This window comes from the organism of the source record quoted next, unplaced genomic scaffold (assembly GCF_019419815.1).
Source record: "Pyrus x bretschneideri cultivar Hongxiangsu unplaced genomic scaffold, Pyrus_bretschneideri_v1 Contig30, whole genome shotgun sequence".
In the NCBI taxonomy this organism is placed as follows: Eukaryota; Viridiplantae; Streptophyta; class Magnoliopsida; order Rosales; family Rosaceae; genus Pyrus; species Pyrus x bretschneideri.
Genome location: NW_025999613.1, coordinates 2,254,689 through 2,326,610, shown reverse-complemented (window position 1 = coordinate 2,326,610; position 71,922 = coordinate 2,254,689). Strand labels below are relative to the sequence as shown.

The window sequence follows — 71,922 nt, the reverse complement described above, 5'->3', positions numbered from 1 at the left end:
AATGAGTGATGAAGTGGGCGTTGAAACTCGACCAATATGGCTTGGTTTACTGACCCAACATGACAATAAAAGCTCAGGCCTTGGCAGACTTCATAGCAGAGTTTACTCGCAGCCTGAAAAATGCAACAACACAACCCAAAGGCACCTGCACGTCGACAGCTCATCCATCTACAAGGGTTCTAAAGCATGCTTGGTTCTTATCAACCCATACGGCTCAATGCTCAAGCAAGCAATCAATTTAGGCTTCAAGGCATCAAACAACAAAGCAAAGTATGAGGCTTTATTGGCAAGCCTTCAAATGGCATAAGATTTGGCAGTCAAAAAGCTCGCAATCATTCCGATTCTCAACTCATCACTAACCAGACTACTGGGGAATATGCAGCAAAACATCCAAGGATGACATTATACCTCCAAGTTGGCAACCTCATAATCGAGTACTTAGTCAATAGGACACTCCATTTAGAAAGATTGGAAGCTAGGAAGTTCCAAATAAAAGCGGCACGCTACTGCATGTGGAATGGCATTCTCGTCCGAAGATCCTTTTCAGGCCCACATCTCCGCTACCTAGCACTTCCTAACGACTTGCAAATTTTGAGCTCGATCCACAAAGGAGTTTGTGGAAACCACTTAAGCGGCTGATCCTTAGCACAAAAGATTTTTAAAGTCGGCTACTACTGGCCCACCGTGCATCAAAACACTAAGGAATTTGTTCAAAAGTGTGACAGCTGCCAACAATTCAAGCATGTACCCACACTGCTTGCCAGTGAGCTCTACCTGCATACAAGCTCTTGGTCATTCATGCAATTAGCAATCAACCTGATAGGGCCCATGCTGCCCATTATTGGGGGTAAGGGCATGATGATCGTGGCTACCAACTACTTTACCAAGTGTGTAAAAGCCGAGCCCTTGACCAACTCTACTCAATCAAACATAAAGCACTTCATATGAAGAAACATCCTTTGCCGACTTAGCATTTGACAATCTATTGTACCCGATAGCGGTGCATAATTCGTGGGCAAATACTTGGTGAAGTTCTTCCAAAAATAAGGCATTAAGCAGCACATGTCCACGCCTAGATATCCCCAAGGCAACGGGCAGGCGAAGGCGTCCAACAAGACAATCCCAGACTGCCTCAAGAAATCTTTCACAAACAAGCAGGGAAAGTAGCCAAATGAATTTCCCGGTTTCCCATGGGCATATTGCATAACAAAACGACGTGCAACTGATAAAACTCCTTTCTCCTTGGCTTTGGTTCATAAGAAATCATCCCTTCCAATGTCAACGCGCCGAGCATCAGCACCATATTGCCAACTTTGTAGCAAAACAAAAAGGAAATGGCCATAAATCTAGGTATGGCAGAGGAATAACGCAAAAAGGTTATCACCCGCATTGTAGCCTACCAGCAGCAGCTCCTCTTTAGCTACAAAAAATGGGTAAAGATCCAGTAATTTCAGCCTGGAGATCTAATCCTAAGAAAAACATTCATCACTGCCCGAAGAGAAGGCTCCAAAAAGATGCATCATATATAGGAAGGTCCTTACAAGGTCAGTAGAGCAGGCAGTAAGGGTAGTTACACCCTCACCACCATGAACGACAAAGAGATCGACAAGTAGTGGAATGTCACAACTTGCGGAAGTATTATGCATGATTTTCCACTTATCCTTAAGCTCTGCTCAGACGAAATAAAGCTCGATGACATAAACAGCTTGATAAGCACTACCTTGCAAGTCGAGGACTATCCAGTTGTTACGCAGTTTATAGCTTTCAACTAAGTTTGATATCCTTCCTCTCATTTTTCAATGAAGATTTCTGAAGTTATTCATCATTTGGCTTGATTGTGTATCTATAACAACTGTCTACTCTTGCTCTCATTGAAGATCACACTGATCAGGGAGCAATTGCAGGAATTGTGGGCCCCTAAGGACCAACCATGCTTTCCCCCAGGGATAGGTTAAACTACGCACTCTAAATATTAGATGTGGATGGGCCAGGCTGCCTTGGTATAACTAAAGCGTGATGGTCTGCGCCGGCATCCCTAGAAGTAACCACTGCGCCGGCATCCCTAGAAGTAACCACAATGGTCTTTTTCAAAGCTTAGCTGGATTGAAGGATTTTAGGCATTTGGCTTAATTTGCAGGGATCTGGGCCTTAAAGACAGATGAGGCACACTACACAGCTCACCATTTGGACGGTTGCCCACGAAGACGAACTGCAATTAAGCATCCTTAATGTCACCAGCTGCTGACAACCTCTAGCTGAGCATCCTGTATGTGACTAACTAATGATTTTTATGTTACAGAATAGTATTCCCTCTACCAGTTAGAGGGATATCTCTTTTGATTATCCACGATATGACTAGCTAGCATTTGTAACTGAGCATCCCTAGTGCAATACATAAGTGATCACTGCAAGGATAAGGAATTCTAGCTCCGATTACATGCACGAAGTTCACGTGGTTGAGCATCCTTGATGTGACTAGCCAGCGTAAGTAGCTGAGCATCTTGTATTTGACCAACTAGCGATCTCTGTGTAGTAGCTGAGCATCTTGTATTTAACCAACTAGCGATCTCTGTGTATCCCTAGAAACCTAAAACTACTGCCGATTTAACGAACAACCTACGATTTCTGGAAGATCCCTAGGAGCCTAAAGCTGCTACTTATTTAACGGGCAACCTATGGTTTCTAAAATATACTTGGGAACTTAAAGCCTCTACTAATTTAATGAGCAGCCTATGGTTTTTGAAAGATCCTTAGGAACTTAAAGTCGCTACCACAGTTTCTGGAAAACTACCTACGATACACCCTTTGAGCAGTTAATTGCATAAACCTATACAACAACACTATCTTGTGAAAAGTTAACAGGTTAGCATGCACATGCACTACCTAGAGCAAAACAACCCTTTGGGTCATACTAATTCATAAAGTGTTGTGCTACTTGCTACGCAGCTTACAAAACTGGTTACATAAAGTGCAACATGTTCTTTTGAACCACTGCACATGAAATTCCATAGAACCACACACTTTTGATGCTAAAAGGTAGCAAATTTCATGTCCCAGCAATCTTTAGTGGACCACCAATGCGAAACATGCAACTATGAAGGTCATTCCGCCCTGCAAGTAGAAGTTTCAAAAGATGCCTTAAGCAAACGAAGATTTGCACCTGACAACCCGAAGTTGGCCCCTAAAGCAATAGAGATAGGCTTGACTACTTTATTCAAGGCAGCCTACTCGATTGTTCATTCTACGGCAAAAGCTTTATGTAAGGCAAAGAGACAAGGATGAAATAAAGCGAAGAAAAAATTTATAGCAAATTGGTAAGCTGGCACAGAGGCCAATTGAGTTCAAGCAAAGGAAAAAACAAAGCAAGAAAGGAGAAAGTAAATCCTAAAGTTAATCCTAAAAGACCACTCCTCAATAGCTTGGACATCTTTAGCAGCCGCATCGCTTCCAGCAACATTAACCTCCCGTGCTTCATTTACAACTGCCTCATCCTGAGCAGTACTGCACCAGCCATCCCTGCCTAGCAGTAGAACCTTCGACCATATCTACCTAGGCAACCTGATCCTCAGTTGCTCAACCAATGGTGTTATTGAAGGAAAACTTAAGTAGATCCTCAGAAGAAATAGCAAAAACCTCGAGGTCCTTACTAGAAAATGCGTAGTCAGACGGCATGCCAATGAAATGATCGATGTAGCCAAGCTTGTAAAAGTCAGCTTGACCTTGGGTAAGGACAAACTCGAGATTGGACTTCTTACTCTTCAGTTGTTTATTCTCCTCAATCATATCAATAAGTGCATTATGCAACTCTTCTAGTTCATTCTTCAGGTTCTTGCTGACAAACAATGCTCCTTACAGCTCCATTTTCTTTGACTCAAGTCTAGTGACGGCCTTCTTGAGCTAAACAATGTCATCATGCATTGCAAGTAGCTCTACATCCTTGAGTTGAACAACGTCATCATGCATTGCGAGCAGCTCTAGTGACGGCTTTCTAAAATGGCACGTTCAAGGTCCTGCACTAGCAATGCTTGGACTTCAATCTTTTTCTCTGCAACGTCATACTTCCACAGGATCACGGCAACCCGAGCCTTCAAGTCAATGATCTCTTAGCAAGCAATCTCAAGCTATAGAGCAATAGGGGCAGAGACATCAGATCCTTTCAAAAAGGCAAGTTCAAGCTCCAACTATTTAATTTTCTTAACAGTCGAGTAAACTTCTACTACCATGGCTGCCTCTATCTCGATAACTGCCTTGGCCTTATCTTGCTCTATATGCATGTACTCGGTTACCAAGATTACAAATTTTTACATCATAACAAGCAAGGAAACTCTTCTCGACTGAGCTTCACACTTCATGAAGAAACCGGGGTCGACAACTTTACTTATGCCATCAACAAGATTGGCACATGCTTCGATGTCCTTAAGCAGATCGGGCTTCAACAACAGCTTTTGGATCTCGAAAAACTCCCCTAAGGCTGGTTTAGCAGGCTACTCACGGTTACTCATGCAAGCAGGCACTTCCTTTTCAACATGAGGGGCAGGCCTGGCACTACCTTGGCAATGGAATCACCATCCTCGCTCTTCGCCACTACATGCACCTCCAAAATCAGATCGGACTTGGACATGGAAAGATATCTTAGAATAAAACCAGGCATCGTGAGCACTACAGAACTCATCTGTTGCACAATCTTGTCTGCAACTGTTCTAGCAACTTTCAGAGTAGCAGGCTTCACAAGCTCAAATCCGGTAGCCTTTTTCTCCTTGGAAGAAGTTAAGTGATTCACAAGCCTCCCAACAATAGACAGACCTTTGTGAGCAGCAGAGGAAGTTTTTAGCTTCTTCTTAACTTATGGCTCTAGAGTAGATGACGAACATCTCTTTCTCCCACATGCACTTGCAATGGGCTCCACGATAGCGATTGGACAAGCAAACGACTCACCCTTGATCCTTCTAATCTCCTCATTTTGGGGTAACCTACCTTTCTTCTTATGAAGAGGACTGAGCAGCCAATGCCACTCGCAATATTCAGCAAAGATCCCCAAGGAGATGTGCACCTTTTTCATATCTGGAGAAGTTTTGAGAATTAAGCTGAATTCTGAATCTATATAAACAGAGGAGGATAAATCAAAAGGCAGCTCAACAAGAAGTACAAAGCAGCTTAAAAACTAAGTAGCCCACTTACCATCTTCATCACTACACGAGCCCAAGCCTAGTAGAAAGCTCATAGAAGGCCCAGCTGGAGCTGGCTTTCCCCCGCAACCCCCCAGCGCACCTGTCCCATTCTAGCCACATATCGAACCGTAGCTCACGTTGCTAGCCCTCAGCCCAAGCCGAGCCTTTTCCGAGCCACGATAACCCCAGTAGCCTAGCTGCTATGGTAAGAGCACAGCAGCCCATGGCTACCTACTTTTTGCCACATCCTCGACCCCCGTCAACACAAAATTCAAGCCCCGAGGCTCCAAAAAATCAAAAAGAAATAGAAAATTGAAATTTTCTTACCTTGGAGAAGAAGAAAAGCAACATAACACAATTCTTCGCACGGGCAAGCAAAAAAGATTGCTAGGGGAGGGGGAACAAATATCTTCTGACTTTCTCTCTTTCTTGCAAGGTTTTAAATGCACTCCAAATTTATTTAACCCCCTGCTTAACACATACTTAAATGGGTTTTGGGGGCAATTACATTCTCTTTCCTAGAAGAATTTAAATTCCAAGTCAAAGAGGGAATCTACATCAAATTGGGATAAAAACTCCATTGCAGCTTTGGATTCCTACACCTCCTGCCTTTTCATGCAAGCAACCTAGCAGGTGTGGGGGGCATTTGTGGAGCCAAAAGTAATCCCAAAAATCATATAGCTGACACGTGGATTATTCCCAAAGAAAGACAATACTACCCTTATTAAATGAGAAGGGAGCAATCTCATTCACCACGCGCAGCTGAGGTAGAGCACACAGAGATCAACGACTGCTCAAAGCACCCTTGCCTATAGGAAAATTCAAAGGTATTTATGATAGAATAATTCCTTATTCTTATCATAAATACATTCCTAATCAGAAAAGACATTTTTCGAGTAAGTAATCCTAATCTCATTAATTTAAGATATTTATCTAATCACTCCAAGATATTTATTTACACAAATATCTTGGAATATTCTCACTCTAAATACCACCTAGGGCCGGCCACCCCTAAACCCTAGAGGGGCGGCCCATACTCCCCTCATCTCCTATAAATACCCACTTTGTCTCCAAAATTCAGGAAGCTTTTGCTACCCGCAAACTTCTAAACACATTCTTTTTAGAATTCTAACTTTGGCATCAGAGATTTTTGGACCAAAGCCCCTATTCATCATGGGCGCGTGAGGTTTTTGGTCTTAATTTTAGGTGTTATTATTTTGCAAATGCAGAATCATCAATAAAAAAAAAAAAGGCGAAAATTTGCATCCACAACAATATTGTACTCGTTTGGTTAATTTAGTGTTCTCCATATTGTTGTGCTAGTGTCAAGGTTCAAACACTGTTCATTTCATATAAGAACAGTCAAACCCATGCATTTACTCGCAAATACCACCTGGGCTGGCCCTAAGGGTAGCCAGGGTAGGCGGTTGCCTAGGGCCCCCAAGTTCGCGGGACCCCAATTTTTTTTATACATCCTGTATATGAGATATAAATACATAAAACATAAAAAAAACATCACAATTACTTTGTTGATGTAGTGGAAACGATTCCACTTCGTTTTCTTTGGGGTGGGCATTTTGAAACACCTTATGGGCATTAGGTTTTGCTTTTTTTTTTTTTTTTTTTTTTTTTTTTCAAATCTATGAAATTAATGGTCCCAATGGGCCAAATCCATTTTTTTTTTCTTTAGCTTTTTGAAAGTAACCTCCAAAAGCAAACAAACAAAAATCATAGAAAGGGTGAGATTTACTTCATATCTATATATATAAAGGGAGCACCCCAAAATAGTGAAACATTTAAAATATCATAAATTGTCCCTTAAAAATTTTAAAATTACAAGAATTAAAAGGAGTTAAAATAATTCAACAAATATTAATTTTGAATGAATTTAAGATTTCCAACTTTAGAAAAGAAAAAAAAAAAAAAAAAAAAAAAACCTTCACATTAGTGGGTGGTTTATGTTTAACTTCTTATTTATGTTCAAAAATATTTTAAATAAAAATTGTTTAAATAGAAAAAACTTGAGTTTCTTAAATAAAAAACATACAAAGGCCAATTGTCACACACCTACACGTGTGACAAACATGTGACAAGAGGCTAGTGAAATTAATGGCCTCATGTCCAAATGCATTTTTTCTTTTCTTTTGCTTTTGAAAATAACCTAAAAAATAACAAAAACCAGAATAATCATAACTTTGTAATCATTTTTCTTTTAACTTCCTAGTCTTTCCATTTCTATTGAATGTGTAAGCCTATCACTTGGTCTTGAAGATTCTAATTCGAGGTAACCAAAACTTTGAATTTAAATTTTCTTTTCCTATAATTTATTGTTAAACTAGGTTAGCTAGTGTGATGTTGATTTTAGAAAGAACACAAGAGAACCACTTGGCATTGTTGAATTATTATATTTGTCAATCAAATTTTATTGTTTTTTACTCTCTTGATCATCAAGTTTTATTGCTCTTCACTCTCAATCTTAGACTCTTGACTACAAACACTTAGTGCATTTGCGTCTAAAGACATGTGACATGTAATCTGTAAGTAATGTTCGTATATTTGTTTCATTTTGATATTAATTTTTAATAATATTCGATGAAGAAATAGACTTTTTATGTAATTAGCGAATTCTTTTACTACATACCAATATACAAAGAGTCAAAGGTCCAAGAACTTTAGGACCCTACTTTGAAGGCTTGCCTAGGGCCCCTAAATTCTCAGAGCCTACCCTGAATACCACGTTAACAATTACTTATTTATAGAATTTACATAGAGAAGTTGGTAAAAGTAGGAGATAACTTTGTAAAAATTATCAATTATTAAAAATTTCAAGATAAATTTCGAAAAAAAAAAGAATTTATAGATAAAAAATGCTAATCTTACAACATATTTGTACCATCTCCCTAATAAAGATGAGACTCACATGTATTGGTGGACTCTACTTATATTAGAGAGAGGATAATATTAGCTAGACTAAATTGTTAAACCAAATGATGTGTCACCAACAAGAAATAAGCACATTGATCAACACTTAATAATCCAATCATCAATCACAACATCATTTGGTTTACAAATTTGGTTTAAATGTTTTGGTCTCTCTAGCATTACCCAGAAAGGCAACTGGCCCTTTACCACAATGGTAAAAAAACGTTAAGCCCTTATATGATGGTGTAGGTTAAAACTCGTTGGGTGAGAAAAAAAAAAAAGCATTACCTTGAGAGAGATGGTACCAATATATAATATGTGTAATATTACTCTAGATAGATACAAAGTATTCTCCTACTCTATGACCAATGGCCCTCTCCATAAACATTTAGCAAATTTAACCACACATACAATTGGACACACATGAGAGAAAATGTTAAATCTGAATATCTAAACCAAATCCAAAGAAAATCTCAAGTGTTGTGCTTTGTTGCAACTTGACCAAAATACACTAAAATACCTCATGAAAACATTATACGGTGTGTTTGTTTGGCCTCACATACTTTCACTAGACTAGACTGGATTAGCTATCAATGAAATCCTATGTTCGTTGCCTACATTCCTACCATCTCCCTCGCTAGGAGGTCTTAGCAAGAGTCCCCCAAGACCATGGGACTACTAAGTCCTTCATTTGGTCTGTCCTCATCTCCTCTCAACCACTTTCTGCTCTCTATTTTCTTGAGCACCGACAGCCACCATCACACCACCACTCCCAGATTCAGCGAGATGCACTGCTAGCCCAATACCACTCTCTCCCTCTCGCCTCGAACCAATAATTTCAAACAAGGAAAATCCCGCTTTCTCCGTCGTTCATCCCGCTCTAGCACTCCTTGATTCAATTCATCTGAGTTTCTGGAGGTTATTTCTTTGATTTCCTGTTTTTTTTTTTTTTTTTTTTTTTTTTTTTTTTTTTTTTTTGGGGATGTTAATTTTGTTTAGTTGGTAGGAAAGCTGAGAAATTGGTTTCTATTGAGATCCAAGGAAAGCAAGCATCCTTGGCAAATTTTGGTAGAATTGCAGAGGAAGAAGAAAGAAAACTAAAAGGCTTGAATTTGTTGCAGGCCATTTATGGACAAAAAAAAAATCTTGGGAAATCGGTGGTCTGGGATTTTTTTTTTTGGAGCAATCTGTAGATCATGTAGTTTATGGAACTCTCAAGATTGAGTTAGTGAAAATATCTGAATCAAAAGTAATAAAATATTAATAAAATAATTAAAAAGTAGTAAAAAAATATTTAAATTCTAAAAATAATTTAGTCAGTGACTTTTAGTCCGACACTACACCAAACGTTTCACTATTATTATCCTGTTTAGTCTATGCCAAGCTAGCCCAGCCCGAAATAGTCTAGTGTAACAAATGCACTCTAAAAGAACAAGGGCAGGTATGTAAAAAACCAAAGTTTCATATTAATTGTTCCCCTAACCCAACACAAAAACAATTATTAAAATTAAGGGAAATTAGAATCTCATACAATTTTTCTATATCAATTAGATTAAACATATGTGCCATTTCAAAATTTGATTAAAGTGTTTTGATCAATAATCATCTCTATTTTTTTTTAAATTATAATAAAATTTGAATTTATCATTTTATAGTCATCTCTATTTTTTTAAAATTAAAATAAATTTTGAATTTACTATTTTATCTACATTATGCACTTTTTCTTATTTAGTGAAAATATTAGTAATTAAATTATATTTTCCCTTTTTCCAAATATGTTTTTTGGATCACAGTTTATTTTTATTTTATTTATGCGAATATTTAATATTATTTCTTTTTTCAAATGGTTTTTTCTTTTTCAAATAGTTGGTGATCAACATAAAAGCTTCGTGTAATTTTTTCAAATTTTTTGTGAAATTATATTTTTTTTTTTGCTATTTTTTTAAGTATGGTTGTTGACAAATTATTATTAGGTACAATACATTACGTATATATTATGTGCGGATACGTTTGAATTTACAAAAAACAATAATTGGTACGTTTATTTGCAATTTTGGTACTTTTGATTTGATACATATTGTGACATCCCACATCGCCAAGGGGAGTGATCCTTAAATGTTTATTCCCATCCCTACCTAGCACGAGGCCTTTTGAGAGCTCACTGGCTTCGGGTTCCGTAGGAACTCCGAAGTTAAGCGAAAAGGGGGCTAGAGTAATCCCATGATGGGTGACCCACTGGGAAGTTGCTCGTGAGTTCCCAAAAAGCCTCGTGCTAGGTAGGGATAGGAATAAACATTTAAGGATCACTCCCTTGGGCGATGTGGGATGTCACACATATTGTTAATATTGGTACATTATTTTTATTTTGTAACGTTTTATTTTGTACACATTGTGTATTAGTACATTTATATTATTCTCATTATTTTGTACACATTGTGCATTCCTTTGGCGGGCGGACTTATGGTCGGCGTTTAGCATTTCTTCCTTTTTCAGTTGTATTTTTTCTTTGTTGAGTTCCTTAGACAGAAAAACAGACATCAGAATTATGACTATGACAAGTAATGCTCTGTAACATCATTGATTAAGTACCTGATTTTATTTTCGAAATTAAGTACTAAGTACTGGAAATTTGGGATGACTAGTGGTGGCTGGCATTATTGTTCTTTGCTAGGCACCTAAGAGGAGGGTTAATTTATAAAAAGCTGATTACATGGTAGAATCTCTTTTCTGTTGAGAAGTAAATTGCTTACTAATTTCTTGTTGGTAAATGATTTACTTAATTCTCTTTTGTCATTTTATCTAACAGAATTTGGTTGTAACAAACTTGTGCTCATATGCCAACTGTAAGGTCTTAGACCAGTCTTTCATTTTCAATTGCTCATATGCTTTGTAATTGCCTTGTATCATAATCACAATGACTAATGTAATTGAATGGTCATGATCACTAATGTAAGAGAATGAATGGTGCTATGAATGAAGTGTGCACATTATGCAACAGTTAGAATGTTGCAGCTGTGATTATTTCTTTGTCAGCTCTCTCTCTTTTAGCTTTCTATTCTTTGTTTTGACCCTAAAATCCAAAACCATTGCTAAAATGGTTTGAGCTATTCAAATTTTAACATGGTATCGAGAGCTTAGGTTCTATCTAGAATCGGGGGGTCAAATCTGTGATCGTTGTGCTTGAAATCCAACTTGAAACTTTCAACTCAATTCTTCAAATTCAGTTCTCAAATGGCTAGATCAAGTGTGGTGATCTCAGGGCTCCAATATTCAATGGTGACAACTATGAATTTTGGGAGATTCATATGAGAACCATCTTTAAATCTCATGGGATCTGGGATTTAGTGGAGAAAGCACTTGAAATTTCAAAATTGAAGGGCAAGAAGGTGGAAGCCAAAGGCTCTACTGCTGCGGAGAAATCTTCTCTCAATGATAAGCAAATGAATGATGCAAATTCTTTGGGTATTATCTAGGGAGCTATTACAAAAGATATTTTCCCCATAATCTCGAATGAGGAGGCCTCAAAGGGTGCTTGGGATATTTTACATCAAGAATTTCATGGCGATAAACAAGTAAGATCCATTAAGCTGAAGGGTTTATGTCATGATTATGAGTTCACAAGGATGAAGGATGATGAAATTTTGAGTTCAAAAGCCTCGTGCTAGGTAGGGGAGTTCCCAAAAACAAAACCGTGAAGGAATGGTAAGCCCAAAGCGGACAATATCGTGCTACGGTGGTGGAGCAGGCCGGGGAAGTGATCCGCCCCGGGCCGAGATGAACCCGAAGTTAAGTGAGAAGGGGGCTAGAGCAATCCCATGATGGGTGACCCACTGGGAAGTTGCTCGTGAGTTCCCAAAAAGCCTCGTGCTAGGTAGGGATGGGAATAAACATTTAAGGATCACTCCCTGGGCGATGTGGGATGTCACACATATTGTTAATATTGGTACATTATTTTTATTTTGGTACGTTTTATTTTGTACACATTGTGTATTGGTACATTTATATTATTCTCAATCCTAGTTTCTCTTAATGTACTAAGAAAAGAACACTTATTTCGGTACGTTTGATTTTGTGGGATTTAAAAATATTTTAAACTATTTTGGAAAGAAAATATCTTAAATGGTAGATAATGATTGCTAAATTGTAGCATTATTATGAAAATAATTTTGAATCTAACCAACTTTTTTTTTTAACAATTATCTCTAAAGGAGAAGAGTGTAATCAAAAAGTTAGATTATAGGAAATTTATTACAATATAATGTACATATAGCACCAAAATTATGACAAAAAAAAAAAAGATTAATCAAATCACTAAAAAGCACGGATGTTTAATCTAGAAAATTCAAAATTGAGGTGCCTATATGGAAAGATCCCTAAAATTAATTAAGAAAAAAAAAACATTTACCAAAGTAATTTTATATTGCATTAAATTATTAAATTATCTCACATAAGTTTCTCCTTCGATTTTATTACAACATAAATTATAAATATATATTTTCTTCCCAAATTTTCTTTTGAAAAAGTTAGAATACATGTGTCTTTCTCTTTCCAAAAGACTGTTACAAAGAGAGAAGAGAAAGCTCCTCCAGATCTGCTTAATTTTGTTCTCTTCTGTTACATGTTTCTCCAATCCATTTCCCAACATCTACAGTCCAAGCTTCTCTGAAATCCATACCACTCAGTCGAACTCACACTGATCCAACCGAGTCAACTCAACTGTCCACACTGTTTCCATACTCTGTTTCTTCAGCCAATGAGCTATAACTTCAAAAGCAGAGAGCTTGGTTATCATCTGGGATTGGTCACTTCAGAAATGGTGATTTTCTGGCGGATTGCGCTGGAACTCCGGTGAGGTTTGTGTTGGGTTTTTGGTTTAGTGTAAAATGTTCAAGTCGGCGCGATGGAGAACCAACAAGAACACGATCAAGGAAGTCTTCAAATTGCAGTTCCATGCAACTCAGGTTGGTCTAAACTCATTGTCGATTGAAATTCAAGCTTTGTGACTATTTATGTCAATTGGGTTTTGTTTTGTGGCTGAGAAAATGCAGGAAAATGGAACACGGAAAATATTTTATATTACCTGATCATCATTTTTGGCTCATTGAGTGTCTGAAAACAGAAACAGTTAGAAAATTTATGTGCATTTGAGAATTGTACTGAAAGAGCCAACAAGTTATGTGCAATTTGAAGAGTGTGAATGTGTGAGTGTGATTGAGGTTTTCGGAGAATTATGTGTAAGATAGTGTTTGGTTTTGTGATTTCAGGTGACACAGTTGGGTGGGGACGCATTGCTGGTTTCTGTGATTCCCGTGGATGTGGGGAAGCCAACTGTGAAATCAGAGAAAGCTACAGTTCGAGACGGGAGCTGTCGATGGGAAAATCCGATCTATGAAACAATTAAATTCGTCCGTGAGCCAAGAACTGGGAAGATCAAAGAGAGTGTCTACAACTTTGTTGTCTCAAGTGTATGAATTGTTTTGTTAGATTTTGTGTAGTGAACATGTTGTTCTGTTTATGAGTATCTTATTTTGGTCTTCTTGTGTTGCATAGGGATCACCGAAGGGTAGTGTTCTTGGGGAAGTTTCTGTCGATTTTGCTGACTATGCCGAGGCTACTAAATCTTCCTGCGTCGCTCTTCCCCTTAAGAATTCAAATTTTAATGCAATTATGCATGTTAGTCTCTCCCACTTTGTCAAATTATGATATGTTAGAGATCTTCTTCCGAAAGGGGTTTACAAAAATAAAGACAACAATTTGATTGTTGTGTCTTATCGAACTCTTGTTTTTGTTGTTGAATAGGTTACCATTCAAAGGTTGCAAACAAATGTTGATCTGAGGTATATACAAATGTTGTCGTTACCTTCTGTATTTGTTGGAGTTCTCTTTTTTATGTTTCTGATTTTTTATTCTGTTTTGTTGGAGAAATTTTGAAGAGAGGTAGAATGCGGTGAAGAGGCAAATGTTAACTCCGAAGATAGAAGCTTCAAGAACCTCTTAAGCAATAAGGACGCTGATGAAAGCGTTTCAATTGTGAGTTTCTCACTTAAAGCTTCAAATTTCATACGTTTTTGTATTGAAAAGCTTTCATTTTGTTGCTGTTGTGTTTTTCAAAATGTTTACTTCTTTCTGTTGAGATGGTTGCAGGTTGGGCTGATAGGTGGTAGTAAAATTCATTTTTCTTCAATGCAAAGATCTTCTTCCAATTGTTTTGACAATTTTCGTGTTAATTCACAGGATGAGGGAATTAATAGAACCACCCAAATTGCTGAGCTCAACCGCAGAGCATCTATCGGATCGGACATTACATTGTCAAGTTCTGACAGTGGCTCTGGACTTGGTACTCCACGAGAACTTGGATCAAGAGATCCTTCCAACTTTCTGTCGTCTCTGAGTCACACCTCAGTACAACATGAACCTGATGTTTATGCCCGAACAAATATCTATGACGAGCATCAGCGGTTACAATGGGCATGGTCTGCAGACTCAGAACATGGAGCAAGTACTGATGGTTCAACAAAGAGTTCTCATGAAACCCTTCCAAGGGAACGGTCTCAACAGTCTTCAGATGACGACATTGAAAAGCTAAAGGCGGAGCTTCTTGTTCTAGCTAGACAGGCCGATATGTCAGAGCTAGAATTACAAACATTAAGGAAGCAGATAGTAAAAGAGACCAAAAGGGGGCAGGATCTTTCGAGAGAAGTCATTAGCTTGAAAGAGGAACGAGATTCTTTCAAGGCAGAATGTGAGAAACTAAAATCCTTTTGGAAACGTGTGGATGATGCAAAAGTTAAAAACAGGTTCCAGTTAGAAGGTGGGGATCTACGGACTCTTGTTGATGAAATCAGACAAGAACTGAGTTGTGAGAAGGACATGACTTTCAATCTCCGCTTACAGCTCCAGAAAACGCAAGAATCAAATTCTGATTTAATCCTTGCTGTACGGGATCTGGAGGAAATTTTGGAGCAAAAGAATAGTGAAATAGCAAATCCTTCCAACAGACCAGAATCCTGCGGTTATGCTGCAGGGTTGAAGGAAACCATCTCGAAAGGCGGGACAAGTGAGGATGAGGAGCAGATGGAGCTAGAGGATCTTGTTAAGGACCACAGCAATGCCACGGAAACACACCTGCTCGAGAGACAGATTGCCGAACTTTATGGTGAAATAGAAATCTATAGGCGAGACAAAGATGAGCTCGAGATGCAAATGGAGCAGCTTGCACTTGACTATGAGATATTGAAACAGGAAAACCATGACATGTCATATAAACTAGAGCAAAGCCAACTGCAAGAACAACTTAAGATGCAGTACGAATGCTCGTCTCCCTCTGCTTTCATAAATGAACTTGAATACCAAGTTGAGGATTTGGAAACGGAATTGAAGAAGCAGTCTGAAGATTTTTCAAATTCATTGGCTACCATAAAGGAACTTGAATCCCATATCAAAAGCTTGGAGGAAGAACTAAAGAAGCAGGCACAAGTATATGAGGCTGATTTAGAGGCTGTAACATGTGCCAAAGTTGCGGGTTTGGAAACAGAACTAAAGAAGCAGTCTGAAGATTTTTCAAATTCGTTGGCTACCATAAAGGAACTTGAATTCCATCTCAAAAGCTTGGAGGAAGAACTGGAGAAACAGGCGCAAGTATTTGAAGCTGATTTAGAGGCCGTAACATGTGCCAAAGTTGAACAGGAGCAAAGAGCCATCCGAGCAGAGGACGCACTGCGAAAAACTAGATCAAAAAATGCTAATACAGCTGAGAGGCTTCAGGAAGAATTCCGAAGACTCTCTGTTCAAATGGCCTCGACATTTGATGCAAATGAAAAGGTAGCTCTGAGAGCAATGACAGAAGCCAGTGAACTGTGTGAGCAGAAGAGTCACCTAGAAGAACTGGTCCAAAAAATGAAGGACGAGCTCCAGGGAGTTAGAAATGATTGTGAGGCAAGATTGCAGAAGCTCTCGAACCACTTAGACGAGAAAACCAAAGAGATGGAAAAGATTTTACTGGAAATGGACAACAATTACAAGCAGCTCGACCATCAGCAGAAACAAGAGGAAGAAGTTAAGGGAAATCTCTCCCAGGTGATCTTACAACTCAAATCTCAGATTCAAAGGCTTACAGCAGAGAATAACAGCCTTTCTGAGCAAGTGGAGGAAAGCAAAAATTTGAGAGCTGATTTGGAACAAGTGAAGAAATCAATCGAGGAAGCTGAGATGTGGGCACAAAGAGGAAATGCAGAAAGAAATGAGCTGGTAAGTAAAATTTCTACTCTTAAGAAGGAAGCAGAGAAGTCATTGGAGGATTTGAATACAATGCGGCATCTCAAAGATGAAAAGGAGGTGACAGTTGGACTCCTAAAATCCGAGATAGAGGAGCTTAAAGCTCGGTGTAAAGACTTTAAGCATGCTATATATGAGGATGAAGTTGAGAAAGAGAAACTTAAAAAGCAGGTATTCCAGCTTAAGGCTGACCTGAAAAAGAAGGAAGATGCGCTCACTACCGCTGAAAAGAAACTCAAGGAAAGCAACGGGTGCGCAATAGTTTCTGATGGAATTAAAACTACTCAGAGAAGCATCAAGTCTTTGCAAATTGCTCGTGGTTCGAAAGAAGTTGCATGTATGAAAGAGAGAATAAAATTGCTCGAGGTAAAATTTCAAATTCCTAGCACTATATTGAAACAATTTTGGCAGAGAATAACGTCTCAACTCCTTTATTTTTAACTTTTACAGGGACAAATAAAATCGAAAGAAGCTGCTTTGGGAACCTCAACTGCTTCATTTTTGGAGAAGGAAAAGGATTTCCAGAACATAATCGAAGAGTTAGAGAGTATGGTGGAAGAAATAAATCAGAATAGTGCATCTCAAAAGGTAAGAAAACCTTCCATATTATGTAATGCATCTAATACGATGCTTATGGTCAATTATGATGGTTACAAGAAAATTAGAGTCCCAAAATGTCAGTTTGGGTAGTCTCTAACCGAGCATCTTGCCTTTGTCTTTGTCTATAAATGCTATCATATTATATGTGTAATGATTGGTGCAATCATCTTGTCATACAGGTAACTGAAGATGCCGGTAGTGATAAAATTGCATCAGAACAAGAACCGAGACTTTTCACTGCTGATAACAGATACAGCGACTTATTGACTGAATTAGCATCATTGAAAGAGAGGAATATATCAATGGAAAGTGAACTAAAAGAGATGCAAGAGAGATATTCAGAAATAAGTCTCAAATTCGCAGAGGTCGAAGGTGAAAGACAACAGCTCGTAATGACAGTACGCATCCTCAAAAATTCCAAGAGGAGCTAATAACTGTTTTTCGATATACTGGAACCATATTACCTTGTACAGTTGAAACAGCTGGGTATGCTTACGTCAAAAGTCCAGACCTGAGTTCATTGTGTCTGCCCATTTGGCTTCATCTCAATTTTACCTAGCTTTCATGTCCTTGCCCCTATTTTTTGTAATTCTTTTAAAGCTTGTCAATGTTTCCATGTCCAATATATATGACAATTTATATAATTAATATATATATTTTTTTATTGTTTTTACCTTTTCATATTAGCATCTCTTGTCAATGTTAGCAGAACTAGAGTATTTTACAATCTCACATATAGAGGGTTTTCACTTCTGACAAGAGTTCAACAGTTTTTGGGCCAAATTTGTTTTGCTTCAATCTATATTGTATGCTGCATTCCTTTGGCGGGCGGACATATGGTCGGCGTTTAGCATTTCTTCCTTTTTCAGTTGTATTTTTTCTTGGTTGAGTTCCTTAGACAGAAAAACAGACATCAGAATTATGACTCATGACAAGTAATGCTCTGTAACATCATTGATTAAGTACCTGATTTTATTTTCGAAATTAAGTACTAAGTACTGGAAATTTGGGATGACTAGTGGTGGCTGGCATTATTGTTCTTTGCTAGGCACCTAAGAGGAGGGTTAATTTATAGAAAGCTGATTACATGGTAGAATCTCTCTTCTGTTGAGAAGTAAATTGCTTACTAATTTCTTGTTAGTAAATGATTTACTTAATTCTCTTTTGTCATTTTGTCTAACGGATTTTGGTTGTAACAAACTTGTGCTCATATGCCAACTGTAAGGTCTTAGACCAGTCTTTCATTTTCAATTGCTCATATGCTTTGTAATTGCCTTGTATCATAATCACAATGACTAATGTAATTGAATGGTCATGATGACTAATGTAAGAGAATGAATGGTGCTATGAATGAAGTGTGCACATTATGCAACAGTTAGAATGTTGCAGCTGTGATTATTTCTTTGTCAGCTCTCTCTCTTTTAGCTTTCTTCTTTGTTTTGACCCTAAAATCCAAAACCATTGCTAAAATGGTTTGAGCTATTCAAATTTTAACATGGTATCGAGAGCTTAGGTTCTATCTAGAATCGGGGCGTCAAATCTGTGATCGTTGTGCTTGAAATCCAACTTGAAACTTTCAACTCAATTCTTCAAATTCAGTTCTCAAATGGCTAGATCAAGTGTGGTGATCTCAGGGCTCCAATATTCAATGGTGACAACTATGAATTTTGGGAGATTCATATGAGAACCATCTTTAAATCTCATGGGATTTGGGATTTAGTGGAGAAAGCACTTGAAATTTCAAAATTGAAGGGCAAGAAGGTGGAAGCCAAAGGCTTTATTGCTGCGGAGAAATCTTCTCTCAATGATAAGCAAATGAATGATGCAAATTCTTTGGGTATTATCTAGGGAGCTATTACAAAAGACATTTTCCCCATAATCTTGAATGAGGAGGCCTCAAAGGGTGCTTGGGATATTTTACATCAAGAATTTCATGGCGATAAACAAGTAAGATCCATTAAGCTGAAGGGTTTATGTCATGATTTTGAGTTCACAAGGATGAAGGATGATGAAACTTTGTCTGTGTATCTCACTTGCCTTCTCGAATTAGTAAATCAAATGAAAAGCTTTGGTAAAGATTTACCCAACTTATGTAATTGAACAAACCAAGCATATTGAAACCATTGAATTGCAAGAGGCGGTGGCTGCCTTCAAAGGGCTTGAGCAACACCTTGATAGACATGCTGAGGGTGCTACTGAAAGAGCATTTACCAGTATAAGTGTCAATCCAAAGGGATCTCAATTCACCTCTTCTTTTGGTAACTCTAAGCCAAAGAAGAATTAGAAATCAAAGGGCAAGAAATGGGATTCTAAACCTCAATATGTTGTGAACAAAGGTGTCAAAAATGATCAAGGAGGCAAGTCTGATCAACCTAAAGGGAAATGTAAGATCTATGACAAACTTCACTATGGTGAGTGCTGGTTTAAAGAGAAACCAAAACCATGCATGCAATCAATTTTGCCATCTTGTTAAGGATTATGATCAGTCTAACAGGACTAGACAACAAGCAAATTTTGCTAATCAGTTAACTAAATCAGCAACAATGTTTTTATGCTTGCCATTCTGCTACTATTGGGAAAGATGTGAATGTTTGGTATGTTGATAGTGCCTGTAGTAATCTACTTCTCATGAATCCTTGCTTATTGATATTGATAAAACTGTGAAATCTAAAGTTATAATTGGTATTGGAGGTATGGTAAAATCAACTGGCAACTAGTTATAGAACTAAAGGGTGGAACTAGATATATTAAAGAGGTTACAAATTTGCTTGGTTTTAGATGAAAATCTATTGAGTGTAGGGCAAATGGTAGAGCATGGATATTGGCTTGTATTTGGTGATGGTTGATATTTGTGGAGATAGACAGATGGAAGAATTGATTGTAAGTGTTTTAATGAAGGGAAATAGATGTTTTCCTTTATCTCTACAATATATTAATCAAACTATGGTTAATAAACCAACAATTGAGGAATTATCCTAAAAGTAGCATAGGAGGTTTTGCCATCTAAACTACACTAGTTTGATGCTTCTGCAAGACAAAGAAATGGTGCATGGTTTACCTAGATTGTAAGTCTTTGAGCATGTTTACTTTGGATGTGCTACAAGGAAGGGACACAGGGAACCATTTGACAAAGATAAAGTTTGGAGAGCATCAAAACCTCTTGAGTTAATTCATTTTGACATATATGGTCCTGTGCAAATCACTAATCTTAGGGGGGCAATAGATTCTTTCTCACTTTCATTGATGATCACACGAGAATGTGTTGGGTATTTTTCTTGTAGCATAAGTCACAAGTGTTCTAGATTTTGAAAAGATATAAAGCTATTGTAGAACTGCAGAGTGACTATTAGATTAAAATGATCAGAAGTGATAGGGGTGGTGAATATACATCTATGGAATTTTCTAGGTTCTGTGAAGACATGAGGCAGGAAAGACAACTAATTGTAGCCTACTCTCTATAACAGAATGGTGTTGTAGAGAGAAAGAACAAAACTGTAGTTGAAATTGCTAGAACTATGATGTACGAGAAGAAAATTCCATTGAAGTTTTGGGCTGAGGCTATGAACACAATAGTGTACCTACATAATAGGTGTCCAACAAGTGCTTTGAACAATGAGACTCCATTAAAAGCCTTTAGTGGGAGAAAACTAGGGATCAAACACTTAATAATATTTGGTTCTTTATGTTATATTGATATCCCATCATAACAAAGGCACAAACTGGAGGAAACTAATGAGAAGTGTTTGTTGGATATGGTATTTGTGAAAAATGATATAGAGTTTTCGAATTGAGAACTCAGAAGATGATCTTGGATGAGAAAGCAATGTGGAATTGGGAAACTAGTGAAGCAATGCAACTATCCATTTCTTGGGATATTAAAGAAGATTCAAATATAACTGAATTGATTTTGATTCTGCTGATTCAACTCGGTACAAACTCCTCTAAGATCATCTACAACAAATGAAATGCAACTATCTCAAAGAACAAGTACTCCTGGTTCCTCATCTTCAACTTCAAGGGCTTATTATCACACTCCACTGAAATGAAAGAGTTTGAGTGAAATGTATGCATTATGTAAAATGAGCAGTAATGAGCCTGAAGACTTCAACGAAGCAGTTAAGGATTAAGCTTGGAAGATGGTAATGAATGAAGAAATGAAGATGATAGAGAAGAATTCTTCTTGGGAATTGGTTGATAGGCCAAGCAATAAGCTTATTATAGGAGTGAAATGGGTATACAAAAGAAAATTGAATTTGGATGGGTCTATTCAAAAACACAAGGCAAGTCTTGTAGCAAAGGGTTATATACAATAACTAGGAGTGGATTTCAATGATACCTTTGCCTCTGTGGCAAGGTTATATACAATTAGGACTCTTATTGCTCTTGCAACTCAAAAAGGTTAGAAATTATGGCAGTTGAATGTTAAAATAGCCTTTCTGAATGGGGTTGTTGAAAAGGAGGTTTATGTGGACCAACCAGATGGCTTTGTGATTGAAAATGTTGGAAGATAATGTATATATATATAGATCAAGGAAGGCTCTCTATAGGTTGAAATAGCCTCCAAGAGCTTGGTAGGTGAAATCGATACCTATTTGATTCATCGTCGCTTTCACAGAAGCTCAAGTGAAGCAATATTATATGTGAGGACTTAGGAAGGTGTTGGCACTTTAAGTGTGTCAATCTATGAAGACGACATAGTATACACTGGAAGTAGTGCAGAAATGATGAATGAATTCAAGTATGAGATGATGAGTAAATATGAAATGCATGATTTGGGCTTACTTCGCCATTTCCTTGGAATGGGAGTAACTCAAATTGAAGGGAGCATGTTTATCCACTGGAAGAAGTATACTTTGACTCTCTTAGAAAAATTTGTGCTCAAAGATTGTAAACCAGTGAACACTCCATTGGTTGCAACTGATAAGTTGAGAAGAGATGATAATTATGAATATGCAGATGAGAACTTGAATAGAAAAATTGTAGGGAGTTTGCTATATTTAACAGCAACTGATATCATGTTCTTTTCCAATTTGCTTGCAAGATTTATGTAGCAGCCATCTAGGAAGCATTATGGTGTTGCTAAAAGGGTTCTAATGTATATCCAAGGAACAATTGATTATGGAAGTGAATACTTGTCTGGTAAATCTTTGTTAATTGGTTACTGTGATAATGACTGAAGTGGCTCTGAGGAGGATATGAAAAGTACTTCAGGATATGCATTCTCTTTTGGAAGTGGTGCATTTTCATGGCCATCAGTTAAACAGCACAGTGTGGCTCTCTCAACTGCAGAAGCTGAGTATGTCAGTGCAACCGAAGCAACCACACAAGCCATCTAGCTTAGGTTTGTGCTTGAAGACTTTGGAGAGGAAGCAGATGCAACTCCTTTACTGTGTGTTAACACTTCTGTGACAGCTATGTCTAGAAATCCTGTGTTTCACCAAAGAACCAAACACATTGGCAGGAAGTTTCATTCCATCAAGGATGCAATTTAAGGAGGAGTGATTGATCTGATATATTACATGAGTGAAGAACAGATTGCTGATATCTTCATAAAGGCTCTTTCTAAAGATCCGTTCAATTACTTGAGAGGTCTTCTTGGATGGAAACCAGTTAGTCATTTAGAAGTGAGTGTTGAGAAGTAAATTGCTTACTAATTTCTTGTTAGTAAATGATTTACTTACTTAGTTCTCTTTTATCATTTTGTCTAACAAATTTTGGTTGCAACAAACTTGTGCTCATATGCCAAGTGTAAGGTCTTAGATCAATCTTTCATTGTCAACGGCTCATATGCTTTGTAATTGCCATGTGTCATAATCACAGTGGCTAATGTATTTGAATGGTCATGATGACTGATGTAAGAGAATGTCATGATGACTGATGTAAGAGAATGAATGGTGCTATGAATGAAGTGTGCACATTATGTAATGGTTAGAATGTTGCAGCTGTGATTATTCCTTTGTCAGCTCTCTCTCTATCTCTTTCAGCTTTCTTCTTCGTTTTGCTCACTAAAATCCAAAACCATTTCTGAAATGCTATGAGCTATTCAAATCTTAACATCTTCAAGTAACTTTCTTATAGAATTTGTACTAATTTGGCCTTTTGATCGAGTGGCCTTCAATCTCCAGCGTTGATTCCAAATGAAGTCTAGTTACCTATAAAGAAAATTTCAGATGCTTCTAATTTGCCATTTCTGCAATTGCTAACAACACTTCGCTTTCTCTTTTGTCCCACCCATGCGTGCTTGTCTGCTGCAGAAAATGGACAATGCTCAAAAACTTATTCTTTTGGATGCTTTTGTTAAATGAGAAGCTAGGTTAATTAAGTTCCAAGCTTAAAGCATATTGTTGGGTTGTGTTCTCTTTTACATTTTCAAAACAAATACTGAACTACTCTTATCTACAAGAAGGAAATCTCAAACTTGATTAGAAAGGCATGGACATACTATTTTGGACAATTGGCTTAACTCACATTCGTTGGGTGCGTTAATACATGAAAGCTTAACCTGCTGAATTAGCCTGAAACTCATAACAGTAAATGGAAAATGAATGACTTGATCGATTTCTCACTCTGCAGTACAATATTGGTTAAAAGTAAAACTCCCACAAAAAGAAGAAAAGAGAGGAAATAACCCCAATGAGCAACGTCACTGCTCACCAAAAAGCTTCAATATCTAACAACCTGCCCTAGTATTTGCAAAAAGCTTCAATATCTAACAATGCTGCCATGTTAATTAAAAATGCTAAACTCATATTTGATGCCTAATTAAGCCATAAACAGTGACTAGAGCCATGATAAAGGAATGATCCACATGAGCCTCCACAAACAAAGTCATTACATCATCTCCCAATACTACTCCTGAACTTGACTGCTTTTGCTTGGCTTCTGCTATAATTCCTCCATTGTTGTCTCTTACTATGAAAGCTGATGATGATTTACCATTCGAACCCTCTAAACTGTAGCAATCGCTAACAGATCGCATCGTTACTTTATATAAAGACACTTCACTTCCACGAACAAATCTGCAACTTTTTCTCACTTGAAACATTGGCTTATTGGCACCAATGTTATGATTGCTTTCATAGCCCTTCCAACTTCGGAAACCACACATTTTCTTCTCACAGACGGTAAACAGAAGCTTGCCCCGGAGATCCATGAGATAAACTTCATTGCTGTGTTTGTTGTCATAATTATCGATTCGATACACAACCTCACCATTTGCATCAAACGCAGTGCATCCGTTTCCTTGCATCACAAGCGATTTCATCCATATAGTGAACGTTTCTCTCTTTGACGTCAGATACTTGGTAGTACACAAACTACTAGCAGTAGTAGTAGAGCTGCAAGAAGCATCAACCCTACTATTACCATTTGCTATTATGAAAGGATGAACTTTGGCCATTTGATGGCAGCAGATATGAGAGAGGGAACTTCAACTTTTGGTTTAATTGTGGAAGAAGAGATATACTTGGTGTGTGTGAGACTTGTTCAAATTTATATCACTAAAAAGGGAAGATACCCTACAGAATTATTACAAATTTGTTTTAAATTTTAGTATTGGTCATGACTATTGACTCGTCAAAAGAGCTCCACATATGTGATATGTGGCTACGAATATTGTGCATATTAAAAATGGAAATTTCATATGGAATTTAAATTGTATTTTTATCACTTAAAAATGAATTGTGTATTTATCTTGTATAACCTTGTTGTAGGCGGTCAGTAGTGTTCTGGGGAATAAAAGGGAACTTTAACATCATTTGGTGGGTTGTTGACACATGGCTAGCTAACAGCGACATCTCACAATATATTTTACCGACAAAACATATTTATATAAAAATAAGTACGGAACTTAATTAATTACGTTTATATGTTTTGATCATATACGAGTTCTTATCTCTAGTTATATGGTTGGACGATGAGAATGTTACACGTTATGGCATGGCTGTACTTGTCAGAGTGTCATTTAACGAATCTTATACACGAGTATGATTGAGTTTGGAACTCGCAAATTGATTTTTCGAGTTCACCAACGGTATTGACACTATTTTTTTCTCAAGCTTTTCCTTAATAAAATGATGGCGCTATTGAACTAGAGAGAGGGGGGAAGCTTCGGCCATAGTGGGCTGATCATCAGTGCACTCCCCTTCGCACCAACACATGGACTAGCAGTCACTTCCTCGACAAGAAGCTGCGGAATACTTGGAGTAGGTTCGGTGAGAACCTGCTGTCCACTCACAACAAGTTCGGCAAGAGGAGATTGAGCATCAACTGCATCACTCGGCACGGTACCATGCACTCCCTTGAAACCGTTACCTCTTTGTACATCCAACCATTCAAAAACACCATCAAGATCACAACTAGAACTCTCCCCCTTGTGATTTCAGGGTGGTGATACAGGAGCATAAAAATATTATGACTTAGAGAAAGTCACATCCATGGTTATATACATGTGGCGAGTTGCAGGGTGGTAACACTTGTAACCTTTCTGGTGGGATGCAAAACCCACAAAGATACACCGAAGAGCACAATGATCCAATTTACTATGATGAATCTTGTGAATATGAATATAAGCAATGCATCCAAACACACGAGGAGTGAGAGTATTGGTAGAAACAACCGGAACATGTTCAGTTAACACTTGGAGTGGAGTACGAAATTCTACAACTCGAGATGGAATGCGATTTATAATATACACGACATAGGTGATGGCGTCCGGCTAAAAACTCTTGGGCATGGACCCACCAATAAGCAATGCACGAGCAGTTTCCAAAATATGATGGTTTTTTCTCTCAGCTACCCCATTTTGTTGTGGGGTATACGAACATGTTGTCTCATGAAGAATTCCTTGATCATGGAAAAAAGTAGATAGCTCAGAGTTGACATATTCTCTCCCATTATCAATACAAAGAACCTTAATAACGGAGGAATATTGTGTAGCCACCATCTGAGAGAAAGATCGAATAATCATACTACCATCACTTTTATGTTTCAACAGATAAGCCCATGTTATATGAGTGCAATCATCAACAAACGTAATAAACCATTTAATTCCTGAAGTAGTACTAATAGGGGAAGGCCCTCACACATCAGAGTGAATTAGCACAAAAGGAGAAGATGTTCTATTCATACTTGGAGGGAATGAAGCACAATGACTTTTGGCTAAAATGCATATTTCACATTTCAATTGTGAGGCTTCAATACCATTGAAGAAATCAGGTAATATATGTTTCAAATAACCAAACGATGCATGCCCCAAACGACGATGCAATAACAATACCTTCTATAGATTACTATTACATGACGCATGAACCAAATTAGCTCTTCCAGGAACCACATCATCCAAATAATATAGCCCCTCTCTCTTAGTGCCAGACCCAATGATCTCCTTTGTCTGAATGTCCTGAAGCAAGCAAAATGAAGGATACATTAATACAACACAATCCAATTGTTCAATGACTTAAGTTACAGACAATAAGTGATGGGACAATGATGGAACCAATAAACAATTATGTAAGGGAAGAGAGGGTGTAAGAGAGACTGTTCCCGCTCTAACAACAGCAGCAGTAGAACCATGGGCAGTTGCCACATGCTTTCTATGAGGACGTGACATAGATTGAAATAAGGTTTTATCATACGTCATATAATCTATTGCACCGGAATCCAAAATCCAACCTATATTCACCATTGTAATAACTCACAAGACACTAATACACGGCAATCACAGCACCACACCAATTACAAAACCACACGCTGCAAGGAAAAAACAAGCAGCAGCACTTCAAAGACAAAAAAGTTGGACCGCACAATGCAATTCAAGCAGCAGCCAATCCCTTTTTTTTTTTTTCCCTTTTTTTTTTCTTTTTTGATCAACACGGCACGAATATAGTGCTAAATAGCACAATTAACAGCACTGCAATAAGCAGCAGAGCACGGTATGATGACACCAGTAGTTACCCTTCTCGGCACAACACAATACACACACGTACACAACACGCAATCAGGTTTGCTGCAGGGATGCAGCGACACCAACTGAAGACCTGTTGTGACTTTGTTCCCCTTCGACAGTAATGATACAGCACACAAGGGCAATAGTCTTGGCTTGCTGCAGGATGCGGCAGAGACCATAGACTTGCCGGATATTTTTGTATTTTTCTTCCTGGTTTCACGGTAGCAGCGGTACGGTGTGAGCCTTAGGGTTACGGTTGGCTCTGATGCCAAATTGAATTTTACGGCTTAATCTTTATTGCATTGCATAGAGAAAAATACATATACAAAATACAATCCTTGTTCTATAAGGAAACAATAAGGGACACACATATCCTTCCTAATAAAAGATTCATAATATTTACAATATATATATACATGCCCTTTTTTAAATACCATCCACGGCAACATCTTATGCATGAGTATGACAGGTTTGGAACTCTCACCACATGCAAACTAAAAAAAAAAAAAATTAAACATGTGAGGATTTTTTTGGATACGAAATTGGTGATGGAGGAATCAAAATTTCGGACTTCGGCCGCAATCGTGAATTTTTTAACCAATTGAACTATAACCTCAATATATTTAACATATTAAAATAAAATATTATGACACTTAGTATTACTGTTAATGGTTTTCTTTTATATTTATAAATAAGAGATCTATTATTCGAATTTAGAAAAATACAAGTTTGTTAGTCTAAAAATCGATCTCGATCGTAAGCAAAGGATTTTGGGATCTATTGGTCTTTTTTTTTTTTTTTTTTTTTTTTTTTGGTTGAGGGGCTGCGAACTAGCAGCCTTGGGGCCGAGTGAGTAAAAATGTGAGTTGCACTTTATCTAACTTCTTTTAAACGATTGAGACCGAGGAAGGAATGTGTTGTAGTTGAAGTTCTCTATGCCTTTTTTGTGCAAGGATTCAACTATGAGTTTGTGAAGTGATGAGTGAATTCGAATGTTCTTGTGATGGGTACTGAATGGACATGAAACTAACAGAAGAACAATAAACAAAATAGATAAATTCTACCTAGTGTAGAATGGAAAGCTAGAGTGAAAGAATGCAAAAGTGTGGTTGGTGCATGACCCATAGCAAATGACCTAGAGGGTCCGATTTATACTATTCAAATTTCAATCAACCCTGACACAATTTTCTTTGTCTTGATTAGGGGTGGAATTTTTTCCCGAAAATCTTGAACCATCCTAAACTCATCCCGAAATTTGACCGAAAAATATCCAAACCGAATTTCCCAAAACACTTGTTACCTGAAACCGAACCCGTCCCAAAAGGTTTGGTTATTCGGCCACAAGTTTGAATGCGTTCGGTAATCCCAAACCGAATCGAATGTTATGTGTGTGTGTGCATATATATATATATATATTTTTTTTTTTAATTTATAATTAGAAATTACTTGGACCGTTGGATTGGTTAAGATCTAATCCAATCGTCCATTAAGTTAGGTCATTTTGTTATCCTCCTTCTTTTGATCTCCCGAATGCTCACACTCACACTCAATCTCTCGAACGGCTCTCATGCTCTCGCCGCTCCTCCTGTCCTTCATCCACTTCAATGGTGCTCCTCCCGCCCTCCGTCCCCTTCATTCTATGACGCAAATCCGATACCAATCGAGTCCCAAAATAATCCAGGTAAGGGTTTCTGAATTTCTGAAATCTATGCCTATTGATGCGAGACTAAGAGGTTAATTAATGGAACGTAATCATCCCTTTTTTTTTTTTTTTTTTTTTGCTTGAATCATGTTTTCTCTCTCTTTTGGGATTTGATTTCGAATTAGGCTTTTGGAAGGGTAGGTGCACGAATTTGTGGGTTCATTCAGATTAAGATTAGGGTGGGTGGGTGCATGAATTTGTAGAATAAAATTACAGGGGATGGGGAAATAGGACCTGCATGAATTGCAGGTGGTTTCAAATTAGGGTGGGTGTAGTGCAGGATTGCAGGCCTTTGGGACTTGGGAGGTTGGTCACGGATGCACGAAATTGTAAGGAATGGTGGAAGTTTATGGGTTTGTGCAGGATCTGTTTGTGTTTGATTATGTTTATGTCATATTAGTGAAACTTTGACCTGTCTATGCATGATTTTTTTGGCTTTAAGGACTAATCTCGAAGTGTCCCGAAAATACCGAAACAGTATCGAGAATCCTAAATTTCGAGAAGTGAATAGTTTTGGTTTAGTTTCGGGATATAAAATTCCATCCCGAAATGTTTTGGTTTGGGATTCAGGTTGAGGGTTTCGGTTCAAGATCTCGACCCGAACCAGCCCTAGTCTTGATTTCTTCTATCAACCTCATATTTCATGTTGAAGATTTGTGAAAATTCTAGGATGGGTACTAGTTTAACCTAGAGGGGTGAATAGGTTCCAATTTAAAAATCTAATTCAAATTTCAATTTAATTTTCAATTCTCAAATTAATTCCACATTCACATCACATATCAAACTATCCTACACATATGCAGTTAAAAAGATAAATAAAAAGTGCACTCAGGATGTAGGACTTAACGAGACAAAGCCCACCATTGGAAAAATCTTCGGACTCCCAAGTCAGGGCAAATACTAAGAGAAATGAGTACAAAAAGACTTACAAAACTTATCAACTAGACACACATGCTAGTAGGCAGTTTTGCATCCACGCTTTGCTACTTGATCTCTCTTCAGCCGTCAAGTGGAAGTGGCACAACACTGACGCAGCCGTCAATCACTGTCTTCTCGAACTTTGCAAGATACTAACTCGATCATGCAGAATGTATGTATGATGAAAAGGTTTATAAAAACCAACCAGTTACGAAAATCACAAAGCACATTTTCATAATTGATTTCTTATAAAAAGTTAAACACATCTTAACTCAAAGTCCAATCAAGAAGTTTCTTTTTGTCACAAAACACACAAGTAACAGTTCGATATCCACGCTAAATTGAAAGTGGTTCCCAAGCTTATTACATTTTGAACATAACCCAATAACAAATCCCTAAAAATTAAAATTTGTCAAAACAATTAGAAATTCACCAAAACCCTAGTAAGAGCTAGCTCCAAAATCACAGGGTAATACAAGCCTTGGGATTTTTACCTTACAGAAGAAGCCGCAGACTTGGGTGCGCAGTCAACGGACTTGGGTGCGCAGACTCGGTTTGCAATCAGAGATGGTTTTGTTTCTAATTTTGGAAAGGTGGAATTGGGCTCGGGTATGCAAAGGTGGAGGCGTTTGGAAATTTCTGAAGAGGAAAGGTAGAGAAGCTGCGAGATAGAAATGAAAAGGATTTTTTTTTGAAATAGGGAGTTTAGATTTTGGGCGCCATGCCAAAATTTTGGTAGCCGTCCAAATTTTTAATCTCCCACCTCCTCCAAATGTTTTTATTTATTTATGTATGATTTTTTTTTTTTTTTTCTTTGTCAAAATGTATGACTATTAAAATCTATTGTTTGGATAGGATATATATTCTATGAAAGTAAATTCAATGATCCAACCGTCAAAATTGTTTGTATAAACTCTGATATTGCATTGTTAAAAAACCGCAAAAAACAAACATCCAAAATTATGTAATAGGACAAAACTTTTCGATGGTTTTAAACCAAAAATCACGATTTAGCGGTTATTTTAATTTCAATTTTGATGATTTTTTGCAGCTACACTCCTTGACCCTATATGAATACAATGAATGAATTTGATCTTCAATTTAAAATATTTACACTAATGGATATCATAAAATCTTATGTTATACTTAATGAAAGCATAAAATAAACTCCAATTGTTAGTGAATCTTTCGTTTTGACGGGAACACATTCTACGAAACGAGTTTCAATGATCCAACCGTCAAACTTGTTTGTATATAATTCGAGATTGCATACGTCAAAAATCGGAAAAAAAAAACATTCAGAGATTATGTAATGTGACAAAACTTTTCAACGTTTTAAACGAAAAATCATGATTTAACGGTTATTTTAACTCCGATTTTGATGTTTTTTTTTTTTAGCTACACTCCTTGACGCTATATGAATACAATGAATGTATTTGATCTTCAATTTAAAATATTTACACTAGTGGGTGCCACAAAATTTTATGTTAGACTTAGTATAAAATAAACTCCAAGTGTTAGTGAATCAATCGTTTTGATGGGATATGCATTCTACGAAACTAGTTTTAATGATCCAACTGTTAAACTTGTTCGTATGTACTTCGAAATCGCATATGTCAAAAATCGCAAAAAACAAATATTCAGAGATTAACTAACGAGATGAAAATTTCGACGGTCATAATTAAATGAAACATCAAGATTTAACGGTTATTTTAACTCCAATTTTAATGACTTTTTACAGCTACACTCCTTGACCCTATATGAATACATGAATGAATTTGATCGTTAATTTAAAATATTTACACTAGTGGATACCACAAAACCTTATGTTATAATTAATGAAAATATAAAATAGACTCTGAAGTGTTTGTTGAATCTATCATTTTGGTGAGATACGCATTCTACAAAAATGGTTTCAACGATCCAATCGTCAAATTTATTTGTATATACTCCGAGCTAGCATACGTCAAAAATTGCAAAACAAACATTTAGAGATTAGGTAACAAAAAGAAATTTTTCGACGGTAATAAATGAAAAATCACGATTTAACGGCTATTTTAGCTTCGATTTTGATGTTTTTTACAACTACACTCCTCGACCCTATAAGAAAACAATGAACTAATTCTATCTTTAATTTAAAATGTTTACACTAGTGGTTTTCTTTTTAAGGTTTTCATTCAGTTTCACGAGTGTGCGAGGGAAATAGAATAATTGGGAATTCTAGATTTTAATATCGTCCAAGTTAGATGAGGGAGGGAGGCAGCTGTTGCAATTTGGTTTGCAGTTTCTGCCTCCCAAACTACTTTTGTTATCTGGAAATTTCGTCGCGCAATTTTCCGTCGCACAAGTGTATTTTTGTACTAGTGTCAAAATAAAAATTATACTTTTGAAACCACATCATGCAAACTGATTTTTCTCTCCCGAAATTCATGAAAACCACTCTCTGTCTCTCATGGGCTGCTATAAGATTTTTCTCTCAAAAATAACTCTTTATCATTGTAAAATCAAACCGACAATTTTCTCAATAAGAAAAGCTTACTATAAATCGGTGCCCAGGTTCTCCACCCGATGAATCGGCCTAGCGAACGGGACTTGGGTTTTTTTTTTTTTTTTTTTCTTTTTCTTCTTCCTCCTTCTCCTTCTTCTTCTTTCTAGGTCGCAGGGGGTTGGATTTTTTTTTTTGGGGGGGGGGGGGAGATGAACTGGGTTGGGCTTTTTTTTTTTTTTTTTGGTTGAAGATTAAGCAGGGAAGAAGATGAAGATGAAGATGGGGAGAGAGAGAAAAGGGGGGAGGGGGTGGAAGGGATGAAATGTTTTGGTTTTTTCTTTTTTAACTTTTCTTTATTATTTTAATATTTAAAAATATTAAATGATTTTCTTTTTAGTTTTTTTTAATATTTTATTAATTTTTTAATAGAAAGTGGGGTCTGGATCAAGTCATGTTAGCATTTAACTGACAAATTAACGGCAGACTAACGGAAGGTATAACATTGGCACAAATTTGTAAGATAAGGTATGACATTGTCAATTTTAAAAGATGAGATATGAAAGTGTCGTGACATCAATAATTAAGATAGTTTTTTGTACTTTACCCAAAAATATTTATTGTGAGAACGATGAAACAAGCGGCGCATCATTTTGTTTTCTTTTAAAACCATAAAGCTGCAGCAGCCTTTCTTTCAAAACCAAATGGCAGCATCCCAAAACCACCTCCTATTCTAATGCATTATGCAGCAGCAAAGATTAGGATGTGACATGATGATCACTTCTACAACCCTAACGCATGCTCTCGCCAAAAAATGACTGCTCTCAGTGCATATATATGTTGTGATATGGCAGCAGTACGAAACCCTAACCTAATGCATCTATAAATAGACTGCAGTAGAAGACTTTAACTTGATTTCAAATTCCTCAAGATTGGGATGACATGTTAGGAGATAAAAATTAAAACCAATAGCACTACAAAAAATATGAGCATTGTATACAATAAATTATCTGTCTATTGAGGCTAAAGAGCACTAACATATGTGCCCATAGACCAATAGCAACAGTGCATCAATTATATTTATATTTGTGCCCTCTATAGGCATTACCTTTGCTAAAAGGACACAATAGACTATTTGGTGCTCAAAGAGGCAAGCACAAATAAAGGCCTTTTTGTGTCTATGTTCTGACAAACTTGTCCGATGACCTTCTCCATCCATGTTTGCACTATTTTTGTTATTGTGCCCAGTAGGTTCTATTTATAAAAAAAAAAAAAATAGAAATGTAAAATTTTGAAATAGAACCAAAAAATTTTCATAAAATCAAATATGGCAGCCTCGGCTGTAAAAAGCAATCCAGTAGTAGAAATGGAATGTCTATAGTGAAACTACAGAAATATTCCTCATAAAGAACATGTTTATAAGTGTTCAAGATAAAAGACCAACAAAATAATGAGATTTTCCTATCAATGCATCCATGCATTCCTACATATAGCTGATTTTACCCTTTTTCCCAGCTCGGTGGATTATGCAATCATCTTCCTGAAATCCAAACCAAAGGAAAAATGAAAAAGGGAAAGGATCACATATTTCCAGTGACGTTTAACTACCCAAACATCCAATCAACATTGAGAATTCATAGTATCCTGAAAATCGATTTAAAATAACCAAATGTGATCAGAGCTCGTAACACCTGCATGCTTATGTTTTCAAGCGCATTCTAACTGCCGGTTGAAATATTTCATGATTGACATATTGGAATTTGGTAGCCTGTTTTTACCAATGCGTAGAAAGGGTAGCTCACCTTAAGTTCGACTCCGGACTCTAGACATGAGCGCACACCCACAATGGAGTGTTAAACGCTACATTCTCGCAAGAAGCAACCATGAGAAATAATTGCACCCATAATCTGCGAAATTCATTTGGCCATGAGATCAGAAAATTCCACCCGATGTCACATATTAAGCTTGCAATCATACCCTGCATTTTTCAACTTTTGTAGGTGGCAAGAATCTAGGAGAGGTGTAGAAATGTGTCTTTGGATCGTTGAATTCAAACTTCGGAGGCTGCACGAAAGAAAGAATGTAATCAGTAACCGTTGCCACATATGCACATATAGAAAAAAAATCTAATCGAAGAGCAGGAACGATTCAGTGCAAGTATTACCAACCTGTTCTGTGAGGGCCAAGTTTGCATCGAAGACAGACTTTACAGTTCCAATATCCTCCCAGTAGTCATTGAATAGATATGCCTGATCATGTAAGGGCATTCCGTAAATCAGTGACTCAATTACCAAATCCAAACCAAACTTGGGGGAATTGCTTATATATTTATATTCGAAGATGAACTATAAGAAAAAAATAACTATTATCGAAAGAGCTATCTCACCTGGACATTGTGCTCCTTCACAGCTGATGGAATAATCTCGGAGCCAAAATCATTGCAAGAAGGATAGCTCCACCTTAAAAGCCTAAGTAGGACATCAGTTCTAAACACATAAACACCCATCGATGCAAATTTGAACTCCTAAATCACAGTCAATTAGTAAGGCACATGAACGGGGCATACAGATAATCAAGTTTGGGAGGAATCACGTGAGTCACAAAATTGAAATACACTCAGGTTTTTTTTTTTTTTATTATTCAGTGCAGGGAGCCGGTTTTATACCTACAGCACAATCCCAATCTCACAAACATATATTGTAATATTACCCACTCGGCTAACAATGACTACAATATTCGTTCATCAGATACACACTGATTATATAGTCATCAGAAGCCAAAGCAAATATAGTCGAATTGAAAACACAATCAGTCCATTACACCTAAAAAGAGTTAATTAAAATTAATACCCACAAATTCCAGATCAGTCATATCAAAGATTCATATTCCTCACTCCGAGTTGTAAAATTAACTTCTAGGTATGAGATAACATATTAGTTCAGTTCATGACCTGAATGAATGAAATATGTAAGTATGCATATTATTTAGGGTCAAAGTGAGTTGCTTACTTTAATCACATACCTAGTATGCATCATCAATATACCTGCAAATGGAAAGAAGAAAATGATTCTAATTGTTGGAAAAAATTGAGAAATAGAGTATTCACAGATGTACAACTAAACATGGCATTGACCTGCATATGAAATCTCACTAAAAGTCAACTGATTATTTCTAGTCAGGTTGTTTTTGTTTGTCCATGGTTCATCACTTCTAGCTTCTTAGAGATTTGGAAAGGATCATCAGTTCATCTAGACTATAAACCAATAGACTTCTGAATATATATATCAAGAATAATGTCCCAGTATGCCTAAGTCCCGGTCTAAGCCAAAACTTCTAAGAACAAAATTCTGGTATATTTGACATATAACAGCAAAATTCCAAACTTTAGAAAGCTACAAAAAGATAGTATAAGATCTTTAATTTGGGAACTCAACATAACAAAGTCAAATATAATTGAGGAAATAAAGATATTCAGAGATGTACTTACACTAACAGAGCGGAGCAATTGCTGACCTACACTTTACAGATTCAAATCTCCTCTTCTTAAAATTAACATGCATTGTACCCTCAAAAATGTTAAAACTACATATTCAAAAATAGATAAAACAAATTTGGAATTTGGAATTGCAAAAACCATAAATGCTTAACCCATCTTCCTTTCAAAGTTCTACAAATTTATCTTAGACCCTACTTGATAGGAACTAGGAATGTAACAGTGCAAAATGTAAAGAAAAGAGGAAAGGAAATAACTAAAACATCTTGATTTTCATTTCATGCCTTTCCCAAATAGTGAAAGGGAGCTTATATACAACCCTAGAAGTGGGAATGCTCACGATGGAAACACATCACTACTTGTTCTACCGTTGGATGCAACCAACATTTTCAAGGAAAGGGCAAAATAACACAAAAAAAGGACTAAAAGCTGTCCACTCAACCTGGGTCCAAACAATTCCTGCCCCTTAAGAAAAAGCTTGTCTTCAAGTGTGGAAGTCAGGGAAGCGGTCGAGGATGGTGTTTGCGTCCTCCCATATAGCATCATGTTCTGGTAGGCCCGCCCATTGTATAAGCCATCATGTGACAGCATGGTTGCCACGTTTGAAGATGCCACACTACAGTATTTTTTCTGGCGTCCAAACCACCAGATCGGTATCCGAGAGAGGGAGAAGCAACCACAGTAGACCCGAACTTTGGTTTAAGGAGAAAGAAATGGAAGGTGGGGTGGATGCGGGAGTCCGATGGTAAGTCCAAGTGTAGGCGACTTTACCGACATGAGCAAGGATCCTGTAAGGGCCGTAAAATCGGGGAGCCAATTTGGGGCAACCATTCTGCCCACGGTAGCCATTTGACCCAAGAGGTGGGTTTGTCCCTTACAAAGCTGAGCAAGAAGTGTTCTAAAGTGTGGTTTAATACCTCCGTTTGGCCATCAAATTGCGGGTAGTAAGTGGAGCTGTGACAGAGTAGAAAGTCGTTGAGCTTGAAGAATGACTCTCAAAAGTTACTGATGAAAACGAGATCTTGGTCGCTAACAATTGTGGAAGGCATGCCGTGTAAGCGAAACACTTCCTGGAGGAATATGTTGACCACCTTAGCTGCAGAGTAGGGGTGTTTGATGGAAATAAAGTGTGCAGACTTGGAGAGACGGTCGACGATGACAAATATGGCATTACAGCCGTGAGAATACGGGAGGCCGTCAATGAAATCCATCGCGATGTCTGTCTAGATTTGTGAAGGAATGGGCAGAGGCTAGAGTAGGCCCGGTGGTTTGATGGCTTCATAATTTGTGCTTTGGCAAGTATCGCAAGTGGAGACGAGGGACTTAACTACCTTTTCTGAACCTGGCCAATTAAAGTTTCGACGAACCCGTTTGTAGGTTCGTAGGAAGCCAGAGTGTCTTGCCATGGGGGAGGAGTGAAATTCCTGTAAAATTCGGTTGCGCCATGGAGAAGTAGCCACGACAAAAATACCGTCGCAATAGTAGAGAAGGTCACCCCGAAGAGAAAAGTAAAGGCGCGTGGATTGGTGATTGTGGAATTGTTGGAGAATAATAGAGGCCTCCAAATCAGTAGCATATTCACCCTGGATCTCCGAGATACTATCGAATATAGGTTGGGAAAGACCCATAAGGGCCAAGCATTCGTGTTGCCAAGACAAAGCATCTGCAGCCGTGTTCGAAGAACCCGGCCGGCAGTCAAGTGTATAGTTGTAACCCAGTAACTTGAGAAGCCATTTTTGTTGAGTGGGTGTTGTGATCCACTGATTGAGAAAGTACTTCAGGGTTTGGTGGTCGGTTAGAATTTTGAAGGGGTGCCCGAGCAAGTAAGGGCGCCATTTTTGGACTGCAAACACAATGGCCATCATCTCTTTGTCATAAACTGATAAGGCTTTGTGTTTGTTTACCAAAGATTTGCTCAAGAAGGTAATGGGGTAATTGTTTTAGGAGAGAACAGCCCCGATCCCTATCTCGGACGCATCGCATTCGATAGTGAATGGCTGGTTGAAGTCTGAAAGAGCCAAGACCGGAGTAGAGGCAAGGGCGTGTTTGAGGGCTGCAAAGGCCGTGTCCCCCGCTGGAGACCAATGGAAGTTATCTTTTTTTAGGAGCTCTGTCAAGGGGTGAGCAAGTAAGCCGAAATCACGGAAAAATTTGTGGTAGTAACCTGCTAAACCCAGAAATCCCCGTAAGCCTTTGATGGTGCGAGGCTAAGGCCAATCCATAATGCATTGCACCTTTTGAGAGTCTACTACCACTCCAGCGACTAATATGAGATGTCAAAGGTAGGCCACAATTTGTTGGCCGAAAGAACACTTAGAGGCTTTGACCTTCAAGGCATGAGCATGGAGAACCTCGAAGATAGAAACCAAGTGTGAGAGATGGGTCTGCATGTTTAGACTGAAGATGAGAATATCGTCAAAGAAAACCAAGACAAACTTCCTTAAAATGGGCTTGAAGACAAAGTTCATTAAGGCCTGAAAGGAAAATGGGGCATTGCACAGCCCAAGGGGCATCACCAAAAATTCAAAGTGGCCTTCATGTGTACGGAATGCGATTTTGGGAATGTCCGGCACATGCATCCTGATCTGGTGAAAACTGGAGCGGAGGTCTAGTTTGGAGAAAATTGTATCACCCTGGAGTTCATCTAATAGTTCGTCGATGACCGGGACAGGGAAGGGGAACTTGACAGTGACCAAATTAAGGGCCTTGTAATCAACACAAAATCGCCAAGAGCCATCAGTCTTGTGGACTAAGAGTGCTGGAGAGAAGAAAGGACTCGAACTAGGGCGGATAAGCTGGCCTCGAGCATCTCTGCCACTTGACGTTCCATTTCAGCCTTTTGAGCATGGGCATAGCAATATGGGCAAACGTTAACTGGTTGGGTTCCGGGAAACAAAGTAATCGGATGGTCAGTAGGTCGTGGAGGAGGGAAACCCGTTGAGGGCTCGAAGAGATACGAGTAGGTGCTAAGAATCAGCTCAAGTGGTAGGGGTGTTGGAAAAGCATCTTCAGAGTGTGAACGAGCTTGCATCAGCGATGCAACCAGGGTGCTGAGATCAACCCGTTAAGAGACTGGCCATGGATTTGGAATTTTATAATTTTATTCTTGAAATGCTAGCCAATTTAGCCTAAGGTCTCTAACCATTCGGTGCCAAGAACGAGGTTACCCCCCATCACTGATAAGAGGCGAATGTTTGAGGAAAATGAGTAATCGTGTAAGTTTACTATGACATTGAGAGCAAGGCCTTTGGTATAACTAAGGCGGCCGTTCACCACCGTGACGGGCTCGATAAGAGAGTGGTCAATGCAAAGGCTGAGACGAGTGGCAATTGAAGGGTTGAGGAAGTTAAGGTTAGCCCCGGAGTCGATGAACACTCGAATTGACAGATTCGTAATATGGCCAAGGAGGCGCATAGCACGCCCACATGTGCGTTTGAGGGACACCAAGGCGTTGAAGGTGATGGGGGTGGGGTATTCCAAAAGGAACTCGTCTGGAACCGGCATTGGGTCGTCGATGGGTGTCTCAGATGCAGCTTCAGAGACTGCAGCAACGTCAAGTAATAGTAGATGTGGCATTGCAAAGGTATGGTCGAGGTAGTACATCTCGGGGCAGTAAAGGCATTGGCCGTGTGAGTGGCATTGATGGACTTCCACTAGGGAGAGGCGTAAAAGTGGTTGCGCCGGAGAGGGTGAAGCAGGTTTCTGTGGTGGAGGAGGGGAAGAGGACGAGGAACTTGGGTGTGGAAAAGAGGAGCGAGCAGAAAATGGTCGAAAAAGACGGCGTCGATTATGTTTGTTGTTATAGATGCAGGCAAGTTCTATGGCCTGAGACAAAAAATGAGGCCCTTGGGCTAAGATGTCATTTTGAAGTTCCATTTTGAGCCCACCAATGAAAGCCCCTAAAATTTGTTGATCAATCCAGCCTTCGGCCCGACATGATAGACATATGAAGTCATTGATGTAGTCTTCCAGCGAGCCCTTTTGTAAAACATGGGAAAAAGACATATTGAAGTCCAATTGGTTCGCTGGCCCAAATCGTTGGAGAAGAGACTCGGTAAAAGTGGCCCAAAGTCCAGACCCAATGTGAAGTTTGTACCATTTGAACCAAAGGGCAGTATCGCCCATGAAATGGAGCCCCACAATAGTGACCCGGTGAGCTGTTTCAACGCCATGATAGTCCATGTACTCCTTGCCAATGGCCAACCAGCTGTACGGATCGTCATCGAAAAACCGTGAAAGCTCAATCTTTATGTGTTTGGGAGTGGGTATGGCAGGTTATGATCCCGGGGTGAAGGGAAGGAGTTGGTGCAGGGGAAAGGAAGTGGGTAAGTGGTGGGGACGAAGGGTGATGGCAGTAGTGGAAGGGAAGGAAGGTAAATATGGGTAAGAGGCTTGGGGAGGGGGTAAGAGGGTATGAGATAGAGGGAGAATGGTTGAAATGGGAACCCCACGTTGGAAGAAGAACCACGGAATGGGTGGGTGGGAAGGGTTGGGGAAGTGAGGTAGAAGAGGAACCCAGGGGAATCTGCAAGAACCTAATCAGGATCTGGGGAATAGGGTTTGTAGATGGTTGTTGTTGCTGGGAGGCACGGATCTCCTCCATCAGATGGTTCTGGATAAGGCTAATATTAGCCAATGAGGCTTAATTGTCCGTGAGATTCGTCTGGAAGGACTCCTGGCAAGTAGCGAGTAGAAAGACCATGTCATGGAACTCATTGAGCTGCTCCAAGATTTGGTGTTGCTGGTACTTTAACTCGAGGTTGGTGTTCGTGATGTCGGCCACCTCCACAGAGGCCTTGCTTTTGCCCATGGATGACAGCAACCTGTCGCTGATACCAGATAATAGGAACTAGGAATCTAATAGTGCAAAATGTAAAGAAAAGAGGAAAGGAAATAACTCAATCATCTTGATTTTCATTTCATGCCTTTCCCAAATGGTGAAAGGGAGCTTATATACAACCCTAGAAGTGGGAACACTCACGATGGAAACACATCACTACTTGTTCTACCGTTGGATGCAACCAACATTTTCAAGGAGAGGACAAAATAACACAGAAAATGGACTAACAGCTGTCCACTCAGCCAGGCCCTAACACTGCTTCTTATAACCCAAAAGAGAAAAAAGCTCAATTCCCTTGTGTTTCAAACGAACCCTAACCCTAACCCTATAAATTAATCACAAATTATTAACTAAATTAACCAATACAAGTTCTAAATTGTTACCATTTTACCTAGAGCGAAGTGGAGAGGAAGGAATCGCATTATGCAGGCGCTGAACTGAAGGGGAACTGGGGATGAGATGAAAGTTTAGGGCGACTGATTTGCAAATTCTGTGTGAAGGAGAAGGATTTGCAGAGTTTATGAGAATGTGTGAACTTGGCTGAAGACTTGAGTTGAGACCCACCAATTAGCAATGTGTGTGAAATTTGAAGGGGAAGGATTAGCAAATTCTGTTTCTGCATGAGATGTGAACTCGACTTAAGAATTGAGATGTGAGGCGAAAAAGACAAAGAGAGAGGGAAATAGAAAAATTTAGGGAAGATATAGAGAGGGAGAGAGAGCCTAGGGTTGAAGAAAGGATCGGTTCGATTGGGAAATGGAGAGCTAGAGAGAGAGGAGAGGCGGAGGAATTGAGGAGAGGCTAGGTTTAAATGGGAAACACAGAGAGGCAGAATGAAGGAAATGAGGAGAGGGTGAGGCGTGAAGATTGAGGAAAGTGTTTTGTTTAAAACATTATTTTAAACAAAGGTCACAAAAAATCTACCTTTACTTTAAATATATTAAATTATAGAACACAATAACATTTATGGTGTCAATGCAAATTAAAAAAAAAATTCCATTGCTGACATTAAAGGCACAAAAGTCATGGCTCTGTGGCCAATAATGTGTTTGTGTCCACTTTTCTTAACATTGCGCACAATTCATGGTGCCCATTACGAAATGAACACTGTTCCACCTTATTAGTGTTTAAATAGACACAAACACCTCATTTGTGTCCCTAATTTTGTGCCCAAAGGTCATTTTTCTTGTAGTGTAAGAATTATCAATATGCTAAAGGTGCAAATGTACACATCAACAATTAGTCTAGGGGTATGCGGCTAATTAAAGAGACATGGGCTTTTAATTAAAATAATGGAAGCTTAATTAAAATATCAAACTAATAAATGTGCGAAACCCAAACCTAAATAATCCATTTAACATAGACTTAGACTATATGAATGCATATGCATGTCAAACTTATTTGAGTAATGTCTATGAAATGATTGATATTCTTGTGATCCAAAGCATGAGAGAGAAACTTAGACTAAAATAAGTAGAACCGAAAACGTGGCTAGTCTAAGTCATTACAGACTTGGACGTTTTGTTTAGGAATTGACAATTTTACCCTAACAATCTCCCCCCCTTGCATTTCCTAGACAAAACCCTTATTCACAATATTACAGACGAATAATGATATTAATGACCATGCATAACATCAAAGCTTGTAACTTGCACACTCTCAAACAAGAAAACCTGTGAAAAACAAAAAGTATAAGCTGCTAAAAATAAAAGCATTTATATATGTAATAGCAAGCAACCAAAAACAACCAGGTTTTCAAAATCCTAATTCTCCCCCAAAATATAAGCTTCCTACTTCTCCCCCTTTTTGTCTAGAAAGGTCAAAGGCCTTAGAGGTATCCATTAGGTGTAGTCAGTGGAAGATAAGCAACATAACATAATGTGACGGAAAAAGATTTCCTTTCTGTGAACTAGAACCTCTTCGGAGGAATAAAAGTGGGAATGAATTCAGAAGGGAAAGAATACCTTTCTGTGCACTGAACTAGAAGTGTGGATGCAAATTTCCGCCATCTTCTTCTTTGACGAAAATGCACCTGCAAAATAATAGCACCTAAGATTAAGGCGAAAAGCCTTGCGCCCACGATGATTGGGGGGGGGGGGCTTTGGCCGAAGAATCTCCGATGCCAAAATTAGAATTCTGAAAAGAATGTGTTTAGGAGTTTGTGGGTAGCCAATGACTTAGCTTTTTAATGGGAGAATAGGACTATTTATAGGGGAGTGGCCGGCCCTATTTGGAGAATAATGGCCGGCCATATATGGTCAAATTGTGTGAATAATTGCAAGATATAATGTGAAATAATATCTTGCAATTAACACCGCAATTAATCCTAAATTAAATAGGAAAATTGGGAGTTACCTTTTGAATAAGGATTTGATGAGGAATGATGAGAGGGATTTGAATAAATACCATTTTGATCACCTTTGACTCTTCTTTGATTGAGCCGTTATTATCCATTGTGTGCGCGTGGGAATCCTGATATGCCTCAAGGGTAATTTTGACCCTTTTACCCAAAAGTCCACGTGTCACCTCCATAATTTCCTTGATTATTTTTACCTCCACAAGAACCTCTCTCATATTGTTAAGCTCCCCTTAAACAAATGCTTAAAATAATAATAATGAAATACAGCACAAGAATAATTTTATTTATTTTTTTAACTGTATGAGAAGAGTATGATTATACCAACGAGAATGAAAGAGTGCAAAAACACATGTAGTTCTGAATCCTTATTCACAAACTAACATTTTTCGTAAAACATAACTTGTATGAGTGTAGTTGCAAGTATAGCCGAAAGTTGATACTATAAAAATGTAATTAAGTCTTACATGACCAACTTAACTTTAACCCTTAAGCTCACAAGACATACATTCGAATTGTCATTCAAAGTGTATACGCTCAAAGATCTTTACATGAATGCTCTACTATAGGCTTGCAAATTGATCTCATCTCCACACATCAAGTTTACCTTCTTTGGATCAAGTAGGTCTTTGTGAAAGGTTGTAATGGGGTTTCGGGGAATTGGTTTAACAAATGAAGGATATGTGAATCACAAAGTCTAAGAAACTAATAGAGTGGTAGAAAAAGAAACCGAGAGAGACATGTGACAATTAATTAAGCAACTTGGCAATAAATTGAGCGGTTGGATGAACGACATATAACTGCACTATGAATATTAGATGATTCTTGTCTTCATTTACAACGACACACTTTCTTTTGATGTTGGCAGCTCACTCGTGACTAATAATTACTTTTTTTTTTCTTTTTCTTTTCTTCTTTTTCTCTTCATCTGCAGTTGGGCTTTCTTCACACATCTTCAACTTTTAAATAACCTTGAACTCTCTCATTTCAAAAATGTACTCTACTAGCTTCTTAGTAGGGTAGGGAATTTTCAATATAAGAGGCTAGGTAAGGAAAATTTAGGTTTAAGAACAAAAAGCTTACATAAGACTCAAAAGGGCTAACTAGGAAAAATATGTAAGGCATTGGCACATATGGCAATGATGGTAAGTCCTAATGCCTACTATCGTCTCCAAAGTAGAGTAATATATGATACAAAGTTTTGAGAGGTCTCAAGGAAAGTTCTAGAGATGCAAAACACATAAGATCGCACACATTAAAAAAATAAGAGTGTATGAAAAATGCACACACTATATTTAGGCACAAAGCTCACATGGGTGTGGGTTTTATTCAAGTTAAACATGTTCAACTCATTAACATTCATATATTATCAACAAGAGGCTTTTGTTCACAACAGGTCAAAAATATTATGCTAGGATCACGCTATCAAGTAAACAAAGCTAGAACTCATATAAAATCATACTTTTCTATTTTACCTCATACACATTTTTTTTAAACAAGAAGAAAGAAAAAAAATGCAATATTTATGCTATATGAACATGCAAGCATCATAAATGAAAGCATTTACAAAGGAGAAGCTCAGTAAATATAAACAACTTAAAGGTGGAGAGGAATTGACAAGTACACCACTTTGTTTCTCTTTTCTTCTCCAAACTTGTCTCAATTTTGGAACAACCGAACTCAAAACAAATATAATCCTTGCGATCTGATTAATCTCCTTCAAATAAGCAACAAATTGGTACTTAAGACTGTGCTTTTTTAGAGTTCCAGTGAAACTTTTTCTTGAGAAGAACTTTTCTTTCTAAGCTTATTGCACTTAGGACAAATGTGACTAGGAATCCCACAAAAAATGACATATAGAATGAACTTCCTAGATTGTTTGGATTCATTAGGATTAACTAAAGGCTTGACAGGATTTGACACATGTGCTAAAATTGTAGATGTTTTGGAAGTAAGACCTAAACATTTATTGTCACCTACTTTTAAGCTCGAAATATCAGAGGCTTTGACAAATCCTGTGACAGAAAAAGAACTTGCAGTCATTTCAAACTCGAATCCTAGACCTTCTTTGTCTCCAAAATTTTTTCCATAGCCAAGCATCTTGTCAAATTTTCCCGAACCTATGCTCAACTCCTGAACTTTTATTCTCATCTTAACTAGTTCATCCTCAATAGCTTTCTTATCAGACGAGAGAGTGTTTATTTTGGTTTATAGAATGTGAATCTTCTCTAACAGCAACTCTCGCAGTTTTCTCTCCCTTGTCCAATTGAGATTAATGCTCAGCCTCAGCTGCCTTCTTTTCACTTTCAACTAGTGCAAGTTTCTTTCTCAAGTAGTTATCCTTCTTGACTTACACAGTAATGTTATAGAGATCAGAGTATTTTCTCAAGACTTCTTACAAGTCTGATTCATTAACAAATGAACCTTCTGTGTCATATCCATCAATTGTCCTATGAAAACAATCGTATCCTTCTCATTTTTCGATGCAGATGCATCCCCTGAATAATTGTCACTCCAATTGACATTCACAGCCCTATCCTTCTTCTCTTTTCTCTTGATAGTGTTTGCACACTTAGAAGCAATGTGTACATACCCTTGACACTCATGACGTTGAACTCTATTATTAGAACTCCTATGTTCACTAGTTCTAAAAGATCTAGACGCTTTGTCATGTGAGACATCTAAAGAACGAAAGTTTCTTGAGTTCGAACTGAGTTGATTCATTGCTTATGACCTTTGGAATTTTAAGACTTGAGAAACCTTCGAACTTGCATGGTTAATTCAACCAATTCATCTTCAGACAAGTCTTCAATTGAACCATCACTTTCTTCTTCTTTAACATCTTTTGAGAGCAATGTTTTTCATTTTTTTAGAATTAGAAGCTTTAACTCATACATTTGTAAAGACACAATCAATTGCTCGAGCTTGCAGGTATTTAGATCATTTGATTCCTCAATCATTGTCCTCTTAGCATGAAACCTTATAGGAAGTGATCTTAAGATATTTTTCACAATCCTATGCTCCGGAATACTGTCACCAAGATTGTGATAACCATTGACAATTATGCTAAGCTTAGCATAAAAGTCAGAGAAACTCTCATTATCAGACATTGTGATATTTTCAAATTTTGTGATGAGATGTTGAAGCTTTGTTTCTTTAAAAGTTGAGTTACCCTTATGAGTAATTTTAAGAATGTCCCAAGCTTCTTTTGCCGTCGTACTCTTGCTTATGTAATTGAATTGTTCAGGCGAAATAGTTGTGAATAAAGCATTCAAAGCCCTTTGGTTAAAAGTGCTAGAGCTACGCTCATCATTGCTCAATTCTTTCCTAGGCTTAAGCTTAGATATAGACACAGAGGACTCTGCTTTACCTTTGGTTTCTTCGATCATTGACGGTTCCCAACCTTCTTCAACATCAAGCCACACCTTGTCATCTTGTGCCCATAGAAAAGATTTCATTTTCGCCTTCCATGCCGCATAGTTATCACCATCAAAGTATGGTGGATGAGAAACTAAACCACAACTTGATTCATTATAGACTACCCACGGATCTCACAAAGTATTTTTAGTGAACTGCTCTGGTGCCAATTGAAAGTTCTAGGATGGGTACTAGTTTAACCTAGAGGATGGTGAATAGGTTCCAATTTAAAAATCCAATTCAATTTTCAATTTAATTTTCAGTTCTCAAATTAATTCCACATTCACATCACATATCAAACTATCCTACACATATGCAGTTTAAAAGATAAATAAAAAGTGCACACATGATGTAGGATTTATGAGGTAAAAACCATCACTGGGAAAATCCTCGGGCTCCCAAGTCAGATAAACACTACGAGAAATGAGTACATAAAGACTTACAAAACTCATCAACTAGACACACATACTAGTAGGCAGTTTTGTCACCGCGCTTTGCTACTCGATCTCTCTTCAGCCTTCGAGTGGAAGTAGCATGACACCAACACGGTCAATCACTGTCTCCTCAAACTTTGCAAGATACTAATGCGATCATGCATAAAGTATGCATGATGAAAAGATTTATGAAAACCAACCAATTATGAAAATCATAAGGCACATTTTCATAATTGATTTCTTATTAAAGCACGATAAAAAAAATCAGTGATCAAAATAAAAATTAAACTTTTGAAACCACACAATGCAAACTGATTTTTCTCTCCCAAAATACTTTAAAACCACACTCTCTCTCAAGGGCTGCTATAAGATTTTTCTCTCAAAAATGTCTCGATATCATTGTAAAATCAAACTGACAATTTTCTCAATAAGAAAAACTTACTACAAAAATAATTGTTGTAAAAATGATGAAACAAGCAGCGCATCATTTTGTTTTCTTTTAACCAAGAAGATCCTCACTGGATTTTCTTTGTGAGGATCCTAGGTATCGTCCACTCACATTTGTTCATTGTATATTATGCGGTTATAAATCATTGTAAATTTTTTTTTTATATAAAATTGAATATAAACAGTACCTGACGAAAACTGACCGCATGATGTACGATGAACGGATGTGATTGAAGGGATCCTCACTCTTCTTTTAGAACCATAAAGCTGCAGCAGCCTTTCTTTCAAAGCCAAATGGCAGCATCCCAAAACCAGCACCTATTATAATGCATTCTGCAGCAGCAGTAAAGATTAGGATATGATATGATGATCATTTCTATAACCCTAACGCATGCTCTCGCCAATAAATGACTGTTCTGAGTGCATATATATGTTGTGATATGGCAGCAACACGAAACCCTAACCTAATGCATCTATAAATAGACTGCAGTAGAAGACTTTAACCTGATTTCAAGTTCCTCAAGATCGGGATGACATGTTACGAGATAAAAATTAAAATCAATAGGAATTATCAATATGCTAAAGGTGCAAATGTACAGATCAACAATTAGTCTTAGGGGTATGCGGCTAATTAAAAAGACATGGGCTTTTAATTAAGATAATGTAAGCTTAATTTAAATATCAAACTAATAAATGTGCGAAGCCCAAACCTAAATAATCCATTTAACATAGACTTAACTATATGAATGCATATGCATGTCAAATTTATTTGAGTAATGTCTCCGAAATGATTGATATGATGATCATTTCTATAACCATAACAATTTTGTGTACCTCGAATGGAAGTGTGCTCGCTCAACTCGAAGCACTATCACTTGACTTGTACGAGGGATGACAAATCTAGGTTCAAATATAATTCAAACCAAATTATTTCACCCACTCCTTAAACCAAACTGCCATTATGACACATCCTGACCCTGGATTGTCCACTAGGACTCCGAATTGAGATGTGCGGGCTGACACCTGGAAGGTGACAAAGCCACAAAGTGTGGTGATGTGGAATATGTGAATAAATTTAAACCTAAAAGTGCTTAAACACTAGAGTGCGCTGTGAGCGGGAATGATCCCATTTCACACGTGACGTTAGAGCATAAGTAAAGTACAGTAGAGTGGATTGAAAATCATACCGTTGAAGCTAATCTTCAATACCAAGACTTGCCATGAATCCTCGTCAATACGAAAACTCTGCTACTAGAACCTGAAGGCATAAAAACAAGAGTGAGTGGGACTGAATATAAAGCTTTAATAAAGACCTTTTAAACAATATAACCCCTCGCTGTAATACCTATATAGGTTCCAGGAAATCATACTACATATAAGTATGAAATCAAATGTAAATCAATAGTAAATCCAAGAATATTCCAAATCGCTACATATTGGCAACAACAATATAAATCAAGTGCTCATCAATCTATGGTAACCCACGAGTCAGAGTTGCCTAGCGCAACCTGTACGACTCATAAATCAATCCATGATAACACCTGAGTCGGACTTGCCTAATGCAACCTGTACAACTCATAGGCAACTTTTACGACAGTGTTAGAGTTGCCTATCATTGCAACCTGTACGACAGTATCGGGGCTGCCTATTATTGCAACCTGTACGACATTGTCGGAATTGCCTATTATTGCAACATGTACGACAATGTCGGAGTTGCACAAAACACTAATATAGTCATACCCTAACTCAATCATTTCAAATAATACTATAAACTCACCTAAACTTACTTGTACGTCCTGCGTTCACCTTAGCACTTCAAGGCATTCACAACAATTATATGTAGGTAATATGCATATGGTTATACCATAATGCAATCTAAAACTCAACCATATCATAGTATTTTAGAATATACAAATATATATATATATATATATGACATGGCATAAAATGAATAAATCAATTTAAATGTGTTTTTTAGAACTATCAATTATATAGATACGATAAAAGGAAAAGACCCACTCACCTGAGGTCGCGCTACAACTCCCTAGCACGAATATTAAGACGTCACGAACGATCCTCACCTAGAACAATTATTCAGTCATGTCTCAGAACTCTTATCAATAGAACACATAAATTACATAAAACACATCCCAATGACGTTCTAGAATGATTTGAGACTCATTGACCAAAAGTCAACCGTCAGTCAAAGATCAATAGTAGGCTCCACAACCCTACGTAGCTCAATTTGAAAGATCCGCATCTCGGATTTTCAATCTGTAACTTCCAAAGATCCACAGTTTACTTCTAAAACATCATACTAAGTTTCATTACGATCCAACGGTTGGATCTCCGCCTAATTGCCAATTCAAGTGGCGGTCAACATTTTATTTTACGCACTTACAAATCCAATTCGGGAAGATCCGTACGTCAGATTCCCAATCTGTAAGTTTCTAATATTGTCAAATATTACAGACTATAATGTATTAAAGTTTGGTGACGACCCAACGGTCAGTATCGTCAATTCACATAATGTTCAATTAGCGGTCTTTATCAAAACTATGCTTAAACGATGAGATTTCATCACTTGGACTTCACATATGGAATTAGGGTGTCAAACTTAGCTTAGGAAGGTTAGGGGGTGACTCGGCTTACATGCCACCGCACACGATGGTCGGCCGCCCCGATTCACCGGAAAATTCAACTATATCAAAAAATTCTCAAATTTTACGGAAATGAAGATCTCAAAGAGTAGATAAAATTTTATACCTATGACCAAGTCCAATTTGGCTGGGAAAGGCTCCAATTTCACTCAAACCCACTAGAACCCTAAAATGGGTGAACTTCGATTCTCCTTCCTCGGTGTTCCAACGTCTCTAGCACTGGTTGGGTCTTCTTCTTGGTCCAAGGAAAGTTGATTAAGGGTAGTTTTAGGTGGTGGAACTCACTGGAATGGAGGAATTGCCGTCGAGCACCTTCGGTGCTTCGATGAAATTCCTCGCGGGTTAGGACCTAAAAACCCTTCAATTTGGATGGAGATGGTAAAGGGAAGGTGGTGGAGTAGATTGCAAGTGGTGGATGTGTGAAATTCAACTGAAAAATGGTAGAAATTGGCCGGAATTTTGGCCGGATCATACCTGGGTTCATGGAGTGCACGGGAAGAGCGGGATCTTCCCTCATGATTGGCTGCCCTCCTATTCATCTACTTGGTCCCTTGCCCTTTTGTCTGATTGGTCCACTCCTTCCTCCCTATTTTCTAATTGGTTACAATTCTCACATGGTGGGAGTTTATTTTCCTTTAAATCTATAATTTAGTGAAACAACTTCAAATGTCCGTAACTATACCGTTATAATTTGGACTCACGAACGGCTTTCACCTATGCATTCGTACCAACGAGTATTACACAAATACACTAAAAGAATAAGAGTCATACATTCCTCTAGACGATGGTCAATAGAAGTCAAAATCCTTGCCTCTAGGGTATTTTCATCAATTCCCTTGATTAAAATAAATAAAAACAAAATTGTAGGGATGGGTTGTCACACACTAAATAAAAATAAATAGTCTAAATTACTGTGAAAGATAACTAACTTAACTTTAAAGAATTATTAATTTTCTAAAATAGTCGTCTTCTACTCTTTCCTATTAAGGAAAAAATATATAATCAGAAGGGATGATAAAATGGACATAAAAATTATTTGTTTTTGTTTTCACATTAATTATAAATTTGATCTTACACACTGTTTGGGTCCAAATTTACACCATCGGCTCGAGTAATCGAGACTGTTGAGTAAGCATGCTTCTACACCGTCGATCGAAGAGTGAAGATAGTTTTGTTATTGTTGAGGGATAATAGTATGATTTTTATCATAAGAATTATCTTTCAGTATGATTCATCTTTACAGTTATACGACGGGATAAATGAGATTCTCATTACATCTAATGGAAGCAACAACAACAGAGTTTGAATTAATTGGGGTTTGTTAACAGAACGTGCAGAGATCAGCACTTGGCGTGATCAAATGAGTCTTGGATGATGGGATGGCGTGATCAGATGGTCTTGAAGGGATAATGAAAGAATATTATTTTGTTTTCCTATATGGTCAAAACAACAATATACATTGAATGTTGTCAATAATCTAGTCAAAACAAGATTGCGTCAGGATAAATCTTTGAAAGCCGAATTTGATGGAAGGTCAAGTTCTCAAGATGACAACAAGTTTTGATTGATGTGATAAGGCATGGGGTTAGCAACAGATAAAGACTCAGAGTCACAGTGCAATTGGGATTGGTTTCCATGACTTGAGCATGCGGGTCTCTATAAATACCAAGCGGCAAATGACTAAAAAAGCCCCTCCAATTCAATACACAAATTGCCCTCCGCAAACCTCTCAAACACTTTGGGATTTTTTATTTTCTTTTTCCGCCAACACACCTATAGTTTGGATAAACAGCACTGTGAAGGCAACCGGCGAACATCTTCAGTTTAGATAAACAGCATTGTTGCCGTAAAATTAGCCGACCGAGGAGCACCTTCAGTTTGGATAAACAGCATTGCGTTGAGGCTGACTAGTTACCTGTCCAAGTCTCGATCGAGAATGGTTTCGGAATCCTTATTGGCAGAGGTGATCTTTTTAGCTTCTCGGCAAAGTAAGGTGTTACAAGTTACTACATTCGGCACATTGAACGCTGAGTGATTTTATGATTGGATACTCACAAGTGAGTTTCAGATTAGCATTCTGACGGCCAAACTACATTTACCATCAAGACGTACATCTCTTTTGAGTACCTGTGTCCGTATAATTTGTAGCCGATTCGATGTGTTTATACTCTTACGAATATAATCAGCATAACCAAACTCGGCACTGACGATTCATGAACTTCGTAGAACTAACAGCTTTGTCTTCAGGCTCGAGAACCTGAAGGCTGAAACGTGTTCCTTCCTCAGTCGCAGTTGCAAGATCAAGAAGTCAGTAGTGCATTCAACGCAACATCAACAAATTTTACTCTTCGGCCAAGCTTGGCCAACGGGTTGGCACACCCCGCATCAACCGAAGAACGTAGTTAGCTCATTAGTTACTCGGCATGCGTGCCACGTAGGCTTTGTAGTTTTTAGGGTCAACATTTTGGCACGCTCGGTGAGACATGTGCTAAAACTACGGAGTTCACATGATAAATCAAGATCTCAAACATGGTGAGATTTAGCACCTATTCAAGGTAATTGTCAAGCAACAAAAACGCCTTGACCGGATCATCGAAGCAAATGAAGAAAGTAAAAAATATTTCTCTTAAATGAGAAAGGTGAAGGTTCATCACATCTTACAAGATCAATGGTTAAATGAAGATAGAGCTCGATATTATGAGTGGCTTGATAAGAAAATGCCTATTGGGTTCAAATCAATTCTATTTGAAGAATGGTTAGATCAAAAGGCCAGTGGGCAATTTTTCGCTCCGGCCACAATTAAAATTCGACCAAAGAAGATTGTCGAGACAGCCGAAGAAGAACCTAGGCCACTTGTTGTTTCAGTCAAGACTAAAATTGCGTAGGCCTAGAAGAAAAAGTTCCAGTTTCTGAGCCACAAATCAACTTCAAAAATCATTCATCAGAGGAGTGCTCCAATGACGAACAGGGCCAAGACATGGTCTTAGATGTCGAAACCATGACAGTCGATATGGTTATTGGCGATAAAGCCGATATGGAGAAATCCCATTCATCTAAGTTGTTCGAGTTAAAAGCTGAAATTAATAAGAGTAATTATGCCTGAAGGGCATAATAATTGTTCAACACATTCGGCGGCTGAAAATGAAATTTTTTTTCACCAAAGTACAAATATTTGGAAAAAATCTTTTATTCGGCCTAGAGCGAAATCAATTTGAAAATTTTAATACAAACAGGTCTCGACTTGAAATAAAGCATTGTTGGTCTCCTCCTAATTATGGTTCGGCTACTTTTAATTTTCTTTTGCGAAAAAAAAAAGGAGAGTGAATAAATTATTTTCTTCACTGTTTGGCCATGCAGGCCAATGCTTAAGAAAATAAAGGGGCCAAGGAACATCCCATGCAGCACAGTGGAGAGTCTATGTGATTGACAACCTAGTACTTCAATTCACACTAGGCTTGTTTAAATAAAGGTTATTCTACTAATTTGAGGACCGTCTTGTGCTCTGCCTATGTATATATCACATATGCCGAGCTCAGTGAGCTGGTACTCGGCATAGGCTTGTTATATATATATATATATATGTGCTCGGCACATAACGGTTTACATATATATATATATATAAATAGGTAGGCCAAGGTAATCATGTTATATATATATATAGGCAAGCCGAGCTCGACCAAAGTTTGATTATCATGCTGAGCCAATATAAAACATATCATAATTCTTCTTGGCCTCGGCCCAGTTTTACAATAGTGGCAGAACAAAGGTGATTTTAATGCCGAGGAACAAACTTTTATTTCGGCAATATGACGAAATATTGCTGGTTACGAACAGCTAATTTCCTTAAACATTTGGCTTACAAGCTGAAGTTCAAGGAAATTGGGGGGCAATGTTTGGGCCCAAATTTACACCATCGGCCTAAGTAATCGAGATCGTTGAGTAAGCATGCTTTTACACTGTCGATCGAAGAGTGAAGATAGTTTTGTTATAGTTGAAGGATAATAGTATGATTTTTATCATAAGAATTATCTTTCAATATGATTAATCTTTACAGCTATACGACGAGATAAATGAGATTCTCATTACCTCTAATGGAAGCAACAACAATAGAGTTCGAATTAATTGGGGTTTGTTGACAGAACGTGCAGAGATTAGCACTTCGCGTGATTAGATGAGTCGGGATGGCATGATCAGATGGGTCTTAAAGAGATAATGAAAGAATATTATTTTGTTTTCCTATATGGTAAAAACAACAATATACAATAATCTAGTCAAAACAAGATTGCATCAGGATAAATCTTTGAAAGCCAAATTTGATGGAAGATCAGGTTCTTAAGATGACAACAGGTTTTGATTGATGTGATAAGGTATGGGGTTAGCAACAGATAAAGACTCAGAGTCACAGTGCAATTGGGATTGGTTTCCACAACTTGAGCATGCGGGTCTCTATAAATACCAAGCGGCAGACGACTAAAAAGGCCCCTCCAATTCAACACACAAATTGCCCTGCGCAAACCTCTCAAACACTTTGAGATTTTTTATTTTCTTTTTTCTGCCAACATACCTTCAGTTTGGATAAACAGGATTGTGAAGGCAATCGGTGAACATCTTCAGTTTGGATAAATAGCATTGTTGATATAGAATCAGCCGACCGAGGAGCCCCTTCAATTTGGATAAACAGCACTACGTCGAGGCCGACTGGTTACCTATCCAAGTCTCGGTCGAGAAGGGTTTCCGAATTTTTATTGGCAAAGGTCATCTTATTAGCCTTCTCGGCGAAGTAAAGTGTTGCAAGTTACTACATTCGGCACATTGAACACCAAGTGATTTTATGATTGGATACTCACAAGTAAGTTTCATAGTTCAGCATTCTGACGGCCGAACTACATTAACCATCAAGACATACATCTATTTTGAGTACATGTGTCCGTATAATTTAGAGCTGGTTCAATGTGCTTATACTCTTACAAATATAATTACTGTGACCGAACCCGGGGTCGACGATTCTTGAACTTCGTAGAACTAGCAGCCTTGTCTTCAGGCTTAAAACCCCGAAGGCCGAGACGTGTTTCTTTCTCAGTCGCAGTTGCATGATCAAGAAGTCAGTAGCGCGTTCAACGCAACATCAACAAATTTTACTCCTCGATTGAGCTTGGTCGACGAGTTGGCACGCCCCGCATCAACCGAAGGACGTAGTTAGCTCATTAGTTACTCGGCTTACACGCCACGTAGGCTTTGTAGTTTTTAGGGTCAACACACGCATAAGAAGGTATTTGGTTTAAGGGCTAGTTTGGGGTTGCTGTACTTTTCTTTAAAACTCATTATGTTATGCTATGGGAATAAACAGTTGTGAAAAAAGCAGATCGATAACTATAGTTCTAAAATTGTTTTAGCAAAAAAAATAAAACAAAAATTATTATGCTTGCCAATATGAAAGTGTCATTAATATAAAAGTGTTTTACAAAATGGGTTAAAAATCATTGCTTGTGTTCAAATTTTGGTTCGCCAGTTGGGCTACCTGGTGTAGTCGGAACCAGGTCCGATCCAGGGACATGCAGGCGGTTCAATTGGATCGATTCTAAGGCCAATTTGCCAGAGGCCTCCAGAGGTCTAGATCAAGCGCGCGGGCACGGATCCGTGTCGGGTTGACCTGCGTGGCCCTCGGCTGACGCGATCCGGGCATCAGGATGGGCTACCTGGGCCTCGTCTACTGGTTTGGCAGCTGATGCAGTGGACTGGGTAGTAAACCGAGCGTCTGCGCCTGCTGTCTGGGACTTTGGAAATGCAGCCATTGCTACTAGGCGGTGCGCGGTGGGTGAAAACCTAGGCACGTAGCAGTGTCGTTCGTCATAGTTTCAGAATTTCCACCTTTATTTTTCTTTCTCTAAGGCACATAAATCAAGGAATTAAAATTCGGAGATTGGGAGTTAAAAAAATTCAAATAGTTTAGAAATTTAGAAAATATTTGCAAGCGTTTTTTGAGAATTAAGTCAAGTCTCAAAGAAACCATCAATTTGTGGTAACAAAAATCCGTCGTCTTCAATCTTAACGAGCCGAAAGAGTGTTTTTTTGTCCGGGGGGGGGGGGTGTGGAGGTGGTGAAGGGAGCTAATAAGAGAGGTAGAAGACACCCCGAGAGTTTTGAGTTTGATTGCTTAATAAAAACTTACCGAAATTGGTAAAAGTCTTTTATCAGTAAAAGTTCACGTATCTTCAACAAAATAAACAAAGATTTATAAGACATAAGGAGGACAAAGGGGAGGTTTCATTGATGCAATGGCTGGGGTCCTGTCAAAATTAATAATGAAGTAATGAACTTTTATTAATTTGTTTGTAGTTATCATCATCCTCGTTAAGTTGACTTCAACCTAATCTTGAAATTTTTTTTTTTTTTTGTCTCAAATGTCGAAAATATTAATCATTGTTGTAGGCATAATTTACTTAAACAAAAGCTAGAAAGAGAGAGAGGGTGCGGCATAGAGAGAGAAGAGAGAGATGTGTAATTGTGAGGTGTGTGTTGTATCACCTCATTGTGCCTTTATTTATAGTAGTAGGGAATGTTAATTCCTTACCCTTTTAGGATTACAACTCTAATGGGTAATTAACTACTGATAGGAATATAAGAGCTATTCCTAGATCTAATAGGATTTACACAATCACATTCCTAATCTAATAGAACTGCAACACTCCCCCTTGAGTGTGTAAATACTCAAGTAAATGGCACATCAAGTCTTCTGTGAAGAAGTACAATTGATGAAGTCGTTGACACAATGAGCGAATGCAAGTCTCAAATTAACAGAAGAATGCATAAAATGTAAAACTCACAAAACCTCGTTATGGTAAAACCGAAGGTGGGAGAAAACCCATAGACTAAGAAGAAAAGTGAGAAGTTGCATTAAGTCAAAACTATATGTCTTCGGGATGCAAGTAGAAGAGCTCACAAGGGTATGATTAGCCCAGGATGGGTGCCTAGTTCAAACCTAGTTAGGTAGCAAAAACCTAGTAGGAAAAATGCTCCTATCGTAGGGAAAAAGAGTACATTAAGATCAAGTGAGTATACTTCTGTATACTCCCCTTGAGTTTGACAGAACTTCCAATGAGAGTTACAAGCATTTCATATTAATAGTTAGGCATACCAATTCCTCAGACAAGCTTCTGCAAGGTTGCCTTCGGTAATGATGTCACGTAGAGGTCGGCAAGGTTGTCTGGGATCAACTTGCATGACTTCAATCTCTTGATGCTTTGCTGATGTAGATGTAGATGCAATATGTTTTGGTGTTGACTTCGTTGATGTATCATGTCTTGGTCGAGTAGATACATGTGGCATAGTCTCCATGGATAGTCATTGAGACTCAACAATGGATGAAAATAGCAAATAATTCGAATATGCTCAACAAGAACTCCTAACCATGTCTCACTTATGGCGTAGTGCAGTGAGGTGAGTCTTGGAATGATTCGAAGATTTCACAAGGTCATATCATGGACCTCCAAGATACTGTGATATCCCTAATGATAAAGACATAACCATTCGCGGATTTTTCCTTGTTCAGGTTTGATAAGTAACCAGCGTCAGCATAACAAACAAGGCAAGCATCATTCTGAGGATCAGGGGGCTTGGATCTGCTCGGGATGCATTGGGATTTGCCCAAATCCGTATTACCTTTATAATGGTCGCGTGTAGGCACGGTGCTACATCTTTACCAATAGATTAACAGTGAAGGAGATGTCCTGTCTAATACAATGAGCTAAGTACAACAAAGCGCAAAGCTGAACTTACATATGGAATTTCAGATTCCATAACCTCTTCAAGGGTCTCATTTGCATATAACATATGGATGATCATATGTATACTCCAAGGTAACACATTCGGGGTGTAGTTTGACTGGTAAACCAAGGTACCGTCAGAACATGCTTGAACTTCAGGTCAAGGTATAAACGAGTTCTCCTAAGATCCTTCATCTCAAATTTCGTCTTTAGGTGCGAGGTAGTTTTCTCAAGCTCTTCTAGAGTCTTAGTGAGATTCGTGTCAACAACAGAAACTATAACTCTAGCAATTCGGAATAAGACTTTATAGTTTAACATGCAAAGGCATTCATTCAATCCCTGACTGATCACATAATCACTTAGACGGGTATACCAAATTCGTCGAATTGTTTCAATCCGTAAGTGAATGTCTCAAACAAGTTAGAGGGTGTCTTGTGGTTTAGAACTATTTGAGTCAGTCTATGTAATTCTTCGAGAAATTACATGTAAATCTCCGTATCTTTATCCCCATGGAGAAAGCACTAACCATATTTCATAATGCTGCTATCAATCATGGGAAATTTTGAAAGAAACCTTGTGCCGTAAGTCGTGCATCATATTGCACTATTTCATTCATCTCATTACACTTCATTTCCTACTTGTAACATAACAGGGTTACCTTAGGCAGTGTAGGAACGATAGGTCCAAAACACACTTTGGTAAGGAATTTGACTTGGATTGTAATTTCAGTTGTCCAATCAGTTCTACATTGTTACTTATTCAACAGACAGTACGATATTGTCGCTTTTCATTTATGTTGGTAGTTACCATATAAGTAAAAACATTATCGATGGTAATCTCATTTCAATTCCATTAACTCATCCAAACTAGTATACTGGACCAAGAACATCAAGTTTCGGGAGTAATCCGGATAAAGCTCATGAGATGGAAATGTTCTAAGACAGCGATCAAGTATGGATTCATTGTTGTGCCATGATCTTCCTCTTCGAGGGAGTTGAATCTTATGAACCGAGTGATCTGTTGTGTTCCAAGCCAAGACAGATGGATTGGCTATCTATAATATACCGGACCATCCATTAAGGGCATCCAAACTGTCGAACAGGGCGGTACAACTTCTAGGGATGTTGACTCGACGTTCGTTAAGTACATCTATCCTTGTAGGCATGTTTGTAGCTGGTATATGATCTCGTCACTTTAGTCAGATTAAAGGAATGTGCATGGAGCAACATTCTAAAAACTAGAATTCATCACACTTACTTATCACACTTGTGCGGTATGGGGATCGAGATGAGACATAGTGGGCAACGTCCACGCAAATTCACTTTGTTCTACAGGAACATTGATGTTCTTATCTCCTTCTAATGGTGAGAAGACTGTCTCATTAAAATGACAACCCGCAAATGAGTGGTAAAGAGATCGCGTGCAAGGGCTTTAAGTGAGCTAGTGTGAATGAGAATCATAATCGACAAAGATTCACATCCTTCTTTGAGGACCAATATTGGTACGTTGCGGCAACGCAACTTGGCATATGGAATGCACACCCAAATCGCATAAATACAAAGCGTCAGGTTCGTACCCAGTAACCAACTGTAATGTCGAATAGGTTGGGTGGCAATAGGCCTTAAGGCAGACCAACATAGCTGCGTACAAGATTGCATAGCCCCAGGCAAAAACTGAAAACTTGGTACGTTCACCAAGGTCCAAATGATCATTTAAATTGCACTTTATGATCACTAGGCAAGGCTATTTAGGGTGAACGTAGGAATTCGATGTTCAATCATAAACCTAAAAGACATGCAATACTTTAGCGAAAATCGTCGATATAAACTCTCCGACATTATCCAATCTCCTGGACTTTAAGGGATAAGTAGGGTGGTGAATCCTTAATTTGCCAGGGGGTTTAGCAACAATATGTGTGGATAAACATGTGACCAGTTTGTCGATTCATCAACCAAAACCATAAGTATTTATATGGTCCTCATTTTGGTTGGATTAGTCCACATATATTCCTTTGAATCCACTGTGAAAAGAAGGTCGTTTCATATCTTTTCAAGGGATGATTTAGAAAATCAATTTCCCTAATGAGCAGGCTTGGCAATTTGTGCTTGTAAGCACAAGATCTTTACTTCGAGTAAGGAGATATGTTGTAGCATCATTGTCCAACCTAAGTGTCCCAAATGGTCATGCCAAAGCAGGTAAATTGCTCAATCACCAAGCTCCAGGCCGGCCACATGTGGCGTGTGCCCAGTTGGGAAACAGCCCATTGGCCCAAAATCAAAGTTTCAAGCTAATTTTTGGAGGTGGTGCAAAGATATTTCACCCTATATTCTTTAGTGGTTTCATTCATGATCATTGTCATCTCGAATATTTTTAAGAAAACTTAACAACGTTCTTCTGGAATGGATAAAGTATAAGGTCTCTGACATGATAATTCAGTACCATTCATACAACGAGGAGCGTGCCAATGCGCTTAATCAGGTTGGATAAACCTGAAGTCGTTGCTAGATATGTGATTTAGGTGTAAAGTTAGTGTGCGTAGTGTGACATTCGTCCATACAACTAACTTTCCCACATTCCTACCTAATCATGTGTTTAATTGAATTTGGTCACATGTATACAAGAAACATGATTCAATTAACTTGTATTCGAGGATAATATCAATAAGATTATCTATAACGAAAAACAAACACCAAACTTGAATCCAAGAACATGAAAAAATGTTCACAAAGTAAACCAGAGTTACTAAGGGGATTCAACCAACAAGGCCATTCATGTCAAAATTCTGCTCTTCCAATAGTGTTTGGTGGAGCAAAATTAATCTCACAAATTGACTACAAGAATGGTACTCCTCAACGATGTTGGTAGAGGCACGAACATGTGCATAACCAATGATTTATTCCATTGAGACGGAAGTAGATTCTACAGGGTTGAGGTTTAGGAATAATATCTCTTATTCTTGAAGTTTTAGGTCTTAGATGCCAAGGATCATGCTTTGGGCAAGATGCCACACCTTGGCATGCCCTGATTCTATCATATGTTGTAAAAACAAACTCGAAATTGGATAGTGAGACAGACAGACCCCGAAAGGTTCGGTAGGCTCCAGCCAAAGCTGGGGGGGTCTGCTCGGTAGGTATCTACGAAGCAGAGTAGTACTGTTCAGTGCATTTCTGTCGAAACAGAGTATGTTCTTTGGTGCATCCCTGCCAAAGCAAGGCATCACCATTCGATAGGCTTTGATCAAACTATGTTGAGCCATTCTGTAGACTCCAGTCAAACTAGGTTTATACTGTTCGGTAAACTCTAGCCAAAACTAGGTCTATACCTTTCTCTCACGTTTGTGGTAGTAATCAGATCCGAGAATTTGGTAAACTTCTGTTTTCTACACTACTACCTCGAGAGGGAGTTAGAAACATGGAAGGACGAGAAAAAGTATTCACCAGTCAAAACTCTATCGGATTTATAAACTTCAAAATCGTACTCATTCATGTACATTATCATGGTGTACTTCAGGCAATATCTCGCATGATCAGACGGTCCGTATAAATGGGCCAAATAGCCATGGAATCCTTGCTCAGGAGGTACTTCTGTTTGTAATGCTTTGGGCATAAGTCTTCAAACGAAGATCATGGCAAAGGCTTATTCAGCTCTTCCATGCCATTGTTGGCTACAATGGTTTCTCATCTTCTTGATAGTCAAGTGGAGATTCACGTCTTGTACCCCACATAAAGTGGCTTCTATTAGAAACATCCAAATCAGGGAAAATCAAACTTGTGACAGTTTGACAATCACTGAATTGGAGGGAACATGATTGTGATTGGTGCTATAGGAATGAATCATCCATAAGCATCAAAGTTAGAACATTCGAGTTCTAAGACATGGTTTTCATGAAAAACATTGGGTTTCCATGAGTGTATTGTTTTATGAAAACTACAGGTTTCAAAGGCACTAAGTTTGAATGGACTGCAGGTCATTTTTAATTAATTCAATAGATCGGGACCAAACGGGGTCAATTGTGTAAGCAAAATAATCATAACATTCAGGTTAAAATTATTTAAAATGCTAAATAATAACATTGGATTCAAAAAACCATAGCCCTATGGTATTTGGGCTAGGTTACTTAACTAGGGCAAGGCCCTAGAGGCAATTGGGCTCGGGTTTGGCTGCAAGAGCAGCTTATATGTGGCTAAAGGCCACGGGCTGAGACTGGGAGCCCAACAGCAACATCTGTTAACATTTGGGCCATGTAATTGGGCATGGGTGCAAGCCTAGCAAAGAGCGGGCGGTTGGGTTGGCGTGGGAAGCCCAGCCGAAGCTAGGTTCGAGTTAGGGCAAGCCAAGCCCAGCAGACAAGTCTGCGAGCAAACTGGCCGGTGTGCATGGCATAACCTAGTGGGCTACGGGACATTGCAGGACATCAGGCCAAAATGCTGCAGGCTTTTGGTTGGGCTAAGGGTTTGCAAGCCCATTAGGTTGATCAGGCCAAAGGCCTTGGGATGTCTGGGTCGGCGCATCAAGCCCAAAGGCTGCTGCCTTGTGGTCCAAGGGTGACAAAAACGTCACCATGTCATGATGTGCGCCACACGATTGGGCTTCAAGCCAGTGGTGGTCCAGTCGTGCCATGATAGTGGTGTGGCGGTGGTGTTGCATAGTGCCAAATGCAATTTTTTTTTCCGACACGTTTAGGGTTTGAAAACCACCCAAATTTCTCCTAATTTAATTGCGTAATGCATGAAACGTATATATATATATAAATGTAGGGGGTTCATGCATCATGGGGAATGTTTTCATGCTTCATGGTCGTTTCAAATATCTTCCTTTATTTTAAGTATACCTGATTGACAGAAAACAACAAAAGCCTTTGAATTAGTAGAAGATCCTTATCTGAAAGCTAAAATTGCATCTCCAATGCGTTGTATCATGTTCAACATAGAAAAATTAAATTGAATCAATAGCATGTAGATCAATTCACATTCCTAATTTAATAGGACTGCAACAATCATCACCACGAAGTAAAATTAATATACTATTTGACCGAAAAAAAATGAGTAATTAATCAGCGTGTCTGAAAGTTAATTAGGAGAAAAGCTGGATCCAATATATGTATGTCTCGCAGAGTTAAGGGTTGAATTCCCAGAAAAACAAAAACCAAAAATCGGTCATAAAAAACACAAAAACTAAATTGATTTTACCATGCTGCTCTACTATTTAGACATCTATCCATGCATGTATCTGAGACTGCTCTAAGAATCATATTTGATGTCTAATTAAGCCATAAACAGTGACAAGAGCCATGATGAAGGAGTGATCAACGTGAGGCTCCACCACCAAAGTCAGCACATCATCTCCAAAAACTACTCCTGAACTTGACTGCTTTCTCTTTGCCTCTGCTACAATTCCTCCATTGCTGTCTCTTATTCTGAAAGTTGATAATGATGATTTACAATTCAAACCCTCTAACTTGTAGCAATTTATATCAGATCCCATTGTTACTTTATAAGAACAGGCTTTATTTCCAAGATTAATTCTACAACTTTTTCTCACTTGAAATATTCGCTTCTTGGCACCAATATCGTTGCCTTTGTACCCATTCCAACTTGTAAAAACGCTCATTTTCTTCTCACCTAATGTAAAGAGAAGTTTCCTGCGGAGATCCATGAGATAAACTTTGTTGTTGTGCTTGTTGTCGTAGTTATCTATGCGATAAACAACTTTTACATTTTCATCAAAGGTAGTGCACCCATTTCCTTGCATCACAAGCGATTTCATCCATATAGTGAAGGTTTCTCTCTTTGAAGTCATATGCTCACTTCTAGAACATGAAGTAGTACTAGTTGGTGTAAGATTTAGAGGATGAACCATGGCCATTTGGGAGCTGTGAGATGAGAGAAGTTTTTGGTTTGATTATGGAGGAAGAGATGCTTGGTGTGTGATTACTACACAGTCAAGTTAGTAATTTATCCGCACTCAGAGAGGACCACGACGAATATTAAATTTTCTGAATATATATATATATATATATATATGTTTTTATAAGTCTTGCAAAACTCCACGTTTTTTAAAGTATGCATTTGTGCAATAAAATAGAGGAAACTGCGTAGCATACAGTATATTATATAGAATGAATTAAAAAGTCGTGAATATTAATCTCTAAATTGTCATAATATAGAACAATGATTCTTTTATTTAACTTTGTTAAAACTTTTGTCCATATTTTTCACTTAAAATTTTTTATTTTGAACAAAAGTTCTAAAAGAACTATTACTCCACGTTATTACAACTCAGAAATCAATACTCAACGTTTTTTTTTTTTTTTTTTTTTTAATCTGAGGCCAAAGCTCTAATGGATCTAAAGCTGTCAAAGCCTAATGCCCCAATTGAGCTGAGTTACTAACTAGTTAAGCTTAAGAGATGCTTAAGCAGAAGAGGACTATATGAATATATGTATACGTGGGAAGGGATCCCCATTATTTTTTTAAAATGGGGATTAGTTGTGGGGTCCACACGACATTGAATTTTACCGATTCGAATTGTCTAGTTTTCAAGTTATATTATATATAGACACACACACACACACACGCACACACACATATACACATGCCCTTTATGCAAAGGGATCCCCATTTTTTCCAAAAAAATGGGGACTAAGTATGGGGCCCACTTCACATCAAACTTCAAAGAATCGAACTGTCTATGTTGTAAGTTTCAATTCATAGATCATCCTTGCAAAAATTCAATTCAATCCGAAACCACTATTTAATTATCAAGATAAAATTTCATTGTTTCTTATATAACAAAGTATTCGTTAATTTTTTTTAATCCAATTAGATGTCATAATATTTCTGATTTGACTAATATTTTGTAAGGCTGATCTATGAGGTGCAACTTAAAAAATAGACGGTTCAGATCGTAAAGTTCGATGTGGTGTGGTCCCTACAACTAATCCTAATTTTTATAAAAAAAAATAAAGATCCCTTCTCTTAAAGGCTTCTTGTATATATGTATATAAACTATAAAGTGCTTGGAATCAGTAGATAAACTGATCTTATATTCGGCATTTGCTGACTTGTTCTAGGCTCCCACGAGTATTTTATGAGCTATAAATACAATAAAGAAGTGAAGAAAATAATGGGGATTTCAACATTATTCGTGCGTGCTGATGAGATACACTTGGTTAGCTAAGAAAATGATTTTTATTGAAAATAAATTAATCGATAAACAAATAAATTAATTAATTAATAAAGCTAGCTAACAAGAACTTGATGCATTAATGTGTTTGTATCGTTTTTTTGGTGTGAGAACTCAAACACAGTACTTCTGGAGTATACATGAATATTTTTAATTAATTAAGCTACAAGCGTCTTATTTTGTATCAATTTTTTAATTCTCTTACTGTCTTATAAATAATATAAATAAGTTGTTCTCCCAATTTAATTACAGACCATATGGTTTGTTGGTATTGGAGTTTGAAATTGATCTCTAGCTAATTTATAATGGGAAATTTTATTTGAACCCACTTAATTTTCTACACCTAATTTATTCTCTACATCTATATTATTTTTAATGAAACTATCAATATCTCTTTAAACTCAAATTTACTACACTACCCTCACAAACCCAATTCAATATGTAAATTTATCTTCACACCCATTTAGAAAATAAAAACCCAAAATCAGAGTTCTCCAACTCATTAAAAGCATAAAAGAGAGTAGTCAAATGAATGATGTTTATTTCATTGATCAGAGTATAATGTCCATACATGTTTGGAGTCGTGTTTGATGAATTGATCAAACAAGCTGTCTAGAATTTAGAAGTTATGTGAGCAAACAAGATTAGATGAAGTAATTAAATCATACGTTGCAGTCCTTTTGTGTTTATCTAAGATTGAAATGTTAAATCAATATGCTATTTCTCATACAATGGAAATCGAGTTGGGTTTTAAATTGGATTCTCATTGTTCTTACCCCATTGGCGCTTCATAGACAAGATTTATTCAAACTCACCCATTGCCACAGTAATACACTTTCCTGGATGAATTACAGAACTCAAAATCATTGTATGAATACAAGCACACAATATAATAGTGATTATATAAATACAGAAAATATATAAAATGGGTTCTTTTGCCTGGTTTGTAATGTTTATTAGGCCCAAATGCTTAGGCTAGTAGTAGGGGTGTCATGAATTCGTCTAGATAATAATTGTTGTTGAGTGGCATTTCCATAAATATATCCATTGTGATTGCCCACACAATTCATATTCCATCTTACCAGAAGAGAGAAGGCTCTTTAACTAGCTGGTGAATCCATACATTAATCTAAAAAGATGATTAGCTCACCATCAAGTTAATCTAATAGAGGTTCTAGAAGAAAAAGAGCCTTTTAATAATAGCAAAGCTTCTAGAAAAAGGAGTCACGAACAAGAAGCAAAAATTGGTCGAGTGAAATGGCGTGTTCACACGACCTTTGTCACTTTTGCTTATAAAGGTTTTCTTGTTCCAGTCATCCTTCTTTGTCGACCATGGGGATTGTTTAGGCAACAGAGGAAGAATTCGAGGTTAGCAAACAACGGTTGATGTGGGTGTTCACAGTAGACACCATGTGGTTGCTTCAAAGGATTAAACCTTGTTGGTGAAGGAAGGTTGAAAGTACATAGTAGACTTGAGTGTCAAGAAAGATAGCCCCCTTGTTTACATTCAATGAAGATGTCAAGAAAGATAGGCCCCTTCTTAAATCCAATTTGTTTCTTTTAGATTCTGAATTGAAAGGAGCCTCATGCCCTCAATGGTTCATTGATTAGTGGGTTTATAGATACATTTGAATTTTATTATTCATTTCATTTTGTACTTGATGGTAATTTTGCAATAGGATAAAAAAGATATCTCACATTTAAAATTTAAGTTGGATGTAGAATGAGATTATATGGGTTCAAATAAAATTTTCCTAATTTAATTAGAGAGGGTATCAAGCGGTTATGATCTAGTAGTTTAGGGCTTGTCAGTACGTGGTTGTCCCGTTGGGTAGTTATACCAACCATATGTATCGGAGATAGCTTCTCATCTTTGTTGGCCTGATACACTTTAATATTAATGGCGCATTCAGTTTAACATTGACAATATCTTTTAAGAGCTCTTCGATGGAAAAATGTACTCATGAAGATGAAGATAGACCTATTACAACTCTGGTTGAATATTCTTTATTGGAATATTTCAAATGTAAACTTGTTTTTCTCTTGTGAGTTATGAATGATTGTGAAAATCTTAGGACATCAAGGTACATTCTTCATCCAAAACTCTACATACTTTTAATGAAGAGGCGGATTCTCAAAAAATGGATCCAATGATATTGGTAAATTTCTGTGAACATTTTGAAAAAAATAATATTATATTCATTAAATAAAAGTAATAAAAGCGGGCCACAAAAACTAATTATCGTCTACTTTCCAATAATTTGTTTTGGCCATTTAGTACTATCACTCCATCACACATTCTGATTCTAACAGTGCCGATCCACCTTATAGGACATGGTGAATCGTCCTCTATTAAAACTTCTCCACTGCTGACCTTTTTGTAAGTATTGAACCATTCTCTTATTGCACACATATGGAATGTACAACCGGTATCCAAAATCTAACTTGTGAAAGCCTTGGAGCCTGATGTTATTAAAAGAAGCTCCCCGTCACTCTCTTGCTCGATGACCACACTAGCTAAAGCTTCCTACCATCTTGGCTTTCTTCTCTTACCAAATCTTGCAATTCCTCTTCTAATGATCGACACACATTCGAATCACCCTTCCTTCTTTTCCTTTTTCTTCTTGGGTTTTGACCTACCCTTGTTGTTGCTGGTCTTCTCTTCCTTTATGTTTTTCCGCCTCCTCTCCTTGCCTTTGGCATAAAGACCTTGAGAACTCTCAGTTATATCATCTAGTTTAGCATAGGACTGAAGAGCTAAAGTACATCTTCAAGCTTCAAGGACTCTTTTCCAAACATTCGAGTTGTTCTAAAGTGCTTGAAAGACGAAGGTAGAGACCTCAGCAAGATGATAGCCATATTATCATCTTCGTAAGTTTCTTCGACCTTCTAAAAATTGTTTATGCAATTCTGGAACCTGCATACATGATCTTCAATATCACCTCCTTCTTCTAGTTGAAGCTTGAATAGTTCATCCTGGTGAAAAAGTTTATTGGACATGGTTTTGTCCTTGTAAATGTCCTCCAACTTGTCCCATGCTTCCTTAGCAGTCATTTTTTTTTTTTTGTGATATGGGACCTGACTGATCTTGTGAGATGGATATTGATGGAGCTTTTGGCCTTCTTTAGAACCTTGGTCTATGCCTTTACTGTCATGATCGTAGGCTTCTTACCAACAAGTGCATTATCTAAATCATGCTATATCAATACATTCTTCATCATCTTTTGCTAGTCCATGAAGTCATCTTTACCATCAAAAGGATCTACGCAGGCCCTAGGTCCATTGTAACCTTTCTTTTGACACCATAGAACACTTTGAACCAAGCTCTCGATACCAATTGTATTTTGACTCCCTCTAGATCTTACTTTTTGATGTATCCGGTGATAAAAGCATATTTATGCGACTTAGTTAGCTTGTTTTCTTACATTTATATTGTTAGTTCCTAGTTATTTAGTATTTTGAGCTATTTTCGTGTGTTTGTAGGTCCAATTGGCTAAAATGGCAAGAAAGTGCAATTTAGAGCATTTTGGAGTAGTTTTGGGCTTAGAATGGTTAGCACATGCTTGGAGCAAGGTGGATGGACGAAATTGAAGACCAAAGGAGGCTAGGAATCTACTAAAGGATGGAAGAAATTAATGCAAGACTTGGAAGAAAATGAATCAACCACAAAGAAGGAAACATGAGTCAAACTTCCTTATTTTGATTTAGTTAATCCTAATCTTTTCCTACTTATGTTCCAGCTATCAAAGGGGTTCCTAATCAATTTGGGACACTTAAATATATGTTCTAGCAGCCTAAATCCTAGTCAAAGTGGGATGCCGCACCTCCTTGCCTTTTCTCTTTCCCTTGCCATGCAAGGTATCATCTTTCCTAATTCCTAATCCTTGCCGCAAGTTTCCTACCCTTCTTCCCTTAGGATTCTGACTTTAATTATCCTTTTCCTTGAGGATTTGGGGTCCAATTCTTTCCCAAAACATTTAATTAAAGTCATGATCCTTGCCCTAAAAGATATACATTCGGCCGCACCTATTCACACATATATATCACATACACAATTCTAAATCACTCTCTACACACACACAGCCGCAACCACCATTCAGCCATCATCCATACACACTTCCGCACCCTATCATCCATCATACTTCCCTGCCATTCATCAACCCTTCACCATAGTACACCATAACCCAAATTCACCCATTCCATTCCCTTGTGTCGCAGCCTAGCAAGTAAGAAAGAGAAAAGGAGCAGCCTTGGACGTTTTTGCTATTCAAGTTGGATTGTTGGAAAGTTTTTAGATGTAATCTATCTTTTGTTTTCAATGTTTAATTTAATTTCTATTTGTTTTGCTGTGAACATGAGAGGCTAAACTTGTTTTAGCTAGAGGAGACTTTGAAACCATGATTATATTTGCAATATGAATTGATTAATTCCAATTGTGATTTCATAAATTGTGAATGGAATTTACTTAACCGTTTGATCAAGAACTTATTCATGTATGTTGATTAAGGGGGCCTACTTAGTTTGCATGCATGAATTTGATGCTAGAATATAAGGGAGTTTCACATAATCGTTATAAACTTATATTCACAAGTAGTAAAGGTTGCTGGTCAGAATCATGTTAAGTTAAATTCCTGGCATGAGTATCATGATGTCATAGTTACGAATGCCTTGTCAATGCTTATGATTTTCACAAAGCTTGATGATCTTTGCTTGTGTCTCTATTATGCAGTTCATGTAGGGAACTTGGGAAGAATAATTTGGTTGCCGATGCGTTGTCCGTCCAATTCAATGACTTAAGGAAAATCTGAGGATTAATTAGTGATGTCACGATTAATTTGGGGTGTTAAGGTTCATGGTTTATTGAAAAAGCAACTGGAAATCAATTTGTATGCAAGTGTGTTATGTGTGGAGAAGGACCCTCTAGCTAGCTTATCATCCATCCATTTACCCAATTTTGTACCAAACTTTGTCTAAGTCTTTAAGTTACTTGTATTTACCTTAAATTCATCAAAAACCCAATCCCCTTTAATTTGTTGTGTCAAATTAGTTAGAATCTGTCCAAATTGTGTTTTTAAGTGTTTTGAGTCAAGTTAAAGTTAGAATTCGTCCACATCACCCTTGGTGTCTAGTTTGAGTCTTTTTTATTGTTTTGTGCTATTTTGAGTCTTTTTAGTTTGTTTTGAGTTCTTTGAGTCTAGTTAAATGTTTTCAAGCCTAGTTTTATGTTTTTGAGTCAGTTTTAAGTAGATTAGCAATCCCTCATAATCCCCAACCTAGAACGATCCCTACATACATCTTTACTACAATTGTCAATAAGAGGGTTTAATTTGGCAGGACTTTTGCCTACGTCCAGTTGTGATTTATTTGGGTAGAGAAATCACAACTTCTTTGATTAGTAACAGAGTATACATAATTTTTGCAAACTCTAGAACTAATCCTTCTTCTCTAGTATCGGCTGTCTTTGGATTCTCTCACCTTTTTCCGCCTTGCCACACCCTATTTATAAGCATAGGGTGCGGCTCACATGTCTCTTGACAAATTATATTTCCTATTTTAAGCGGAATAGGAAATTATACTTCCTTTCAAAATAGACTTCTAGGATTCCTAATCTAAATTGAATAAGGAAACGAAGATTCTTTCCTAGTCCTTTTAGGAGAAGAATTGGTGCACCCTTTGTATTTTTTGTTTTTCTTTAAAATAATTTCCCCATGAATAATTCGTTGGGCAGAATATTTTTTATTTATTTATTAATTGGACAAGACACTGTCGTCGAGCAAGCTTTCGTTGGGCTAGGTCGGTCAACGGTCTTTTGCTTGACGACTTTATTTCACTGGGCAAATGGAGTTGGCCTAACGAATGATTCTTTTTCGGGGCAAATATTTGAGTGACGGGTTTTGCCTGACCATGTTTGCTTGACGGAATGTTGTCGGGCAAAATTATAAGCGACAAAAAGGTATTTTGTCCGACAAAGTTATTTCATCTGGAAAGCGGTTTTTTCTTTTTTTATTTATTTATTTTTTTTTTTTGTAGTGTGACCTTGGCCATTTGAGAGCTGTGAGAAGAGAAGTTTTTGGCTTGATTATGGAGGAAGGGATGCTTGGCATGTGATGGGACTGCTACACAGTCAAGATAGTGATTTATACTCTCTCAAAGAGAGGGATTAAGACCAAATGAATGTCAACACAGAATGAAAAGGACAATATACAGGATGGGTAGAAGAAGTTGTGATACTTGGCTCGATCATGATCCAAAAACGCAGGATCCGGAGATAATAATATATAAAAAAAATAGTATAAGAATGCACCAATCCTAGGGATCCATAGGATTAATTGTGGATCCAACACAACAATAAAAAAAAGCGTTTAAGTTGTTTCGTCTTATATTTTTGTATTTAAGATCTTGTATATCTATATAAGTATGTATCTCTCAAAAATCTATACATCTATACAATAGGATCTTTTTATTGTATTCGGCTCAATCCTTTTAGTAAAAGATTGGGCCGAGTTTAATTTCAATTTCAATTAAGAGAACTAACAGTAAATAATTACTGGATTACAAAGTATCCATTGCTTCGAATTCGAATTTGATCTCCTTCCATACTTCACAAGCAGCAGCTAGTTCCGGACTCCATTTACTAGCCTCACGAGCAAGATCACGTCCCTCATTACGAGCTTGTACACATGCTTCTAGAGCTACTCGATTAGCTACGGCACCAGGTGCATTTCCCCAAGGGTGTCCTAAAGTTCCGCCACCAAATTGTAGTACAGAATCATCTCCAAAGATCTCGGTCAGAGCAGGCATATGCCAAACGTGAATACCCCCTGAAGCCACAGGCAAAACACCTGGCAGAGAGACCCAATCTTGAGTGAAATAAATACAGTGACTTCGATATTTTTCAAAAAGATCATGACGTAGTTGTGAACACGAAAAATTCCTTGAAACAAGAAACAAGAATAATGTGTACAAAATAATATTTTGTGTTTGATGATTTTGGGGTTACGATCTCTCTCAAACTTAGTCCTCTGATTCTATCTTCGTAGGGTGTAGGTTTGTGGATGAGTTGTTGATCCAAAGGGTCGTCGGGGCTTGATCTAAGGATGAACAGTTGATGAACGGATGAACACTTTCTTCAAGGGCCGTCGGGGCTTGATCTTGAATAATGGTTGTGTGGATTTCTTCAAGGTCTTTTGGGCTTGATCTTGAAGGTTGATGGATGAGCGGATCTTCAAGGGCTTTTGAACTTTAAGGCTTCAAGGTTTTGGTGTGTGGGTTTGTTGAGGTTGTTGATCCAAAGGGCCGTTGGGGCTTGAGC

General features: G+C 37.8%; 5 protein-coding genes and 1 long non-coding RNA gene across 9 annotated transcripts; 2 read left to right on the top strand and 4 right to left on the bottom strand.

Annotated features, from left to right (window-relative positions):
- Positions 1 to 12,603: 12,603 nt before the first annotated feature.
- Positions 12,604 to 17,626, top strand: LOC125479955 (myosin heavy chain, cardiac muscle isoform-like). The gene is made up of 8 exons (XM_048590138.1): positions 12,604 to 13,051; positions 13,355 to 13,555; positions 13,641 to 13,763; positions 13,890 to 13,927; positions 14,024 to 14,120; positions 14,325 to 16,730; positions 16,815 to 16,952; positions 17,144 to 17,626. The coding sequence occupies exons 1-8, from the start codon at positions 12,974 to 12,976 to the stop codon at positions 17,393 to 17,395; spliced, it is 3,333 nt and encodes a 1,110-aa protein (XP_048446095.1). The 5' UTR covers positions 12,604 to 12,973; the 3' UTR covers positions 17,396 to 17,626.
- A 5,806-nt stretch (positions 17,627 to 23,432) lies between these two features.
- LOC103937515 (protein LURP-one-related 3-like) lies at positions 23,433 to 24,405 on the bottom strand. Its single transcript, XM_009347461.2, has one exon. It carries the CDS (start codon positions 24,361 to 24,363, stop codon positions 23,710 to 23,712), a length of 654 nt encoding a protein of 217 aa, XP_009345736.2. The 5' UTR covers positions 24,364 to 24,405; the 3' UTR covers positions 23,433 to 23,709.
- Positions 24,406 to 28,315: 3,910 nt separating this feature from the next.
- Positions 28,316 to 30,430, top strand: LOC125479908. The gene is made up of 2 exons (XR_007260357.1): positions 28,316 to 28,591; positions 30,032 to 30,430. It is a non-coding gene; the product is annotated as an uncharacterized LOC125479908 (long non-coding RNA).
- A 2,882-nt stretch (positions 30,431 to 33,312) lies between these two features.
- Positions 33,313 to 39,892, bottom strand: LOC103952495. 4 transcript variants are annotated; one of them, XM_048590058.1, is made up of 7 exons: positions 35,503 to 39,892; positions 35,024 to 35,058; positions 34,402 to 34,539; positions 34,184 to 34,264; positions 33,993 to 34,079; positions 33,818 to 33,922; positions 33,313 to 33,555 (listed from the first exon to the last, which is right to left on the bottom strand). In XM_048590058.1, exon 1 carries the CDS (start codon positions 39,688 to 39,690, stop codon positions 38,632 to 38,634), a length of 1,059 nt encoding a protein of 352 aa, XP_048446015.1. In that variant the 5' UTR covers positions 39,691 to 39,892; the 3' UTR covers positions 33,313 to 33,555; positions 33,818 to 33,922; positions 33,993 to 34,079; positions 34,184 to 34,264; positions 34,402 to 34,539; positions 35,024 to 35,058; positions 35,503 to 38,631. The 4 variants fall into 4 exon arrangements, with proteins under 4 accessions (XP_048446015.1, XP_048446016.1, XP_048446017.1 ...); XM_048590059.1 differs by having other exon boundaries at positions 34,402 to 34,483; XM_048590060.1 differs by having other exon boundaries at positions 34,402 to 34,483; positions 35,037 to 35,058.
- On the bottom strand, positions 33,499 to 34,521 carry LOC103937516 (glucose-1-phosphate adenylyltransferase large subunit 2, chloroplastic/amyloplastic-like). The gene is made up of 4 exons (XM_048590101.1): positions 34,402 to 34,521; positions 34,184 to 34,264; positions 33,993 to 34,079; positions 33,499 to 33,555 (listed from the first exon to the last, which is right to left on the bottom strand). Exons 1-4 carry the CDS (start codon positions 34,519 to 34,521, stop codon positions 33,499 to 33,501), a joined length of 345 nt encoding a protein of 114 aa, XP_048446058.1.
- Positions 39,893 to 62,672: 22,780 nt separating the features above from the next.
- LOC108866431 (protein LURP-one-related 3-like) lies at positions 62,673 to 63,236 on the bottom strand. The gene has a single exon (XM_048590126.1). It carries the CDS (start codon positions 63,222 to 63,224, stop codon positions 62,673 to 62,675), a length of 552 nt encoding a protein of 183 aa, XP_048446083.1. The 5' UTR covers positions 63,225 to 63,236.
- Positions 63,237 to 71,922: the final 8,686 nt, after the last annotated feature.

Bases quoted from the DNA above. Each gene is read 5' to 3' on its own strand.
- LOC125479955 (XM_048590138.1), top strand. From the start codon at position 12,974: ATGTTCAAGTCGGCGCGATGGAGAACCAACAAGAACACGATCAAGGAA. The intron at 13,556-13,640 runs GTATGAATTGTT...TGTGTTGCATAG, and splicing joins ACAACTTTGTTGTCTCAAGT to GGATCACCGAAGGGTAGTGT. The intron at 13,764-13,889 runs GTTAGTCTCTCC...GTTGTTGAATAG, and splicing joins ATTTTAATGCAATTATGCAT to GTTACCATTCAAAGGTTGCA.
- LOC103937515 (XM_009347461.2), bottom strand. From the start codon at position 24,363: ATGGCCAAAGTTCATCCTTTCATAATAGCAAATGGTAATAGTAGGGTT.
- LOC103937516 (XM_048590101.1), bottom strand. From the start codon at position 34,521: ATGGGTGTTTATGTGTTTAGAACTGATGTCCTACTTAGGCTTTTAAGG. The intron at 34,080-34,183 runs GTTGGTAATACT...TCTTTCGTGCAG, and splicing joins ACTTGGCCCTCACAGAACAG to CCTCCGAAGTTTGAATTCAA. The intron at 33,556-33,992 runs GTATGATTGCAA...TTTGGATTTCAG, and splicing joins CAAAAGTTGAAAAATGCAGG to GAAGATGATTGCATAATCCA.
- LOC103952495 (XM_048590057.1), bottom strand. From the start codon at position 39,690: ATGGACTATCATGGCGTTGAAACAGCTCACCGGGTCACTATTGTGGGG.
- LOC108866431 (XM_048590126.1), bottom strand. From the start codon at position 63,224: ATGACTTCAAAGAGAGAAACCTTCACTATATGGATGAAATCGCTTGTG.